Source organism: Chiloscyllium punctatum, chromosome 13 (genome assembly GCF_047496795.1).
Source record: "Chiloscyllium punctatum isolate Juve2018m chromosome 13, sChiPun1.3, whole genome shotgun sequence".
Taxonomy (NCBI): domain Eukaryota; kingdom Metazoa; phylum Chordata; class Chondrichthyes; order Orectolobiformes; family Hemiscylliidae; genus Chiloscyllium; species Chiloscyllium punctatum.
This window is the reverse complement of record NC_092751.1, coordinates 43,133,269-43,205,357: the sequence shown is the minus strand read 5'-3', so window position 1 is coordinate 43,205,357 and position 72,089 is coordinate 43,133,269.

Genomic DNA, 72,089 nt, shown 5'->3' with positions numbered 1-72,089 from the left:
GATTCATCATATTAAAATCAGCGCACATCAGACTGCCAGGCCACTGTAGTCAGTACCCTCTGTTTTGTTTTGTTGGTCTTAGCTGTACTGGGATTAGTCTCCAACTCCTCCTCAGTCACTGTACCTGTGGACCTACTGTTGTGGTTCCACACACCCCTCCCCCACCGCCGCCACACACTATTCTAAACCCTCATAAAGGACTATAGCAAACCTGCCTGCCAGGACATTGCTGTCAGTTCAAGTCCATCCTGTCCATCTTGTTTATATCCTACCATCCCGGGAATCTCAATGATCCACATATCGGAGATTGTTATCAGTTCATGTGCATCCCGTCCTTCTTGTGTGTATCCTACTGACCCATGAATCCCAATAATCCACATATCGTAAACTGCTGCCAGTTCAGGTTCATATAGTCCTTTTTGTGTATATCCTACCGACTCGGAAATCCCAATGATCCACATATTGAAAGTGCTGCCTCCCCGACCAGCACGTTGATCGTGCATTTAACTGTGCGACCTTACGATTAGTAACCTCACTCGCACATGACGTATTCTAATGTCTCCAAAGTTCAAGTATTCTTTCAGCACAACTCCAGCAAGGTCTTTTCTTTAAACTGGATAGACTCGATAATAAAAACTTAAGTGTGACGTCAGAAAAGTGAGACCACTGAATCAGTCCAATGACCACCGGATGTGATATCTATCCCCGCCACCAAACCTGCTTGACAAGGCATACATATTGATCGTCTATTTGCAGATGGCCGAGGATAAACAGAAGATTAGAAAATGTCAGAGCAGATGGATGTAATTCAGCCTGTTTACTCAGCTTTGCTTTCAACTGGATTCTAGTTATTCTGTTCCTTTCAAAAGCAGGGTCTTTACCCAGCATCCCTAGCGGGTCAGAAAGTTTCCAGTGTCATTGTGCGCACAGTCCTACGAAGGGACTATCTGGTGCCAGGCAATGGGGTGTGGGGAGTCCCATGGGTGGCACAAGGAAAGTCTGCATGTAGTGACGATGGACTGAGGGAACTGAGAGTGATTGAATGGATATCCAGGGACACTGCACTCAGACAAGTGGCCGGGCAAGATTCCTAAACACCCAGGAGAACCGACGAACCACGGCTGCTTTTACAAAAACCTATCACATTTGCTGCATTTCTCCATCGAACAAAAACAAAAATACTGTGGATGGTAGAAATCTGAAGCAAACACAGAGACGTACTGTGGAGAGAGAAAAGAGTTAATGCTCCCAATGCAGACACAGGAAGAATGTATAAAGTCCACAAAGACAAGGTCTGGAGATTGGAAATGAACCCAAGTACCTAGACTGTGAGGCAGCATTCCTGTGTCACCATGCTGCACAATGATGGATAATCGGGGATAGTATAGTTAAAAGCATAGATACTGTTCTCTGTGATCGGGATTAAGAGTTCTGAAGGTTGTGTTGCCTACATGGTGCTCGGGTTTGGGATATATCATCTGGGTTGCAGAACTTGGAGCGGGAGGGAAAAGATCCACTGGTCAGGGTCCGTGTAGGTACCAACGGTTGGACAAACAAATGACAATGAGAAGAGCGACGGGTAATACAGGACTGAACTACTATGTCGGAATACATGCAGTGTAAGGAATAAGGTAAATGAGCTTATGACTCATCCATAAATTGGCAGGTACGACATAGTGGGCATTACAGTGACATCGCTGCAAGAGGATCAGGATTAGAAGCTGAATATTCAAGGATATTCATCCTGTCGAAAAGATAGGCAGGTGGGCAGAGAGATAGAGTTGTCTCAGTATTAAGAATGGAATTGAATCAATAATCAATAATAATAAATCAAATAAGGTCAGATGGTGTAGAATCTGTGCAGGTAGAATTGAGGAATCAAAAAGGTGAAAAAAATGCAGTTGGAGATATATACAGGGAGCTCGGGTGTAAGATACACCAGTAGCTAGAAAGATCTGTAGGAAATGCAAAGTTACAGGGATCATGTGGGATTTTATTATAGAGATGGACTGGGAAATCAGATTGATAGTGGTTGGCAGGAAAAGGAATTTGTGGAATGTCTACGAGATGGCTTTTTGGAGCAGCTTGTGTAGGCAGACTAGATGATGGGAGCTTAAGGTGACAGTGATCATAATATGATTGAATTTACTCTGCAATTTCAGATGGAGAAGTTAGAATCAGAAGTAACCGTATTGCAGCTGAATAAACGCAATTACAGGGACATGAGGGAGGAGCTGGGTAGAATTGACTGGGAGACGGGCCCAGCAGGAAAGACAGTGCAACAGCAATGGCAGGAGATTTTTGGAGTAATTCAGGGCACAGCAGAGATTTATCCTGAGGAAAAAGAGGCTTATATAGGGAGGATGGGACAACCATAGCTGACTGGGGAAGTCAGGTATAGCATAAAAGCAAAAGAGAGATGATATAATGTGGCAAAGGAAAACCTGAGGATTGGTAAGCTTACAAAGACAAAACAGAGGGCAAATAAAATAAAATAAGGAGGGAGATTATTAAATATGGGGGTAAGCTCGCCAGTAAGATAAAGGAAGACTGGAACAGTTTCTTTTGATATATAAAGTATAAAGGAGCGGGAAAAGTGAACATTGGACTGCTGGGAAATGATATTGGAGAGATAGCAGCGGGGAACGAGAAAATGGCCAAGGAACTGAATAATTACTTTGCATTAGCTTTCATGGTGGAAGGCACGAGAAATACCTTAAACATTCAAGAGATTGAGGGGCCAGAGCTGAGTATGATGGCCCCCACCATGGAGAACATGCTAGAAAAATAATGTAATGGCCCGAACATGTTAAATAACCTTGATCAGATCGACTACAATCCATGATCTTGAACTGAGTAGCTGTTTCAGCTGTTCCACAGGACAATAAATAGTAAAACAAATTGCCGTGGGTTTGCACTTAAACAGAGACTTGACCAGAGAAGGATGACCCACTGCCTTCTCTAATGGGCATAAGACAAGCCGATATCAACAGGTTATTATTCTGTGGCTCTAGAAACGAGCCAATGACGTGCCCCACCGTACACCCTCTGCCCATCTTTCAGATTTTGTGTAGATAACAAGTTAAACATCTCAAGTGCAATCATTTTGCAATGGACACGTGGTTAGAAGGGACTAGAAACAGATGTATCTGGAATTAACAAAGGAACAAACGATGGTTTATTCAGGATTGAACTGAGGCTAAGGAGAAGAATGGGACGCCTTAATGGTGGTACTGGACAGGATTGGTATGTGGGGAGGATATAGAGATGTTCACTTTGCAGGAGAAAACGAATCAAAGAGGTTGAGAACAGTGTCCGGGTGGGTTTCCTCTAGGTACCCGGTTCCCTCCCACAGTCCAAAGATGTGCAGGTCAGATGAATTGGCCGTATTAAACTGCCCATAGCGGTAAGTGTATTAATCAGAGGGAAACCAGTCTCGGTGGATTACACTTTGGAGAGTTGATGTGGACTTTTCAGCCCGAAGGGTCTGTTTCCATACTGTAGGGAACCGAATCTCAAATAAAAAGTTGAGGTCACTGTTCGCAAAAGGTACTTTACAGCAAAGTTTTTAATGAGCTCTTCGGATCGTCCAACACCAATTATTAAATAACCTGATCTCGACCTCGGTGCTCGAAATAATGTTAATGCAAGTCATCTCACGCATGCTCATGAAATCCATTTTCCCAGCATTAGCATTCAGTTGGGTTAACACAGTTTAGATATAATGTAAACAGTACATTATTACTGTAGTACCCATAAATATGTATTTCCCATTTCCTGTTTTATAACACGTCCAACATTTGTATTACAGCTTTCACTTTAATATATAACTCCCATCAATGTTTGCTTCTCATTGCTGTTTCTGAGCTCCACCTTTGAGGATTCAGTGAAATCTCAGTGAAGTTGGTTCTGGGGAGACGAATGGTAGAAATTACCCCGCCACATCATTTATGATCTTCTCGAGCTTTATTCTGAGATTTTCTTCAGATCTCCCGTTTTGCTGGTGGAGTAGAGAAGGACAATGATCTTTCAACAAGGCTGTGTATTCCCCGCGACAGCTGTGACTGCTATAACCTGGGTGGGAATCTTACAGCAGGTTGGTAAAGCGTTTTTGATGCTGTACAGGATCTTAGTGAGAGCACATTTGGAGTAGTGTGCACAGATTTAATCTCCTAACTGAGGAAAGAACATTGTTACATTGGAAGCAGTTCTGAGATGGTTCCCGCAACTGATTTGTGTAATGACGCTGTTAGTTTATAAGGAAATGATAGTCAGGTTGATCCAATACACATTGGACTTTACAAGAATGAAAGATGATCTTATTTCAGTGTAGATGACCAGAAGGAGTCAGCAACAGAAGCCAATTACACACATAATGGAGAAATCCATGTCATTTCCAGCCTGTTACACAGAAACAACAGAATGATATTCAGGCTTTCAACACTGTTACGCCAGAACAGGGCGGGTCTTTTTAGTCCCTGGGGCCTGATATGCAGTCACAGGAGGAGGCCAATCAGCCCCTCGAGCCTATACCACTGGACCCAGAGTAGAACCATAACGGACCAGTATCCTATTACACAGCAACAGGATCAATCCATTCAGCCCTGTCAAAGTCTGTTACACAGGAACTGGAAGAGGCCACACAGTGACTGGAGATTGTTACACTGGCATAACAGGAGGCCATTCAGCCCCACTGAGCCTGTTGCAAGTGAATTGGATAAGGATACAATCTATCTGAGACATTTTTATGAGAAATGAGGAGGTAATTCAGACACATGTGTGTTGAAAGGGAACAGGAGAAGACCAATCACTCCCTCGTTCCCATCTCAGGGATGCATGAGGAGACCGTTCAGTTTCTCTCGCCTGTTATTGAGGTTTATGAGAAGGCCCATCAGCCCCTAGAGCTGTTACACAGCAACGAGAAGATTCCATTATCCCCCAACCCTCTAGCTTATCAACCGGAGGAGGTCATTCTGGCTTTGGAGACATCAGTATGGAACACCAGAAAGACATCAGCCCATCGAGTTTGTACACCAGCAGGATGATGAGTCCATTCAGCCACACAGGGCTCTTACACAGCAATTGGAGCAGATCTCTTAAAGCCTTGTGCCTGTTAAACAGGAATTCAAAGAAAACGTAAAGGTTGTCGAAACGGAAGAACTTATCATAATGGTATACATTAGAGAGGAAAGTTTAACGATAAACTATAGTACTTTAAGGCAAATTGTTAGAATCTATTGTTCAGGACATTTGCAAAGTTCAACCACCCTCTGTCAGAGTCAACATGGTTTTCCGAAGGCTAAATCGTGTTGGAATTGTTTGCTTGAGTTACTTAAAGATGTCAAAAACAAGGTGGATAGTGGGGATCCTGGAGATGGACTACATGTGGTCCTCCAGAAGGGATTGGATGTGTCGCTTCCCAAAGAGTAATCAATAATATCAGACAGCATGGGTTTAGGAGTAATTTAAAGGCTTGTATGGAGGATTGGTGAACCAACAAAATACAGTCAGATGGAATAAATGTGTCATTTTCTTTTGAAAAATGTACCATATGGGTTGCCACAGATTTCAGTCCTCATGCATTAACTATTTGTCATCAATATTATTATTCCGTTGACAGGATAGAAAATGCTACAATCAATTTTTAGATGACACTAACATTGATGGGAAATTACTTCGGAATGAAGATGTAAGAGATTTAACAATGAATATGGATAGGTTGGGTGAATGGGCTAACATTTGGCAACGAAAATTAAAATGGATAACTATGAGATTATTCAATTTGGCCAGCGAAATCGAAAGGCAAATTATTATCAAAATGGGGAGAAACTTCAAAGTATTCAGGTGCAGAGGGGTCTATATATTCACGTGCATATCACAGAAAACCTTCATGCAGCTACAGCAAGTAATGGGGAAGGCTAGCGTGGGTTCTGTTATTATGTGTAAAAGGATAGAGTAGAAATGTAAGGAATGTTGCTGTAGCTATGCAAGGCATTAGTGAGGCTGCAACTAGAGTAGAGTTTGGGTGCCCTGACTTACGGAAGGATGCATTTGCATTGGAAGTAATTCAGAAGGAATTCATTAGATTGATTCCAGAGATGAGGGGTTTGTCTTAAGAACAGCAGTTCAGGTCTATCGTCTCAAGTTTCTAATAATGAAAGGAGATCTCATTGAGATCTGCAAAATGCTAAAAGTAATTTACAGTGGAGATGTGGAGTGGATATTTTATCATGTGCAGCAATCTACAACAACAGACCAGAATTCAGGATGGCGAACGTCAGGAAAGTGGAACAGAGGCCGCGATGAGATCAGCCATGATTGTATTCAATGGTGGAGCAGGCTGGAGCGGCTGAATTACTGACTGATGCTCCTTGTTCTTATTTAGCCCTTCGAATTTGTTACACAGGAATGGGGGAGGACTGGTTATCAAACAGGAAGCAGGCACTCCGGATATATTAGATTGACAAAACGTCACCAGTGGAGTCACACAGTGATGGGTGCTGGGTCCTCAACTATTTGCAATCTATATCAATGATCAGGAGTATGGAACAGATGTACTGTAACTACATTTGGTGATGACTCTGTGATAAGCTAGACATTAAATTATCAAGAGCGGCAGGTGGAATATAATATGATACTACCTGTCATTACATTTACAGGAAGAATGGAAGGGAGTATGTTACTGAAATGGTGAGAGATTACAGGGCTTAGTGTTACTGTGTACTGGGTCGTTCACTCAGACTCGTTCAGACACGGGAGGTTTTGCTCCATCTCCCTGATGGTCTGCTCCGTGACATTCCCAGGGGCCCAGTTGGTCTCAGTACATACCGGATATTTTGGTGTTATTGGTTGGCAGTGGGAACAGTGTTTTGAAACGTGTAGCAAGGGGACGGCCTTTAAGATACATTCATTTCTTTCTACATGGAGACCGATGACGAAGGGATGGTTTGACTGCGTCTGAATGAAGAGGCTGTGGTTGCTGCCAGGGCAGTGGGTATTCACCATCATGATGTACTGTGCATGGGTGCACTGTAACATTAATGGAGTGAGATGTCATTCAGTTCCCTTCCTTCTCCTCAATGACATGGGGACTCGCAGATCCATGTACATCATTGGGAATCCCGCTTTACTGGGAAAACAAGGATACACTCGGTAGTTCGCTGCTGACGGAGAAAACATTGCATTCACCTCATCCAACATATATATCTTCCGTCTCTGAATGGTGACATTGATGTTGGCATACTGGGAAATGGTGGATATGTCACCCAGTCCTGCCTGGAAAGTTCCAGATCATAGACGTTGACTGAAACAAAGACCCTAACAGCCACTGGCAGCACCATCCTCCACTGGTGTGAAGCTACAGGTCATGTTTTAGGGGGTGACACTGCTATGTGACCAGCTCCTTGTTAAATCAGGATCCCTTCACAGACTGCTCCTGGTTAAATTGTAGCTTGGGAAGCTGGTCTTGGAAAACTGGGTGGATACACATACACACACACTTTCCCACATTCACACACTTCATGGTTTCAGAGCTTTCCCTGTCTGCAGCCTCTGCTCAATTTGGCGTTCATGTTGCAGACCCAGATGCTGTATATACAGTCCCAATGCTCCATCCAGAGTTGGGTCACCAAATCCTCAGGTCTTCCTGAATGTCTGAGGCAGCTCACAGCACAACCTCCAGCAAACCATCCCCAGCACCTCCACTAACCTTTCAATAACAGGAGTCAGTCAGAAATCCCTGAGCTCCGAGAGTTATGCATCAGAAGAGACCTCCATGAAATATTTTAAGAAGTTTTCCCAAACTTTTCCTTATTTTAACCGTAGAAATGAAGTATGAAGCAAAATATAATCTATTCAAATGATTTGGTTAAAATACAATCAAAGAAAAGAACAATTTGGGATACCTTATGTGTTGGAACACACACAAACAATAGATGCCGTACCTTGGTATACACGGCTTGGCACATAGATAAACTCAAATACAGATTCTTACATGCAGTTTTCCAATCCAGAAAGATACAATATTAGAACAGATCTCAGAGACAATAGGAGCTAGGGATCATGTATTGAAGCTTCCAACTCTTCTGCGACTCCAAACAGCTTCTGAATGCTGCAGCTAAAACAAAACGAGAAAACCTGATCTGGGAGAGCTGGCCGCTGCCCTTCCATTGTTCCCACCGTTTTAATAAAACCTAAATGTCTCCTCAGTTATTTATGTTAGCAACTTTCAGTGGGCAGTTCGTCACCTCTGCCTTTAAGACCTCATTTCAAATAAGCCCAGAAAGTAACCTTTATAAAGTGATAGTATCGTCACAACTCCCCCTTTGAAAGAAAACAATCAATGTACAAAGGTGACTACATTTTAAACTCCTTATTCTTATTGTCTCAGTAGACTACAATGCATATATATTGTATTGACACGAAGCATGCAAACATTCATAACTCCATTCTATTTCAGTCAGTTTATTTCGGCCACAGAACACCTCTGTCTTTCCTCATCCAAGTCTTGACAACTTAACAGCAAGTATGGTTTCTCGTCCTGTCACCTGTATGACTTCCAAACTGAATGGCAACAATAACAACATCAATCTGAATAGCCCAGACGTTTTCTCCCTAAATTTCTCCAAAAAACGTTTAGGAGTTATAATCGTATGGAGATTTGTCTCAGGCACGTTATTTACAAGTTAAATGCTGAAATGTTGTAACGCCAACACCAAGCTCATGGCCCAATTGTAAAATATTTCTGTTAATGATTTCACTGGACACTCCAACCACACATTACATAATGGAGCAAATCTCATCTCTCCAATAGTCCTTCTCAATGACAAGTCTCCCCATGTCTCAGCTTACAAAATTTACATGCTTCTGTACCGCTCAATGCTGAAACCCCTTTACCTGCTACTCCTGGCCTAGGCCATTAAACCTTACTCTCACAGGTAGATATGTTAAGATCTCACGCATTCTTCTCCATCCCTCACTGAAGCCAAACTTTGATTTATGGACCAACTGCTAATCATGAGCTATCTCAGCTTCTAGGCCGTTTTAACACTCTGCTCTTCCACACGAGGTCTCACGACTGCAGGAAGTGAATATTTGAACTCCTCCAAAGTCAGAATCTCTCTGAGAGTGTCATAGTTTGCTCTGTTTCTAATAGCCTTACCCATCTTTCAAAATTACTTTGATTCTTTCAAACTCAATGTACATTTAACCAGGCACGCTTATTTAGATTCCTGAAACACTGTCTGTAGGCTTCTGGCACAAACTCATATGCATTTCAGATGGCTTTCTTTACCCCCACATACTGGCCAGATATCTCTTCCGAAAGGGAGGCAAATATCTCACTCCTTATACCTACCAGCTTTGTTTGGCTCAACTAAATCCACTTGGTCAGTGGCCACTGCATCCGTTTAGCCACTTTCTCAAATGAAATTTAAAAGACTTCTACATCCTTCTCATCAAATTTAGAAAATGTCTGGATATATTTAAACAGATCCCCATCAGACCATTGGCTACTATAGAGTTGCTCATCTTCACTCTTGTCCTCATCCAGCCTACCGTCTGCCTTCATCTCCACCCTGCTAAGTTGACTTTCCTCTCTAATTGCTAACTTTTGGTTGAAACTCCCTCTTCCTGTTTTTCTTCTTTCTTTTTCTGTCTTTCTTCTTCCTCTCCCTTTCTTTTAATTCTACTTTTAGTAGTATTTCAAACTGTTTCAATTTCTTTTTGTGTTCAATATGCCTCTTCTGCAATTGAATTCCAGCCATTTCCAAAGATTACGATGGTGTTTTCACCAAAATGTAAATGTCAAGCTATAGCTATAATTATCTCTCCTTTTCTCACAGACAAACACTATCCTAACTACAGTTTATCTGCCAATTCTAAAAACTTTGCCTTGCTCATCTTTTGTAAAATCTCTAACTTCACTTCTTCCATACCCAGAGAATTCTTAGACACAGAAAGAACCATTACTGTGCAAAGCACTGTTCAAACCAACCGTATTCAACACGCAGAACAAAAGACACTAACAACTACCAAACGCTACCTTTGAGCCCAAAAGTCTCCCTGTGCACATTCTCCCTCCTCCTACGTGGGTTTCCTCTGGGTGCTCAGTTTTCCTCCCACAGCCCAAAGATGTGCAGGTTAAGTGAATTGGCCATGTTAAATTGCCCATACTGTTCAGGGATGTGCAGGTTAGGTGCATTAGTCAGTGGTTAATATGGAATATTAGGATAGGCGAATGTGTCTTGGTGGGTTACTCTTCGGCGGATTGGTGTGGACTTGTTGGACCAAATGGCCTGTTTCCACACTGTAAGGATTCTGAACCGAAACCCAATTTGTAATTATCGATTTCGAAACGGACAATAATCCCCACTTTGCTATGGACCAGACCAGACTGCCTTAAAATGCTTTAAGATGGCAGCCTGGACGCCAACGTTGTCGAATAGTAAAGATAGATGTGAAATGGGTGTTCCAGGTGTGATGCAGCTGTTCAAACAACTCAAAGTAAAGCAAAGCACAATTTATTTAAACACTCCAATAAAAATACATGCAGAAAAAAAGAGGAATGTAGAATAACTTAACTACTGGAAATCTTAACAGAATAATAGACATAGTACCTTCCTCTAATGAACTGTTCCAATGTACGATCATCCCATAATCTCATCCCTTGGCAAAAAGACACACCCAAGGCCAGTCAGTCATGCATGCAGTTCTCCAATCCAGGAGGAAACAACATCAGGACAGATTTCAGACAGTATAGCAGCGAGGAATCATTTACTGAAGCATCCAACCCTTCTCCCACATCAGGCACTTGGTGATTGTTACAGCTCAGAAAACCTGGAAAGTCTGGTCTGTGTGCTCACCATTGTTATAACTATTTATTAAAAAAATACTAAAAGCCTCCTAAATTATTTACTCCAGCCATTTGCAGTAGGCAGTTTGGCCTTTAAGATCGCTCTTTTAAAGTGACAGCATTGTGAGAGATGTTAAGCACCTGGTCCTTTACAATAATATTCAAGGGGCTTCCTCGTGTTACTGACCACACGATCAGCTCAAAGGGACAAACACAGAAGTCAGACGTTCAGTGGACAGGCAAACATCAAGTTTAAAAGATGTACGTCAAAGCTGCTGAAACCCCTATCCAACATGGAGCAGCACATTACACACTCCGGGAAGTGAACAACAGCCCGACACACAGTCCACTGAGCATGGAACACCACATGGATCACACCGGGAAGTGAACAACGCCCGACACACACCACCCTCCCCCGTCCATGGAGCACCACATGGGATACACTGGGAAGTGGACAGCAGCCTGAAACACACCATTTCATTGTCTCTGTGGGAGCTAAAACCCAAGGCCAGGAAAAGATACAGAGGGACAGAGAGATTCACATAAAAGACAGAAACAGACGGTTAATTAACTGAGATCGTGTTGTGGAAATATGTAGAAAAAGACTGGGTAGTGGGACGAACTGTAGGATTGACAAGAATGAGAACATTAAATAAAGTTATTTTCTGAAAGAAATGAATGTATCTTAAAGGCCGTCCCCTTGCTACACGTTTCTGATCAGCTGAAATAGTTTGTTTCATCGAATTCTGAATCGGCTCCACAGAACACTTCAAGCAGCATAAGCTGGGACAAGATGACAAACCAACATGGAGAGGTGTGCAGACTGTGCAAAAGCATTGCTCAGTAAGCGGAGTATTGTTGTCAGATGGGAACGATACATGTATCAAAAACACACAGCAGGGGAAGGTTTCTATCTCCATTGGACCAGGATCCATGTGGTGTTCCATTGGACCAGTATCTGGAAAGACACTGCTTGATTAGGGACAGCCAGCACGGATTTGTGAAGGGTAGGTCTTGCCTTACAAGTCTTATTGAATTCTTCGAGGAGGTGACCAAGCATGTGGATGAGGGTAGAGCAGTGGATGTAGTGTACATGGATTTTAGTAAGGCATTTGATAAGGTTCCCCATTGTAGGCTTATGCGGAAAGTCAGGAGGCATGGGATAGAGGGAAATTTGGCCAATTGGATAGAAAACTGGCTAACCGGTCGAGGGCAGAGAGTGGTGGTAGATGGTAAATATTCAGCATGGAGTCCAGTTACAAGTGGAGTTCCGCAGGGATCAGTTCTGGGTCCTCTGCTGTTTGTAATTTTTATTAATGACTTAGATGAGGGAGTCGAAGGGTGGGTCAGTAAATTTGCAGATGATACAAAGATAGGTGGAGTTGTGGACAGTGAGGAGGGCTGTTTGTCGGCTGCAGAGGGACTTAGATATGATGCAGAGCTGGGCTGAGGAGTGGCAGATGGAGTTCAACCCTGCCAAGTGTGAGGTTGTCCATTTTGGAAGAACAAATAAGAATGCGGAATACAGGGTTAATGGTAGGGTTCTTGGTCAGGTGGAGGAACAGAGGGATCTTGGGGTCTATGTTCATAGATCTTTGAAAGTTGCCACTCAGGTGGATAGAGTTTGTAAGAAGGCCTATGGATTGTTATCGTTCATTTGCAGAGGGATTGAATTCAAGAGTCGTGAAGTGATGTTGCAGCTGTACAGGACTTTGGTTAGGCCACAGTTGGAGTACTGTGTGCAGTTCTGGTCGCCTCACTTTAGGAAAGATGTGGAAGCTTTGGAGAGGGTGCAGAGAAGATTTACCAGGATGTTGCCTGGAATGGAGAGTAGGTCGTACGAGGATAGGTTGAGAGTTCTCGGCCTTTTCTCGTTGGAACGGCGAAGGATGAGGGGTGACTTGATAGAGGTTTATAAGATGATCAGAGGAATAGATAGAGTAGACAGTCAGAAACTTTTTCCCCGGGTACAACAGAGTGTTACAAGGGGACATAAATTTAAGGTGAAGGGTGGAAGGTATAGGGGAGATGTCAGGGGTGGGTTCTTTACCCAGAGAGTGGTGGGGGCATGGAATGCGCTGCCCGTGGGAGTGGTAGAGTCAGATTCATTGGCGACCTTTAAGCGGCATTTGGATAGGTACATGGATGGGTGATTAATCTAGGATAGAAGTTCGGCACAACATCGTGGGCCGAAGTGCCTGTTCTGTGCTGTATTGTTCTATGTTCTATGTTCTATACGGTGTGTGTGTGTTTGTCTGTGTGTGTGTGCGTGTGTGTATTTGGTTTGGTTGAATTTGAAAATTATTGCTTGAGAGAAAATGCACTTGAAGGAAAACAGTGTGGTCAGGAATGTTTATGCAGGTTTCAACTCAAGAGTATTAGCAGCAGATTGTTGTCAAGATTAAGTCTGTATTTCACAGCTCAAGGTTCAAACAGCAGATGGGTTAAGCCAGTGAAGTATATTCTGAAGCAGTTAACAGTTAAAGTTAATAATGGTCAGGGCAAAGGGATCACAAAATTGAGATTCATCTGTTTCAAACGACACCTGCATGTTTCACCTCCCACCGCACTCGTACCCCGCAATCCCCCAACCCATGCCAATCACTACCCTGATTTTGAAATATAATGCTGTTCCGTCACAGTCGTTGGAATTCTCTCCCTACTGGCATTGTGGGTCAACCAATAGCAAGTGGACTGCAGCGATTCAAGAAGGCAGCTCACCCTTATCTTTTCAAGGGCAAATAGAGATGGGCTATCAATGCTGGCCAGCCAACAACACCCAAGTCCCACAAATGAATGAAAGTAAAATATATTGTCCAGGGATGGGATGGAATCCCTGAAATTAAATGGTGTTTGTAAACATAAAAGAGGGCAATAACCTCCACCCCTAGAATATTTAAAAAACAAGGGCAGAGAGACAATGGTTTACATCTGAAACTGAGTAGGTCAACATAGAGACCCATGAGTAACACTGTCAGAAGGAAGGAAGGAGACAGGAATTGAACTGGATTCAATGCATCAACTGAAACACTATTGGTGGCAAGAAGTGTAGACTACATGAAAGAACAGAAATGCAGTCGTAACTGGTTAATAGAAAAAATATCTGGACAGTGAGACTTACCAGGGACACCAACGATAGACAGGAGAGGATAATAAATATATTGAATAATGAGAAGAGCATAATAGATCCGCCATGATAACGACAAATGATCATGATATGTAGAAAGGTGCCAAACAGAATTGGATAAACCCCTATCCGTTTTTGGAACATTCCAGTCTAATGTTCTCAGATTCTGATCCATTGTTGGGATATTCCAGTCTAAAGATATCAGATTCTGATCTCTCTTCTCTGGAGCCACTGATCCCTGTTAGTGTTGTCTGTGATTCCCCCGCTCATACTGTGGAATAACATGTTGACGGAGCCCATTTATCAGTAAAAGATGGAAACCCTCCACTGGAATAATTACAATCCATGGAGACTGACATTAATCACAGTCACTGAACAAACATGTTCAGTTAACCCCTTCCTTACATCACATTTCATATCATAACAAAAGGGAATATTTACTCAGTCTGGATGGAATGGATGAGGGTTACTGACGTACCGACTATAAATCTTTCAATCTTTCTTTTTGCCATTTCCTTGTATCTGGGAGAATTTCCAGAGCTGTACAAGGCTGTATAAGTTCAACTCTGTTTATAATAGGAGACTGTGATAAAATAACTGACCAGCTGCATAAAATGTCTGGTGGGGAAATTTCTGGATACACTAACTCAAGGGAGAAAGAGAGGATGACAGATGCAGGAGGTCAGAGTCGAGAATGTGGTGCTGGAAAAGCACAGCCCTTCAGGCAGCATCCGAAGGGCAGAAGAATCCACATTTCATGTGTCAGCCCTTCATCAGGAACGAGGCTTGTCGCCCAAAGGTGGTGAGAGATAAATGGGAAGAGGATGGGAATGGGGGAAGGGAGCTGAGAATGTCATAGGTAGATGATGTTGGGGGTGGAGGTGATATGTTCGAGAGGAGGGTAGAGCAGAAAGGTGGGAAGGAAGATGACAGGTTGGACAGGTCATGGGGTCCATACTGAGTTGGAAAGTTAATGTGTGGAAAAGGAAAATGAGGAAACTATTGAAATCCACATTGATCCCGTGTGGTTGCAGGATCCCAAGGTGGAAGATGAGGCTTTCTCCCTCCAGGCATAAGGTGGTTAGGGGGTGGTGGTGGAGGGTGTGCTGAAATGTTCGGCCATGGGCAGTGGGGTTGGTTGGTGCAGGTGTCCTGGAAATGTTCTCTGAAGTGTGCCGCATGTTAGCGTCCTCTCTCCCCAATGTGGAGGAGACAACATCGAGAGCAACGGATACAGTAGTTGGTGTGTCTGGAAGTGCAGATAAAACCCAGATTGATGTGGAAGGATCCTGTGGGGCCTTGGGTGGAGATGAGGGCGGAGTTGTATTCACAGGCTTTGCAATTCCTGTGGTGGCAAGGGAAGGATCTGCGAGAGGAGAGTGTTTTGGTGGGGGTGTTGACCTGATGAGGTAGTCACGGAGGGAACGGTCTTTATTAAATGCAGATAGGGGTGGGGAGGGAAATATATCGCTGGTAATGGGATCTGTTTGTAGGTGGCGCAAATGGGGGAGGAAAGTACATTGTATCTGGAGGTTTGGTGGGGTGGAAGGTGAGGAACAGGGATGTTATTTTCCTGTTGCATTTGGAGGGGTGGGATTCGAAGGCAGATTTGTGGGAAGCGGATAAGATGCGCTGCCGGGCATCGTCAACCATGTGGGAGGGGAAATTGCGATTTTTGAAGATGAGGGACATCTGAGGTATACACTGGATTCAGAGTGTGGTGCTGGAAAAGCAGGCTAGATCAGGCAGCATCGGAGGAGCAGGAAAATCGATGTTTTGAGTAAAAACCCTTCAGCAGGAATCGGACTTTTGCCTGAAACATTGACTTTCCTGCTCATCGGATGCTGCCTGACCTGCTGTGCTTTTCCAGACCACACTCTCGACTCTAATCTCCAGCATCTGCAGTACTTCCTTTCGCCTACTCACTAGGTTCAGCCACTTCTGTAATACTGCCTTGAATTTTGTTCTCCCTGCTATAAAAAAGATGTTGTTAAACTTGAAAGGGTGCAGTAAAGATTTACAAGTATGTTGCTGATGTTGAGGTAGTGGGTGATGTTGAGCTACATGGAGAGTGTGAATGGGCTGGGGCTATGTTCCCTTGAGCGTTGAGAATGAGGGGTGACCTCACTGAGGTTTATCGCGGTGAATCCCGATGCTCCAGGGTGAGCAATGTCAAAGACCAGGGAAATAGACAGTTATTCACATTATAACTAGACAATCAATTCCTGACTCAGGCGACTGACTGTGTCGAGTTTGCACATTCTCCCCGTGTCTGCGTGGGTTTCTTCCGGGTGCTCCGGTTTCCTCCCATAGTCTAAAGATGTGCAGGTCAGGTGAATTGACCATGCTAAATTGCCCGTAGTGTTAGGTAAAGGTTTAAATGTAGGGGAATGGGTGGATTGCGCTTCAGCGGGTCGGTGTGTACTTCTTGGGCCGAAGGGCCTGTTTCCACACTGTAAATAATCTAATCTAATCTAATCACTCATGGGACAAGTTGCCAAAAATATGCAAGTGGACTGAAGAATGGGACTGGCTGCAGGATTCAGAATTTGGAGGGTCCAATCACAAGAATGAGAACAAAAATAAAGTCATTGCCATATCGACTGGAATGATTAGTTATATCACATTCTCAATCCACCTCAAAGAACCAGCCATGACACCATAAATCTGGAGGAGATATCTGTTCAACATGAAGCACTGTGCAGACCAGGCTCGTGTACTGCTGAACACAACCCTGCAATTGTTACAAAGAGGCAAACTGAGTGGACCATAGCACTGCATTGTTCTATAAACCCAGATCAGAAATGTTTTCAGCATGAAGCACTGTGCAGACCGGGCTGATGTACTGTACAATGAAAGCCACAATGTACCCAGGGTGGAAAGGTATGCAGACCACAGCAGTGCATTGGTCTATAAACCCAGGTAAACATATGACCAGGGTGTGGAACTGTGTCTACCACCCCAGTAAATTGCTCAGTAACACTGTTTTAGATCAGTGTCCAGTGTGGGGAAACTTGCAACCCATGCTGGGAGTGAGAGAATGTGCAGCTCCCATCCATTTACAGCTCCATAGCTACACTGTGTCATTATAAGGGGTACTGTGGCTGCGAACATGACTGCCAGAGAGCGATCGCCTGGGAATCAGTTTAAAGACAAACAAATGGAAGTAGTTTGGGGTATAGACAGCGAGGGCGAAATTGAGAGTCATTGCCATGGATGGATGTGTTCCCAGGTTCCAGAATGTTGAAATGTCAACGTTTCAACAGTATCCTGCAACATAAGCCAGTGTTTCCAGAAATGATGGGTGAAAAGGCTATTGGTGTGAGGTCAGATGAGGGAAAGTATTGAATGAGCACTTGTTCTGCAGTTTTGTAACTTGGAGAAGGGTCAGCACAGACTTCGATTCATTGGGCTGAATCTAACAATAACTTGTCTCAGTAAGATTTTTCTTGAGTGTGACAGAGGGATTGTCTGCACGAGGTCGTGCTAGTTTCTTGGTACTATCTTATTGAACTCACCTCATTAACTACCCACCCAAACCATGGTGTCCCTCTCATTCAATGCCAGCCCGATTCTCCCACCCATCATGGCTGGAGATACTCACCATCGCCCGGATATCCCTGAATAATACATGATCCCTGGCACTGGTGCCATCTTTAAAAGGCCAAGTGGCACACGGTTCAGCTTTCTCAATTCATAGCTGTCCTGCACAGTTTCCCCGAGTATGGCAGATAAGGGGAAAATCTACGATGATTTGTCGATGGGGCAAGGACGTCCTGGTTGATGGGCTAGTACAGAGGTAGACCATTTTCTTCCCAGAGGGGAACACACCACCAGACACACTGAACATGGTCTGAGCTCACCATGCACCTCAGTGCAATATCTGCAGCCTGAAGAAATGTCCAGCAATACAGGACGATCATCAAAAACCTTCCGCATTCTGTCAGTATAAGGGTCACTGTATTCTCTCTGTTCCCTCACAGTCACTGTATATCTGTTATAGCACCAACACCCGAACAAGGTTCATGCTCCACCACTCTCACTGCATCGCTTTCTCTGTTCTCTCTCTCTCTATCTCTCTCTCTCTCTCTCTCTCTCTCTGCCTCTCTCTCTCTCCCTCCACTACACACCTTACACTAACAGCATTGCACGGAAACATCACTGTGGACTGACTCCCTCCGGACACCTCACCATGTCCACCCTCCCCACCTGCACCAGCATTAAAGCAAGGACACCTACTCCCACCCTCCTTCCCTCCCTCCCATTCCAGGAGAAACAGCCTGAACTAGGACAGAAAGGGCCAAGCCGGGTGGTGGAGTGCCCGATATCCGTTCCCTCGACCCCTCCCCCCGCCATGTGGGGAGGACCCTGGTACATTTTGGAAAGGACCAGGACACCTCGTGTGGAGATTCTGAAACATCCACGTCCCACCGACCGAGTGAGGAGCAATGTTCAGTGAAGGGCAATTCTCACTTTAAACCCACTGGCAGCTCTGTTTCCCCCCGGCAGAACTTAGAAGCTTTGGCCCTAATGTCATCCCCTTTTGTGCCGAGTTGGTACAAATGGAATCCCCACGGTCTCGGTGGGCAGGAGGGTGGGCCCACAACACATCGTCACCATGACCTCCAAGGAAGGGAGCTCGGAGGCTCCTTCCTACACCTCCCCCTGTAAACAGCTCAGATACTGAAACTAATCTGTGATAGTTCATGCTCTCCACACTTGTCCTGACATCTTCAATAATCTGTGCTCGTATACACCCAGGGCCTCTGTTCCTGCACTCATTTTACAACGGCACAGCCTGTTTTATCATGTATTTCAATGTTCTTCCTACCGAAGTGCATCACCTCACACTGCTCTGCATTGAACCTCATCTGCCATAAACCTGAAAACTACACCAACGTGTGATTGTCCTGTTGGAGTTCCACACTGTCCATCAACAACTTTATAATTCTTACAGGTGTGGTATCTGCAAACATTGAAATTGTCCTACAGTCACACGCCACAAAGAAATACGACTCACTCACTATTGTGAGCAAGTGCAATATTCACACACTCCCTGAGGACAGACTTAAATACTGACACACACCAGACAGTGTAAGTGAAATATTGACAAGAAAAACATGGAACAAAAGAATTACTGAAAGACACCCCATGTCTGTATTAGTTTCCGAGTATTAGTGAGTGTCTCTATGACTCTGTATTAGTGTTTGTGTGTACCTGTGTGTATCAGTGTGGGGCGAGACTGACAGTCTCTGTGGTGCTTAAAGTGATGCAATATCCCCCTGACACGAGTTCTGAGGAAGGTCACTCTACGTGAAACGTTAACTTTCATTTCTGTCCACAGGTGCTGCCAGGCTTGCTGAGCTTTCTGTTGCTGTCAGTCTCTGATGGCCTCCCCACGACACTGTACAGGTGGGAGTGGAGACTGAGAATCATCGGGGATTCACTTTACGAGGGACAGGATGAGGGCAGCAGCTCATAACACCATTGACACACACTCACACAGACACACAGACAGACGCAGACACAGACACAGAAACGGCCACATAACATGCACAGAGAAATAGATACACACAGGATGCACACAGAGACACATATAGACACACAAAAATAGACAAGCGCAGAATGAAATATGCAGGTACATGCTTGGGCATACAAACACACATGGTGTCATAGAGTTACCCTGGGTGTTTGGAAACAGACCTACCGGTTCATACAGTCCATGCTGATGATAATCTCAAACTAAACCAGTCCCACCTGCATGCGCTTGGAACATATTTTCCAAAACCTTCTCTTATACTTGTATTTAATCAAATGTCTTTTTAACGTTGTAACGTTACCCACATCCATCACTTCTCAGGACGTTCATTCCATACACACACCAAATGATGTGTAATCAAAATGCACTTCATGGGTCCTGATCAGGTATAAATGAGAACTCTGTGGGAAGCTCGAGAATTGAGCGCTGGGAATCTTAATGGCATGTTCTTATCATCAATAGCCAAAGGTGAGGTGCTGGAAGACATGAGGCTGACTAACGTGATGCCATCATTAAACAAACTGGGAAGTAAAAGCCAGAGAACAATAGACCAATGAGCCTAACATCAGTGGTGGGCAAGTTATTGGAGAGAATCCTGAGGGACAGGATGTAATGTATTTGGAACGGCAAGGAACACTTAGGGATAGTCAACTTGGCTTTGTACATGGGAAATCATGTCTCACAAACACGATCATTTTTGCTTGAAGAAGTAAGGAAAAGGATTGACGAGGGCAGAACAGTGCACGTGATCTATATGGACATCAGTAAGGAGTTCAACAAAGTTCATCATGGTAGACTGGTTAGCAAGGTTAGAGCTCATGGAATACAAGGAGAAGTATCCATTTGGATACAGAACTGGCTCAAAGGTATAAGGCAGAGGGTGGTGCTGTTGGGTTGCTTTTCACACAGGAGGCATTAGACCAGTGGAGCGCCACAAAGTTCGGTGCTGAATGCACTGCAATTTTTCATTTATATAAATGATTTGGATATGAACATATGAGGCATGATTAGTAGGTTTATAGATGACACCAAAGTTGGAGGTGCATGGGGACATAGAAAAAAGGTTATCTCAGAGTTTAACGGGATCTTAATCAGATAAACCAATGGGCTGAGGAATGGCGGATGAAGTTTAATTTAGATAAATGCGAAATATTGCATTCTTAAAAGAAAATCAAGGCTTGGCTTTTACATTTGAAGTTATGTTCCTGGGGACTGTTGCTCAACAAAGAGATCTTGGGGTGCAGGATCATAGTGTTTGGAAAGTGGAATCGCAGGTATATAGGATAGCGAAGAAGGCGTTTGATATGCTTGCCGATGTTTGTCAGTGCATTGAATTTAAGAGTTGGCAGGTTATATTGCAAATGTACAGAACATTGGTTAGGCCACTTTTGAATACTTCTTGCAATTATGGTTTCATTCATAGAGGAAGGATGAGTGAAACCTGAAAGGAGTCAGTGAAAAATTTACAAAGATAATGCCAGGGCTGCGGGTTCTGAGATTCATGGAGAGGCTGAGTAGGCCGAGGTTACTTTACCTGGAGCACCAGCGATTGAGAAGTGATCTTAGAGGTTCCAAAGTCATAGGTGGAATGGATAGCGTGAATAGCCAAGGTCTTTTCCCCAATGTAGCACGTTCCAAAGCTCGAGGGCAGAGGTTGAAGGTGAGAGGGGAAAGACTTAAAACGTATCTAAGGAGCAACCGTCTCAATTAGAGCATTCTGTGTATGTAATGAGCTGCCAGAGGAAGTTGTGGGGCCTGGTACAATTACATTTAAAAGGCATCTGCATGGGCACATGAAAAGGAAGCGTTTAGTGGATATCGGCCAAATGCTGGCAAATGGAACTCCATTAATTAAGGACATCAGGTCAGTCAGGATTAGTTGGATAGAAAGTTTTTTTTCCATGCTAGACAGCTGTATGACACTATGTCTTCTGTTAAACTTTCTCCTCTAATCGTAAAATTACACACAGTCTTCAAATCTACCACCCGAAGGAAAGGACACCTGCCATTCAACATTATCTATACCCCTAATTGATTTATAAACCTCTATAAAGTTGATAAGGTCTCAACCTTCTACGCTGCAGTGGAAAAGATCCCAGTCTATCGAGGCTGTCCTTAAAACTTAAACACTCCATTCCCAGCAACAGCCTGGTAAATCTTTTCTGAACCGTCTTCAGTTTAATAATATCCTGAATGTGACTGGGTGACCAGAACTACACACAGAACTTCAGGAGAGACCTCACGAATGTCCACCACAACTTGAAGGTAATGTTCCACCTCCTGTACTCAAAGGTTTGAGCAATGAAGGCCAGCAAGTCAAACGCCTTCATACCCACCCTTCCCACTCATGCTGCAAACATCAAAGCAATATACCAGAACCACTAGATCTCTCTGTTCATTGAATAGTATATATCCTCTCGTTGTTTGTTTTACCGAATTCTGATACCTTTAAATTAACGAAACTAAACTCCATCCGCCACTCCTCAGCCCAGTGAGTGATAGTACTGGTGAAGAAAGGCTGGCAAGTAGTTTACTGCCTTGGGTCATTTCGTGGATTTAAAAAGAGGGTAGTCACACGTTACAGGCTGGAAAGAGTGATGGGTGTTTTTGATCCAGAAAGTATGCTCTTTCTTTATCTCTGGTGTTCAGTGATAAGTATTTATTCCTGATCCTTTATAGTGTAGAGTGTGTCTGCCGGATGTCTTTCTCTCATATTGCAGATGTCAGATAATAGTCACTTAAGGTGGAAATCATAGTAAAACAATTAAAGATCTTCGTAGCTTATCTCGAAGGCAGAGTGCATAAACTCAACATCCTATTTTTGAGGTGAGTACCTTTCATCTATTCAACAATGTAATTCTTTTATCTGTGTAATTCAGTAAAAGTGAACCAAATTTTAATGAATCCACAACGAGCTGAAAGCTGACATTTAAAATGTGACCCCAAATCTGGGCATGTTTTAAGTCTTGTGTTGTGGGTAACGCCCTTGCCTCTGAGCCAGAGCTCTGGGTTAGATTCCAATACCTGAACTTGCGTGGTAGTGCCTCTCACTCTGGACCAGAAGGTCTAGATTCAAGTCCTGCCTGGCATGGCGGTATGTCACAGTATTTAACAACAGTCTGATGAACAAACACACAGGAGACTAATGTTGCAACTTTAGGGATTGTTGCCAAGTGGTTGTGGTTTCCCAACCTCTGAGCCCAAAAGTCTAGTTTCAAATCCCACAGAGGTGTTTCAAAATGTGGCTGAACAAGTTGATTAAAATGGCTTTAAAACAGTGACTTGATGCAAAAGGAAGTGGTGTCAGTATTGAATTTCAAAATTTAGGCCCGGGATGACTGAAAACACAGCCATTCGTGTTGATTGGAGTCACATTTACACATGCTAGTAGTTTATAAAATCATGAAGACCATGGATAATGTGAATAGTCAGGGTCTTTATCCCAGAGAAGCGAATGCCACAACTAGAGGACGTAGATTTAAGGTGAGAATGACTGAGGATGATGCATGTATGCAATGAGATGTCAGAACAAGTGGTGGAGGCTGGTGCAATCACAACATTTAAAAGGCATCTGGATAGGGACATGAATTAGAAGGGTTTAGAGGGATATGGAACAACTGCTGGAAAATGAAACAAAGTTAATTTACGACATCTGGTTGGGAAGAATGAGTTGGATCAAACGGTATGTTGTACAACTCTATGATTCATTGATGCAATTAATTATGATCGCTTTATAATCTTAAGTTACCTTCTTCAACCTCCACGATATAACTAATCTTGGTGTCATCCAGAAACGTGCTCACGATACATTCTATTATTTACATCTAATTTACTGATATAAATGACAACCAAAAGTGGATCCAGCAACAATCCCTGTCGAGCACCGCTGGTCACAAGCCTCCAGTCCAAAAGACAACCCTCCTCCACTACCCCTCTGTCACCTGCCAAGAAGCAGAAACACACACACAGACATACAATAACATAGACACAGTTCTGTCTTTAAGGCAGAGATAGATATGTTTCGATTGATAAGTGGATCAAGCATTACAGTGTGAAGGCGGGAGAATTTTGTCGCAAAACAGGTCAGCCATGATCGAACAGCTGATTAGACTTGATGGACCAAATACTCTAATTCTGCACCAGTTTCGTACGTTTTGTGGTTTACGCAATCTGAAACGTCTGCCTGAGAGAGCAGTGAGGCTGAGTTTGAGAAATACTTTACTGAACAGAGTCAATGGGAATGTGGGATAGGTTTGAGGGGCTGAATGGTCCTTTTCTTTACTATTCGTTGTGCCCTCATATCTAAAAAAAAGAGGTGACTTGCTGTAAAGTTCATACACTTTTAAATTTAGAGGTTGTCCCATTGAAGATTGAGATAAGGATGTTCTTATCTCCTTAGGGTTGTGCTGTCTGTGGTATTCTCATCCCCAGGGAACAGTGAAGACTGAGTCATTGAAGATGTTGAAGGCTGACCTTGACTGACCTTTGCTGGACAGGAGAGTCCGTGCTTACTGAGAATAGACAGGAAAAGAGTTTTCAGCCGCAAACAGACCGGCCATGATCTTCATAAACTGAGCAGCCGGCTGGAGCTCCTAGCTCATATGTTGTTCGCTCACTGCACCCCTTGAGCATGTTACAGAGTGAGAGGAATACCCCATTCAGCAAGTCAGTATCACTGCAATGAGGTGGGCGGGGCTTTCTGTCCCTCTAAGGAGATACACAGGAATATAATGAAGGATTCAGTCATTATGTATTGGAGATATACATCAGGGAAACAGACTTTCATCCAAATCGTCCGTTCCAACCAGATGTCCTACAGTAATATAGTATCATTTGCCAGCATTTTGCCCATTTCCCTCTGAATCATTCCTTTCCAGATACCCATCTGGATGACGTTAAATATTGTAATCACACCATCCTCCATCACTCTCTCTGGCAGCTCATTCCATACACACACCATACTCTGTGTGAACAAGTTGTCCGTTAGATCCCTTTGATATCTTTCCCCTCTCACCTTAAGCCTATGCCTCCTAGTTCTGCACCCCCTTACCCCAGGAAAAATACCTTGCCTATTTACCCTATCAATGCCCCTCATGATTTTGAAAACATATATAAGATCACCTCTCAAAGACAATACATTATTTTAATGTGTAGTGACTGCGACAATTTTTCAACACATCACCAACAGCCAAAAATGAAATTAATGATTAAGATTATTGGTTGTCTTGTTAAGGGGATGCATGTTAATCAGACCAATAGGAAATCTCCCCTCTTCCTCAGTGTCTGTCTCGTGAAAATTGAGCACATGACTGAAATTGCAGAATGGTTCTATTGCTGCATCTGAAAGACCGCATTTCTGACCAGGTAGCGGTCCCCCCAAATGTTAGTCTATATTCTGGGCTCATCTTTAAACTCTCAGGGATCTGGATCATTGATGGTAAGAACTATACCTTATCATCTGACAACAAATGGCGTGAAGGAGGATCACTGAGATCAGAAACAATTCGACACTCACGACACAGCACAGCAGGAGGCCATGTAATCTTTCTGGGCAGATACACAGGAACAGGGGAGCCCTGGTCAGCTACTAGGAAATACAGAGTAGAGATTATTATTTTCTTTTTGGAAAGCTGTCATTAGTGGACATCCTCAGGGAGCAGTGTGGGGTCATCAACAGTTTATAATTCAGATTATTGGTTTGGATGAATGGGCTGAACGGACTGGAGCTCAATTTGATCAGACACCAGAATAGTCATTCAATAAGATGTCAAGCGGTGACACGGTGTCTGCAATGGGATATAGACAAGGGAGGGTCGTGAACAAACCTTCAGCAACAAAAAATGCACAAAGTCAGTGACGGGAAGTTTGTGTTTTGGAGGAAGCATAAACCCACCCACACTCTCAAACAAAAACTAACAAATTTAAAAGACCCAGTACATGCCATGGACAAAGCCAACGTCGTCAACAAAATTCCATGCAAGGACTGCTACAAACACTACGTAGGACAAACAGGAAGAAAGTTAGCCACCAGGATACAGGAACACCAGCTAGCCATAAAATGACACGACCCTCTCACCCTCGTAGCCCTACACATGGAGAAAAAACAACATCATTTCGACTGGGACAACTCATCTATCCTGGGACAGGCTAAGCAAAGATAAGTCAGAGAATTCCTAGAGGCCCGAAACTCCAACTACAATGTCATAAACAAACATATAGATCTAGATACCATCTATCAATCCCGCAGAAAACAAACAGGAAATGACATCACCACAAACCCCAGGAACCCCATCCAGGAGAAAGATATAAACAGAAAGCAGGAGACAACAACTTCGCTTCACTTGGAAGTCGCCACTGATGATGTTACCTAGCCAGGCAATGAAACGTCTGGATAACAAACCTACAGCTCAGCGAGCAAACCTACACCCTATAAAATAACAATAAACTATGTAACTGGAGGCAAAATGCTGAACTCGGTGGTACTAAGGGATTCCCGTGTCCTGGTACGTAAATCACATTATGTTAGTCTGTAGATGCAGCACTTGTATGGAAAATAAATGCAATGACTTTTTTTCTTGCAAAGAATATTGGGTCTGACCTTAAGAATGTTTTACTGCATCTGTACAGGCCATTGCTGAGACGACATCTGATGTACTGTGTGTGGTTGTAATTCCATTGAAGTGAAAAACAAAGTGTTTTCGAAACATTTCAAAGACGTTTCTCTTTACTCATTCTTGGGATGAATGCATTGTGTTATGTACGATCTGATGTTTAGGCCTGAGAATGAAAAATGTTCTTATTGACCATATAAGATCTAAAGCTGGTGCATGTCCGATGAATATTTCATCTTGTATGGGAGAACAGACTGGGGAAGTACATTAAGACGAAGATTTATTCATTTAAATAAAGATATTATGAAGATATTAAAAGTTGTATTTTAAAAGTATACAGGAACATGTAAACATAGCTTCAAATCTAAAGGGGCTGTTTGTTACGAACGTATTAGCTCTGCATACCACAGCAGCAATGATGTACCTACATGGAGAAGGGAATGCTATGGAGTCGTACAATTCAAATACTGTCCAAAGGGACCTCATTTCGTCCAGTTTGGGGCTGGTTAATGATATTGTGTGATTCAACTCAGAGAGGCAGGAAAAGTATCCTTCCTGAGAAGGAACTTCCTGTTGCTCCCTCCCTCTCCGTGTTCCTCTTCCCAGCAATTTGTGTGAGCTGAAAACTCCTCAGTCATCTTTGCCACGCATGGAGGATTCCTGCTGAGGATTCACTGGAATCGCCCCACTACCTGAAGTAAAGGGAATTCAGCAATATCACCTTTTCCAGGAAGTGATCCCATTACCAGTAACTTGTAAGAACAGAATAGCTCCATCAGCTGAATGATATTTGGAACAATCTCTTATGTTTCCTTTCATCATGAGTTCGATTAATATTTCGGCACAGTTCTTTCATATTAACTCTCTGCCGAGATTTTGTTGTTCTGTAGGTCATCAAACGTGTGCATGTGTCAGTACTTTTAGAAAGAGAAACATTGGTGCTCAGATTTGTAATATCCAAACTGTTTGTCATGTATCTTTCCAACGTAATTTGAGTAACTTTGTTTGGGTGATAAATTTGTTAATTTTAGCTGATAAAAGAATCCTGCCTAATTTGTTCCTAACCCTGACACAGTCTGAGACCTATATTGTTGGTCAAACCACCATCTGGTTACATTAGCGTTTGCAGTGAGCAGTGGAAGCATGTGTCGAGGGAAATGAATAGTGACCTGAAGGATAGATCGGTGAGCCTGATGTAAATAGTGCTCACATTGTTGGAGAGGATTGTAAGGGAAAGCATTTACATACAATTGCAGATGCAACCTCTGATTAGGTATAGTCAACATGGTTTTGTGCATGGGACATCATTTCTAACAAAATTGATTGCATTTTTTGGAGAGGTGACAAGCAAATTTAATGAAGGTCGTGTGGGAGAGGCTGTCCATACAGCGTTCAGCAAGGCATTCGCATGACAGACAAATTTCTAAGTTTAGATCATAAATGGATCCAAGGTAAGCTAGCCAATACACTGCAAAATTAGAGTGAAGGGAGGAGGCAGAGGTTGATAGAAGACTGTTTTTCAGACTAGAGCCCTGTGACCAGTGGTGTAACACAAGGTGCTGAGTCCACTGCCTTTGTCATTTATATAAATGAATTGGATAAGAATATTTGCCTGTTTATTAGGTTTACAGATGACATCAAATTTGGAGTTGCAGTGGCCAGCAAGACTTACCTTGGAGTACAATGGGACCTTGATCAGATGGGGCAATGGGCCAAGGAGTGACAGATGGAGTTAAATTTAGAACAATGTGAAGTGCTGCATTTTGGAAAGGTAAAACACGGCAGGACATATCCAATTAATGGTGAGGTCCTGGGGAGTGTTGTTGAACAAAAGGGTGCAGGATCAAAGGGAAGATGTTGTAAAACCAAAGAGGGTGCAGAAAAGATTTACAAGGATATTGCCGGGCATGGAGGGATTGAGCTACAGAGAGAGGTTGGACAGACTGGGGATTGTTTACTCTGGAGCATCGGAGGGTGAGGCGTAACTTTATAGTGGTTTATAAAATCATCAGGAACATGGATAAGCTGAATACCCAAGATCTATTTTCCCAGGGTCGGTGAGTCCAAAGCTGTCGGAGAAATGCTTAAGGTGAGAGGAGAAAGACATTAATGGGACAACAGTTTCATGCAGATTGTGGTGTGTGTATGGACTGAGCTGTCAGAGAAAGTGATGCAAGCTGCTAAAGTTACAAAATTTCAAATGTATCTGGATGTGCATATTAATAGGAATGATAGAAGGATATGCGCCTAATGTTGGCAAATGAGTTGAGATCAGATTGGGATGTCTGGTTTATGTGGACAGGATTCCCTCCTGTACGACACTGTAAGAGAGATGACATGTAATTCTTCAAGGTCCATTTGAGCGGGAATTCTCTTCCCGAGAGGTATGTGTTGCCTCTTTGTTCACGTTTGTTCAAACTGAGTTCATTAAATATTTTACAGAGATTGAGTCATGGGTAATGGGATACAGACAGGAAAGTGGGGCTGAAACCACAACCTAATCAGCCACAATCTTAGTGCCTGGTTGGAGAAGGTTCATAATGTCGAACGACCTAACTCTGCTCCTGAGTGCGATGCTCCATTGTTCCATTCAACCCCTCTAACCTGCTAGACAGGAGCAGTTAGAGGCCACTTACTGTATCACCTGGAGCACAGAAACAGGGAAGACCATTCAGAGATCTTTCAGTGATCTAGCTCCCCTGACTCTCCTGAATAGAGAATTCCTGACATTCACTACCCTCTGTTTGAAGAAACCATTGTCTGCTCTTACACCATGATATATTGATATGAGCGATAGAGGTGAATACAAGAGCTTAGCTAAGAGTGATTTAAGTCAGTATTTAACTAAGGCAGTATTTAACTAAGGATGACATCAAGGAGCCTGAGCAAAATCGTACTTCATAAGAATCCGTTGCAAACTCTCCGCTGTTTGGAGTCATTCACAGCACAATGGAAGATGTTCATCATCAGTGGGCATTAATAATCTCAGCTGTGGGACATCACTGCAGGAGATCCTCAGTGGAGCTCCCCCAGTTCAGGCATCTCTAGTTTGTGTCTCACCAAACAGCAGTGGGTATATTCACTGTAGGTTATACAATGTTCAGAACACTTCCCTCAGGTCCTAAAGCAGTCTGTGTACATGCGCAACAAGACCTGGACAACATTCAAGTTAAGTATCGGCAACATTCATGGAAAAGCGCTGCCAGACACTGCACTTTTCGGCAGTAAACGAAGGAGTTCATTCTGTACCTCAATCTGGCTTCACAAGAATGTGGAAAAGTCATTCAGCCCATCAAAACTATTGTGCAAAGGAGGGGCAGCCAATTCAGTCCCTCTTGCCTGTCACACAGTAAGACAAGCAGTCTGTCCAATACCACATGTCACTTACATAGGATCAGAAGGAGACCATTTCACACCTGGCGTCATTAAAAAGGAACAGGAAGAGATCATTCAGATTCTCAAACACTAACTAGACACAGGAAGATGTCAGAGATGCTCCAGCATCACAAACAACTGGAGCAGGTTCTGCACAGATAAGACTGCTCCACCTTGTTCCTCGTGGCGTCATGACTCAGACATGGTGTTAATTTAACATGATATCCTGGGAGTAGGAATGAAGCCAATTTTTAACCAGTTTCAAAGGCATCTTCCATCGCTGAGAAAACAGATCCATGTTTTCTGTGGAAGTAAGCAGCCTTGTTCTCTCTGGAAGTAAGCTGTGGTGGGGAATAGCTAAATGTTTCAGAATGAAGGCATTATGACTTCTGACAGGATTGAGTGAAATCTAACATTGAGTGCAGGGTCACACAGTAAGTGTGCATAAAACTGTTCAGAATTCATTGAGAACCTGCACCTCTCCGTCAATCGGAATGAGTTCTATGCACAGGCATGTAAACTATCAGGAAACGAGCATCCTATGGAAAATATGGATTTTCTCAACTTATCAATGGCTGCTTGAGATATAATGAGGGTCCATCCATAAGCATCAAACTTCAAATTCTTATTCTCTCACAAAGCTGCAGATTAAACACATAGTTACTGTACTCTCTCCTTACGGTAACGCCATGACAGCGTTCAGTCTGGTGAAACTACTTTGCACTGTCTCGGTGACGTGGAGATCATTTTTTATAAAGCAGACTCTGTCTGTACGCAATACCCTAAATACTGGCTCAACAAAACACTACCATTGAGTAAGATATATTTACTCTGGTACTTCCATAATTTTCCATGATGGACCACATATCCTTTACAGTTAGCATTACTTCCTGCCCCATACGAATTCTGTTAGTGACTTATAACCAAGGACATCCAGGTCCTTTTCAACAAAACAGCCCTTCCCAAACTTTCACCATTTAATAAACTTAAATGTGAATGAAGGTATTTGTTGTTCACATCTGAATCATTTTTATATCTTGTGCACAGCTATTGCACAAGAGCTGATCCTTCTGAGACCCCACAATCCTTCCGTCCAGAGAGAAAAAAAAAGCTAATCTGTTCATTTTGCCCATTATCCAATTTTTAATCCATTCGGTGTATTCCACCCTTACCTACCCATGGAGTCTAACATTCTCCACCCACCTGCATTTAAAAATGTTAAACTTCTCCTGAAAATTCAAATACGTCACTCCCGCTGGTTCTCAGTTGTTTTTGATACAATGGACAGAGTCCACAAACTCCAGCAGGTTTAGCAAAGATCATTTCCCTTACTAACCTCGGCCAAATCCATCAAAATATATCATTGTTCTCCTGGTGTCTAGTGGTCACATTTATTATAAAAGACTACAATGTCTTTTCTCACAGCTGACATCACGCTATTTAGTTTAATGTTTTCACTCTCTGTCCTATTTTAAATATTTATGTTTACAATATTTATGTTTTCCAGGTTACAGGATCCTTTCCAGACTCAAACCAGCTCTGAAGAATCATTAGTAATTCTTTCACTGCTTCTGTTGCCACCTCCTCAGTACTCCGGGATGGAACTCATCAGATGTAGCACCTTACCAACCTTTAATTCGAATGGATTTTCAAAAACATACTCTTCATTAATTCTAGTTGCGGGCAGGTCCGCATGTTCACCCGTCCCCCTGTTCCCTTGTTTCTCTGGCAGTTTGCTTCTGCACCTTCCTCAAGAAGAGGGACTCAATTTCTTCCTCTCAGCTGGCAGATGACTTCTGACAGCCAGTGAATATTTCGGAGGGCTTCACTTCGGAGGTGATGAGTATGTTAACAACTCCTGCCTGGAAAGTTCCAGAATTAATCCAATTCACTTCTTGGTGAGGGGCAGCACAGTCCTGTCCCTGGTGTGAGTTTATAGGTAATACTGATGGAGGGGACACAGCTCAGTGACCACCTATAAATGCAGTGTCCAGAGTGGGGTCACCAGAATCTCAGGTCTCTCTGAATACATGCAGCAGCTTATAATACACAAACCCGAGGAAATCACCCACTGAAACTCCCCTTACTGTCTAATGACAGGCGCAAGTCAAAACCTCTCACACACATAGTGCACTCATTCCGCGTTGAAAATGCTTCTCTTCCTGGCTGAAAAAGCCATTACATCTCTGCACAGTCCTACAGTTCAGTCCCTTTTTTTGAAGAAGCAGTTGACAATGTCACATTACGTTTCTCTGTATCCCACCATCTATAAGGACAGCATCAGTATTCCCAATGGAGTTGATCATCACACTCAGAGAAGAACGATAGAGGGAAAATAACTCACTCTAAACAGGGGCATATCTAGATGGACGTGATATTCAGGAATAAGGGAAAATGGAGTTATGTTAGAAGAAACTCTCTTTTTATTTTCCTTCTACTTCATCATCAGCAGTCCCTTTTTTGCGTTTCATTTCTTTCACTGTCTCTCTCTCTCTCTCTATTTCTCTCTCTTGTTGGACATTTCTCCATCCATTCAACTAACTTTCCCTTCACTCATCCAGCTGTCCCTGATAGAAATAATATTATTTCTCAGTTGCTTTCAGTGTTGACGTAGGGTCGCTAAACTTGCAACTTTATCCGTCTTTCTCCTGACAGAGGCTGTCATACCTGCTGAGATTCTCCAATATTTTCAGACGCTGGAGAATTTTATTTCAAATCTCCAACATCCATAGTTCATTGGTCTATTTCACGTTTAATGTTGTTGTTTCACAGGATGTCAGCATCACCAGCAATAGCAGCATTTGTTGTTCATCACTAACTGCCCTTGACTGTGAGGCCATTTGTCAAGACAATATGGAGCCACCATGTGGTCATGTGTCTGAAGTCACGCTTAGTTTCTTTACCAAAGGCTATAAGTGAAATATTGAAAGAAATCCTGAAGGTTTATGGTTGACGTTAGTAAAATGAGATTTCATTCCAATTTTTGTCATTCGAAGTTAAGTTCTGTCATTGGCTGTGATAGGATTTGAAACAATCCCTTTAAGGTTATATCCTATGCCTCTCAATTACCCGTCCAGTGACATTGTTACTCTGATATGGGGTCCCTATTATGAAATAGCTGGAGAGGCAAGAACAAGTATGTATTCAAAATATTTGCAATTGGAGGAGAGGTCAGAAGAGAACTGAAGCCATAAATCTGAAGTTAACAACGGGACAGATGATGACTAATTCAACAACAGCACTGAGGCAGAGCTGGAGACTGGGGATATTACAGAGCTGGGTGTGGGTAGGTTTGTTGGCAGAGAAAATACAGAGGAACATTTGAGGGTGAAATGAAGATTAAACGTTCTAAACAATTTTGTTCCTTCTTCGATATTTATGAGTGAGGAGTCTGAAATTGGTGGAAATGAAGTGGAGCTTGTGATTGAACTGAAGATAACAGTTTATGCATTCGTTAAATATTGATAACAGAAAAGGCAATAACCAACACCACAGATGAAAGAACTAACAAAGCTAGGCTTACCAGGAACACCAATAATTGCGAGGATGGGATAGTAACCTGTTTGAATAATCATCAGTATGACTGGTATCGGCAACTCTAACCGTGCCCAATCCAGTGAAGGATAGTAAAGACCATCAGATAAACTCCTGTCCATTGTTGGAACATTACAGTCTATTGTGCTCAGATTCTGATCCATTGTTGGAACATTCCAGTCTATTGTTCTCAGATTCTGATCCATTATTGGAACATTCTAGTCTAATGTGCTAAGAGACTCTTCCTCGCCCTCTCTCTGCAGCTGCCGATCCCAATCATCGTCAGGATGACACTGCCACTGATACTGTGAGATAACAGGTTGAAGGAATCCCCTTACTAATAGAAGAGGAAATCGTCCAGTGACATAGTTAAGATCCATGGAGACTGACATCGATCACAGTCACTGTACAAACAGCTCCAATTAACCCCTTTCACAACAACCCTGACATATGTCAATAATACTTGGTCTTCCTGAGATGTTGACATCGCTGACTATTGGGCTAATGGCACACCTCCAAATGGAAAGTTAGAGGTGAGGTAGAGAGATGATGCTATCTCTTCACAAACTCGATGATTCTCCTGCGTTTTGGCAGGGTCGGAATTGCTGTGCTCCAAAGGCCATCTGTGTCTGATCACCAGACCTGTGCATCCTTTGGCTTTATTTACTTATATTTAACTTTGACATTTATCTTATCAACATTGCACAGCTCAGCTGGGGTTAGTCATTTTTGAGAGGCTCCGACAGTGGCATAAGCGGTGTAGATACAGTCCATTCCCTGTGGTCCTTCCAGCCGCAGCCTGGTCCAGTGGAGCGATGGACAAACTATCCCAGAACCAGGATTTTCAGTTTTCCCTTTTGCCAGTTTTTGCTGGGGTTTCAGCAGAGTTGGAAGGCAGTAAATCTCTCCTGGCTGCTACACACTCTGGGATTTCTCTCAGAATTGGCTTCTGATGTTCATTCCTCCTGGATTGGAGAACTCCTTGCGAAACAATATGTTTCCTGAATTTGTTTTGTGACAAGTGTGTGTTTCAAGGATGTTACCACGTTGGAGCAGTTACTGTTTAGTAATTAAATAACCGTTATGTTTTCCAATAAATTAAGTTATTCCAAGTTCCTCTTTTTTATTGTATTTTGTCTACAATATTTGAATAAATTGTATTTTGCTTCATGTCGAATATTTTGTCAAAACGAATGGCATCTGAAACACAGCACCTGACAAATGCCTTTAAACTAAGAAAATGTTCGGGTCGAGACTACCTTCTGCATATATTTGGAGGAGCGTTTGCTCGCCTCCATAGCAAGAAGTACAGGTATTCATGTTGTAATTGGATAATTAATTAATGGACAATAAGTTGCAGAAACAAGGGGTTTGACAACTGAATGCGCCAAGCTGGACCAGTGATAACTCTGTCAGGAATTATATCAGATACACAATCCACCTCACAGATCCAACCCAGACAGGTATGAGACCAGATGAGATATCTGTTCAGCACGGAACACTGTGCAGACCAGGCGCAGTACAACTCAGCAATCTGTCCAGGATGGAATACTGTGCAGCTCTCACTAATCCATTAGCTATTTGTCCAAAATGGGGAGCAGTACAGACCACACCAGTGCATTGATTCAGAAACCTGGATCAAACGGTCTGTCCAGCATGATGTGATATGCAGCCCACACCAGTGTCGACCTCTATAAACGTTGACAATTAATCTGTTCAGTATGGGGAGCTGTACAGTGAATAGCATTGCATTGATCTGTAAACCAGGAACAGTTACCCTCCCAGCATGTAGAGCTGTATACACCACCCCAGTACATTGCTCAGTAACACGGTGTTAGATTGCGGCCGAGCTCGGAGAAATTTGCAGCCCATGCTGGAAGTGACAGAATGTGCAGCCCCCATCCATTTACAGTTCCATCTCTCCGTTGAAACATGACACGGGGTGCTGTGGGTGTGAAACTCACTGCCAGGGAGAGATGTCAGGGAAATCAGTTTAAATACCAAAAATCAAAGGAGTTTTGGGAAAAGGAGAAAGGGAGATTGAGAGACAATTTCATGGAAGATCACAGGTTTCGGAATGCTGAAGTGAAGATATTTCAACGTCATTTTGCAACATGAGCCAGTATTCCCAGGAATGATGGGTGAACGGGATATTGGTTTGAGTACAGATGACAGAGAGTTTTGGATGTGATTTGTTCTTCAGCTTTATAACTGGGAGTGGAGTCAGAAGAGTCTTCGACTCATTGGGCTCAATCTCATAATAACTTGTCTCAGTGCCATTTTCATTGAGTTTAACAGGGATTGTCTGCATCAGTTTGAGCTAATTTCCTGGTGCTACCTTATCGAACGCACCTCATTAACTTACCACCCCACCCCAAGGTGTCCCTCTCATTCAATGCCAGGCCGATTCTCCCACCCATCATGGCTGGAGGTACTCACCATCACCCAGATGGCCCTGGATATTCGGTGATCCCTGGCACTGGTGTCATCTTTAAAAAGCCAATGGGCAGACGTTTGATCTTTCTCACTTCGGAGCTGCTCTGCACAGTTTACTCATAGCATTGCAGATAAGGGGCAATTATACCACGATTTGTCGACAGGAGCACTGAGGGCCTGGTGGATGGGCTAGTACAGAAGGGAAACCATTCTCTTCCCAGAGGGGGCCACACCACCAGACCCACGGAGCATAGTCTGAGCTCGCCTCAGTGCATCTATGGTCTGAAGAGATGTCCAAGATAGGATAAGCATCAATAACCTTCCCCGGCCTGTCAGGATAAGGGTCACCATATTCTCTCAGCTACCTCACACTCACTGTATATCTGTTACAGCACCTACCCCAAAACGAGGCTCATGCTCCACCACTCTCACTGCCGCGTGCAGCAGCTTCCCTCTCTGCCTCTCGCCCTCTCTCTCGCCTTTTCAGTACCACCACAAGGCAACAGAATGTTCTCGAGAGTGCTGATTATGGAATGTTCCAGATAATGGTCCAAATAATTCCAATTTTCTGGAAAATGTCAGTGCCCCGGTATGAAACTCATAAGGGGAAGTAGTAGAGATGTAAGCTTTTGTAAATCACATATTATGCAAATCCATCATGAGGCCATTGAGCCCTTCAAATGTGCTCTACCATTTAATAAGATCGGCGTTGATCTGATGCATTTTGCAATTCCATGTCACAGGAACTTTCAGTCATTGAAACCCCTGGGTTCCAGTCACTGACCAGACGACACTCAGGCACTTTTACCCCGGTTTTCTTCAAGCACCTGTTTGATGGCATTTCCCATGTAGATGGACTCTCCAAACAATGTATTCCATCAGTTTTATACTTCTATGTAATGGTAAGCACATTTTACATAGAGCAATCAAAAATATACACTTACTTGTGGAGATAGATATCAAATTTCAATTAATAATTCTGATTATTTCAATTGTCTCACCATATTTTATTCAGCCCAAGACAGCTTCTAAAGCCTTGTCTCGTTATAAAGTACTATTTATAGCAGAGAACGATTTTATCCTCAACTGTTATCTTTACCGTTATCGAAATTGCACCTGTTTTCCTTGTTATGAAAGTTTCTCTTGCTTTTTGTCTGTGCCTTTTTCGGTCTGTAACAGTTACACAGTCTCCCACTCAGTTGTCTGGACGGCTGGTTTGTGATGCATAGGTATGTCAACAGTGCTGGTTCAATTCCCCACACTGACAGAGGTTACCATGAAGAGGGCGCTACCTCACCTCATCAGCCGAAGTCTGGTGACCCTCAGATTAAACCTGCTTGAGTGGTCTCTCTCTAATGACAGAGCAGTCCCATTGCCCTTTCGAACTGTACTCTATCACTGCTACATTTTAATTTTCTTTTCTATGTTATAATTTGTTTTGCATTATATTCCTGTAGGTTTTAGAATCTGTGTCATTTGGTACCACTGTCAGCATTCCCCCATACTGCATATTCCTGCCTAATAATCCTTGACTCCGTTGTTATTTATGAACCTTCCGTCTGTGCCTCAAAAAAAAGAATTCAATATCTCTGTCTCCAATGCTGTGCGGGGAAGAGAGTTACAAAGAATCACAACACTGAGAAAACAAACATACAAATCATCTGAGATGACTTTCTGTATCCTTACCTGAGTAACGATATAATGACATTGGAAGCAGATCAGATATGGTACGCTTCACAAATTCCAACGATGAAGGGCTTATATTATGAAGGCTTTAACAGGTTACTCTTGGAATGAGAGCTGATCTTATTGATACATACAAAACCTTGCGGAGAGTGGAACAGGTAGATGCCCACTGGATGTTTGTATAGTCCAAACTTGTTGTCATTGTCATAGAATCTCTACAGTGTGGAAGCAGGACAGTCTGCCCATCGAATCCACATCAACTAACGAAGCAGCATCGCACACAGACCTGCCCCCCATGTAACCCTATATTTCTCATGACTAACCCACCTACCGACACATCCCTGGACACGATGGGTAATCTAACATGGCCAATCCACTCTAAGCTGCATATCTTTGGTCTATGGCAGGAAACTAGGGCACTGGGAGGAAACCCTCACAGACACGTGGAGAATGTTCAAACTCCACATAGAGGTTAGCTCGAAGTTGCAATTGAACCCTTCCATTCCTGATGAAGAGCTTTTGTCCGAAATGACGATTCTACTGCACCTCGGATGCTGCCTGACCAGCTGTACCTTTCCAGCACCACTCTAACCTAGACTTTGGAATTGAAACTAGCCGTTCTAACCACAGATCCACTATGCCCCTCTGTTAGATATATACGTTACTTATGTCTGATTAAAGAAATCTGCCTGACTTCTTCCTATCACTGAACCTGACCCAGTCTGAGACCTTTATCATCATCTTTTTCACCAATCTGGTCACAACTAAAATCTGTTGTGAGCAGTGGAGGAGTGGGACTAGAAAAGGAAATAGTGACACCCACCAACCTCAGTCAGAACCAGAGTTAAGAGAAACTCACGAAGTGGGGATTCATTCAAGTGGAAATTCTCTAACCCAGAAGTTTGGGATTGCTGAATCTTTATATTATACCAAGGCTGGCTTCGTCTGATTGTCCATAGACAGGTAAATCAGGGATAATGGTGCATGGAGAGATAAGTGCAGCTGGGACCACAATGAGATGAACCATGACCTTATTTACTGGTGGAGTAGTGTCAACGTGTCGAATGGCCATCTCGTGTCCCTCAGCCCTATGTTCTCATGTTCCATTCATCCCTGCGGACTTGTGACACAGGAGCAGGTCGAGGCCACTCCAATGGTTAGGTGTAATTTCGGAAATGTTCTTGGAAAATCCAAGCTGGGTCAGGAAGTAACCCTCAGGCCCCCTCAATCCCTCTTTCCAGGCTTCCCCTCTCTGTAATTTCTGCTCGAAATGTGGGTCATGTTACAGACCCAGATTCGCTGTGAATACAGCCCCCATTCCAAGCCAGTGTTAACAGAAACAAATCTTCTGTTCTCCCTGAATGCAACATTGTACAGCACGACCTCTCGGAAAATGACCATTTTCCAACAGCATAACTTTAGAATGTTACAAATGGGAACATGCGTGAGTCATTCGGCTCCTCGAGCCTGCACTGTCCGTCAGTAAGAACATGGCTGATCTATTCCACGGCTCAACTCCACTTTCCTGCTAACCGCTTGTATCCCTCAACTCACTGATGTGTCAAAAACCAATCCACCCCGACTGTAAGTCCATTCAGTGACCCAGCCCCCACAACTGTCTGGGTTAGGGAGTTCCGGATATTCACTATCTTCTAAGAGGAGACATTTACTAACATCTCCTGCTGAAATCGATATCCTTAATTCTGTTTCTATGTCCCCGAGTTCGATACTCAGCCCAGGAATGGAACCACATTCTCAACATCTACCTTGACAAGCCCCCTCTGTAACTTGTACGTTTCAGTCATATCACCCTCATTAATTTCAACCACAATGAATAAACGCCTCACCATTTTAGATGTACTCAATAATTGAACCCTTTTATCCCAGGAACCCGCCTAATGAAATAAACTAGTTACTTGCAGCGTCACCATGCTGACTTTATGGTTCTTTCACAGAAACACCCCATCCCTTTCTACTGCTCTTTGGTTTGGGAGTCCTCTTCATTAAGCAAAAACCTGCATTTTGGTTCTCAGTGTAATCCCCAAACTCGGATGTATGTTGCACCCCTGCTCCCGCCATCAGGCTATCAGTGTAGATTGTAAATAAGTGAAGCTACCGGCCTGATATTTGTGATAAGCCAGTAGATACGTCTTTGTCAGAAAGATTGACTAATCCTAACTCTCCGATTTCTATGTGCTAACCAACCGTCATCCAATACTAATGCTTTATCCAGCATGCTATGACCTTCTGTATTGTGTAAGAACCTTAATCTTGTGATAACATGTGGAAAATTTCTGGAAAGCCTCGTGTCGACAAGCGCCCCTTCATGACGTCAACTTGTTAGATGCTCAGTGATCTCCAGAAAAACTTTGCTTGATCTTACAGACAAAATATAGACCCCCTTTCACAAAACCATGCTGACACTGTGTGAAGCTTTTCTAAATGCCCTGCAATTCCTTCCTTAATAACAGACTCTCGTAGATTCCCAGCAATAATGGTGAGGCTAAATGGTTCCTGCTTTCTGTCTCGCTCCTTTCTTGAAGACCGGATCCACATTGAAGGTTCTCCAGTTTCACTGGAACACTCTTGCAATCCAGAGAGTGATGGAATATTTCACACAGTGCCACCAGTCACTCTGAAACCACTTCTACTAAAGCCAGCTATGAATTACTGCTCACCTGCCTACCGCTAATCGTATCTGTTTGTTAAAAAAAACCTTGTGCCTATTGGTTAGAGACAGTTCAAGAACTCCCCTCCTATTACTATTTTGTTTATATCATTGAAATGCTTACAGTGCCTTCCCCTGTCAGGAATGAATGTAAAATACTGGTGTAAGCTATCTGTCTGTTCCCAGTAGCCAGTTCCCCAGTCACACACTCTAAATGTCCTCAATATACTTTCCCGACTTTATTTCTACCAAATGTCACACACTCACCTTGAACATATTTTCATATACACGGAAAAGCTCGAAATGCTTGCTTTTGTATTTCTTGCTAATTTAATTACATCATGTCTTTTCTTCCTTTTCTTCGCTTTCTAGATTCACACAGTCATATGGCACACAAACAGACCCTTTGTTCTAACTTGTCCATGCTGGCCAGGTTTTCCAAAACGAACTAGACCCATCTGCTTGCACGGATCCCATATGCGTCCAAACATTTCCTATTCATATGTTTGTTCAAATGTCTTTGAAATGTTATAGCTGTACTGGCATCTACCACGTTTCCTCTGGCATCTCATTCCAGACTCACACCATTCTCTGCGTGAAAACGTTGCCCCTTTGTCACTTTTAAATCTTCCCCCTTTTACCTTAAACCTATGTCCTCTATGTTGAACTCTCCTGCCCTGTGTAATAGCCCTTGACTATTCACCCTATCAATGACATCCATGATATTATATACTTCTAGAATGTCACCCCTGAACCTCCTACACTCCATCTGATACGAACTTCAAGTATGTCATTTAAAGATAAGCACTGCAAATTTGAAACAATATCCAAAATGACAGGTAAACAAACATCATATTGTGATTTGTTTTCCTCTGTTACAATACTCAGGCAGCATGAAACGCTTACTCGTGCCAAGAAGAAGTCAAACACCTGAATTTCTTTTTCGAAAGGGGATGATGATGTCAACAGTGAAAACATTTCTCTGGCCAGATCTTTGTGAGAAACAGAATTATTGTACCTGACGGACAGCATGCAGTTCCCTTCAGCAGAGTAAGATCAAGGCTAAGTATACTTTTAGAAATTTGGATTAACTGTTAATTCAGTGCAAAGGGGGAGAGGTGTTTTCAATTAGGTTTATTGCAAGAATAAAATTTTCTGGAATGAGATGTGACTGGGAGGTGTAAAACAGCAAGAATGGTGAGGCCGAGGCACACTGAGACCAGAGGCAAAGTGGCAGCACAAAACTCAGCTTGATGCTAGTACAGGGAAGGTAGACTTGATCAGAGAGTTTCAGGTGAAGTGGGCAGGGTCGATAATGTGAGAGAATGTACTCTGTAATTTGAGAGGGAGAACCTGCGATCAGGAAGGGGAGACGAGCAGGGAAGTGGATGGAGCAGCAATGGCAGGGGTTTCTGGGGGGGGGGGGGGGGGCGGGGAATTGAGGAAGCACAGCTGAAATGCATACCGAGCATCTGCTTCTGATCCCTAAAATAAACATCCTAAACCCGGCCCTACACTGATATTCATCAAATTGTGATTGAATAGTATCCTTGACAGCTTTTGACAACCACGGATGGTTCATCTCCTTATCGAGTCCTTCTTTATGAACAAAAACAATAATTTCGGAGTAGTATGGGATATCTGCTCGAATGTATGCCCATGTATACCCACTGACCTTCCTCTGGGTCTACTTTCACATCCCGCTTCAGAGCAGGTGTGAGAGAGAAAGCCTCAATTTAGATGTCTGTTTATTTTCAATCATTCAGGGGGAACTTCTGCATGTGGCTAAACACATGATCAGCGGAGGCTGACTCCATTCTTCGAGTTTCTCGGTCTCTATTGTTACTGGTTGATGATGCCACATTCCAATGAACTGCCTGTCACGTGACTTCCTTTTCCTTTAAACCAGAAACCCCCAAACTCCTGTTAAAGGACCTTCAGCTGTCACTGTCCCATCTCCCTCACTTCTGCCCTCAAACCATCTCATCCTTCCCAGAAAAAATGATAGCTCTCCCCTTGTCCTCATTTCCTACTGCATTAGATTCCACATTCGCAGAATCATTCTCCACAACTTCCACCACCTCCAGCAGGACACCACCATCAAACACATTTTCCCCTCCCGTCCACTGTCAGCATTTCATAGGGACTGTTCCCTCTGTGACACCCTCCTTCACCCCGAATACTTCCCCACTCCTTCCATGGCACCTTCCTATGCAATTGCAGAAGCTGCAACACATGCTCATTCACCTCTTCCCTCCTCGCTGTCCAAGGACCCAATCACATTTCTCAGGTGAAGCAGCATTTCCCTTTTACTCTTTCGATCCGGTCTCCTGTCATTGATGCTCATAGTACAGTCTCCTTTACACTGGGGAGACCAAACAGGGACTGTTTGAGGAACACTCTCACTCTGTAGGAATAACCATGACACTCTCATTGCTTCCCATTTGAATAACCTACTTTGATCTCATGCTAACGTATCGGTGCAATGTTCCAACGAAGCACAACCCCAGCTTGAGTAACACTTCACTTTACACTTTGGTACGTTTCCACCCAGAGGAGTTAATATTAAATTCCATAACCTCACAGCCTGAACCCATTCTGTTTCCTGGTTTCTCTATCTTCCTGGTCTCCCAATGATCTTGTTTATCTTACGCACAATACAAACAACCTATTTCTCCCATTCACACTTTAATTTACACCCATTTTACGTCAGTTTCTTTTTCACCACAATCAAAAGCCCCTCCTCTGTGGCATTGCACCTCCACATCCTCTGTTTCCCATCATCCTTTGTCCACTTATGTTCTGAAATTTAGTCATGCTGAACTTGAATCATTATCTCTGTTTCTCTGTCTCCACAGATGCAGCCAGACCTGCTGAGTTTCTCCAGCAATTTCTGATTTTGAAAAAGTTTCAAAGACGTGTGTCAAAGCTGCTGAAACGCCCTATCTAACATGTAGCACCATAAACCAGGAAGTGAACAATAATGAAGGATGCACAAATTCAGTGCTAGACTGAGGAAGACACCAAGGAGCCTGACCAAAAGCGCACTTAATGAGAATTGATTATGATCACTTCACGATGAGGAGTCATTCACAGCACAAGCAAAGATGTTCATTATTAGACGGCATCAATCATCTCAGCCATGGGACATCACTGCAGGAGATCCTCCGGGTAGCTCCTTTAGACCAGGCATCTCCAATTTATCATCAAACAATCCCTACAGTGTGGAAGGAAGCCATTCAGCCAATTGAGTCCAAACTGAGCAGAAGTGGGGATATCGCTGAAGTTTGAATAATGTTTGCAAGACGTATGAAAGCTCATTCACTCCCTCCTGCCGTTACACAGGTAGAGAAGAAGTATGCTCACTCCCACACGTCACTTACACGGGATCAGAACGAGACCATTTCACACTTGGAATCACTTACGAAGTAACAGGCGGAGGTAATTCAGCTTCTCAAGCCACCAACACAAGAATGGGAAGATCTGAGAGATGCTCCAACATCACAAACAAAAAGCGCAGGAACTGAACAGATAGACTGCTCCAAATTGAACTGCTTGGCTTAATTACTCATCGTACTTAAATGTTTTTCTGACAGAAGGAATGAAGCTGACATTTTCAGCCATTGCCCAAATTGTCTTCCATCTCCAAGAAAGCAGACCCATGGTCATCATGGAGGTCAGAAGCTGGTGAGGAATGGATTACTGTTTCAGAATGAAGTTATTTTAGCTGCTAATAGGATTGTTTACAAATGACAATCAATGCAGTGTCAGGCAGTAACTGTGCATAAAGTGTTCACAGTCCATTCAGAGCCTGCACCTCTCTGTCAATCGACTCTGCTGATTCATGTAAACTATGGGGAATCAAACATTCAGTGAAAAGTATTGAATTTTCACCCGATTCAGCTAATTGAGTCATAATGAGTGTCCGTCTATAACCATCAAGTTTCAACTTCTTATTCTCTCACAGCGCTTCAGATTAAACACACAGTTACTGCACTCTCTCCTGATGGTACTATCATGCCAGGGTTCAGTCTGATGAAACTCCTTTGCATTGTCTCCGTGACAAAAAGATCATTATTTATAAAGCAGATTCTGTCTGTACACAAATACCCTAAAACTCAACAAAACACTACCATTGGGAAAGCTATTATCCAACAGTGATCCATCTGATACCCAACGGGACTTCAGTCCAGAGAAAAACACTACTCTTCTCCTATCTCCATTACCCAATTTTTCATCCATATGGCATGTATTCCATCCCTACCTACCCATGGACTCCAACATTCCCCACTCACCTGTATTCATCCATGTGAAACGTCTGCTGAAAATTCGAATACTCCACTCCCATTGGTTCTCAATGTTGATGTTTCAACGGACAATCTCGGCAAACCCGAGCAGGTTTATCAAAGATCATTTCCCTTTCCTGAATCTAGGCCGACTCTAACAAATCATATAATTATTCTCCAAGTGTTAAGTTGTCACATTCTTATAACAGGCTACAATTATTTTTTTTCCTCACAGCTGACATCAAGCTGTCCAGTATCTACTTTTCTGTGTTTTCTCTCCGATATATTTTAAATATTTAGTTTCACTATAGCTGTTTCCAGTCTGCAGGATCATTTCCAGAATCCAAGTAGCTTTGAAAAATAATCAAAAATTATTTTATTAGCTCTGTTGCTACCTCGTCAATACTCTTGGAAGTAGCTCATCAGATGCATCACCTTACAAACGGTCAGTTCAATGAGATATTCAAAGACACACGTTTTATTGAATCTAATTTACTTTAATTCACCTTTTATACCAGCCACTCTGTTTCCTAGTTTGTTTCTGTACCTTCCTCTGTGCAGACAGAATCAATACATTCCTCTCAGCGGGGCAGATGGCTTCTATCAGCGAGTGATACATCAGAGGACTGCACTCCGTAGATAATGGATATGTCACATACTCTTGCCTGGAAAGTTCCAGAATCAATCCAGTTCACTTCATGGTGAGTGTCAATACAGTCCTGTCCCTGGTGTGAGGCTACAGGTTATACTGAAGGAGGGTACAGAGTGGCCACCTCATATTTAAAACAAACTGGTTTCACATTTTACACTTGTAATGAGACTAGCTTAGACAAATGTTCCGGGAAATCGCAAGAAGGATAGTGCAGTGCCCTCCTCCTCCCTATTTACAGAGCTTCCCTCCTGTGTAGTCTCAGCTCCATTTGTTTACCATGGATCCAGACACTCTGTAAATGCAGTATCCAGACTGGTGTCACCAGACTCTCGGGTCTCCCTGAATGAACCCAGCAGCTGATAAAACAAACCCGGGAACACCATCCATAGAAACCCCGCTGAATTTACAATGATAGGAACAAGTCAAATCCCACGCCCATGGTACACTCTTTCAGTGTTGAAAATGCCTCTCTCTCCTCTGTTTCTCTTCCTGACTGAGAAAGCGGTTGCATCTCTGCACAGTCCCACAGTCACAGTTCCTCTCTCTAAGGCAGTTGACAATGGAACATTGCGTTTCTCTATATCTCAGCAACTATGAGGACAGCACCAGTGTTGCTGATGGATTTGATCATCACAATCACAGAAGGGAGTCAGTGGGAACATGAATCACTTCAAACAAGGAGATACTTAAATGGCCGTGATATTCAATAATATGGGAAAAGGGACTTGTGAGAATAACCTACCATTTTATTCTCCTTTCAGTTCATCATCAGCAATGCCTTTGCTCGCTTTTATTTCCTATCTCTTTCTAGCCATTTCTCCATCCATTCAATTCAAACCTTGCTCCCACCTCTCCCTCCAACTCAACCATCCAGGATAAATAATATCATTTCCCAGTTGCTTTCCGTTGTGAAGCAGGGTCACTGGACTCGAAAGATTATCTGTGTTTCTCCTCACAGAACCTGCCATACCTGTTGAGATACTCCAATACTTTCTGACACTGACGCATTTTATTTCAGATCTCCAGATCCACAGTTCCTTGGTTTATTTCACTTTTAATGCTGTTGTTTCCTGGGATGACAGCATCAACGGCAAGCGCAGCATTTGTTGTCCATCACTAATTGCCCTTGACTGTGAGGTAATTTGTCAAGACAATATGAAGCCAACAATTTTGTTGTGAATCTGAAGTCACACGAAGTGCAGACTGGGCAATAATGTTAAGGTTCTTTACCAAAGGCTATCAATGAAACATAAAAATAAACCCAGATGGTTTCTGTTTTCCATGAATGAAATTAGATTTCATACCAAATTTTTTCTTTCGAATTTAAGCTCTGTTATCGGGTGTGTTAGGATGTTAAACACTGTGTTTGGAGTCATAGCCTCTGCCGCTGAATTACCCGTCCAGTTACATGATCACTCTGATACACAGTGCTTATTCCATAGTCGATACTCCCTATTCCCTGCCAGAGAGATTGGCGGGGGAATCAGTTTACATACCAACAAACAAAAGGATTTTAGGAAAAAAGAGAAAGGGAGATTGAGAAAAAAAAAATCACGTATGATCACAGGTGTTAGAATGCTGAATTGAAGATAATTTGACAGTATCCTGCAACATGGGCCAGTATTCCCAGGAATGATGGATGAAGGGGATGCTAGTGTATTTTCAAATGATGCAAAGTCTTGACTGAGCATTTATTCTGCAGCTTTGTAACTGGGAGTGGGGTCAGCAGAGTCTTCGACTCATTGGGCTGAATCTAACAATAATTTGCCTCAGTGACATTTTCATTGAGTGTGACAGAGGGATTGTCTGGCCGAGGCTGAGCTAGTTTCCTGGTGCTATCTTATCGAAATCACCACAATAAGTAGTCACCCCACCCCACGGTATCCCCTTCATTCAATACCAGCCCGATCCTCCCACCCATCATGGCTGTCGGTACTCAACATCGCATTGATGCCCCCGATACTCCATGACCCTTGGCATTGGTGCCATCTTTAAAAGGCCAATGGACACAAAGTTGAGCTTTATCAGTTCGGAGCTACCTAGAGCAGGGCAGAAAATGGGCAATTACACCATGATTCTTCAACAAGAGTACAGAGCTCCTGGTGGATGGGCGAGCACAGAGAAGGACCATTCTCTTCCCAGAGGAGGCGGCACCAACAGACCCACTGAGCATGGTCTGAGCTCAGTGCAGTATCTGCAGTCTGAGAAAATGTCCAGCAATACAGGACAAGCATCAACAACCTTCCCTGCTCTGTCAGGATAAGAGTCACTGTATTCTCTCTGCTCCCTCACACTCACGTATATCAGTTATAGCATCTACCCCCGAACAAGGCTCACTCTCCACCTTTCTCACTACTGCAGGAAGCACTTTCCCCCTCTCTCTCTATCTCTCTGTTGCCTTTGCAATACCGCCACATGTTGACAGAGTGCCAAATATGGAATACTCCAGATAATGTTCGAAATAATTCCCATTTTCAGGAAAATGTCGATGCCCCAGTAGGTAACATAGAATTGGAAGGAGTAGCGATGTACACATCTCAAATGACATACAGTTCAAATCCATCATGAGGCCGTTCAGCCCTTCAAACGTGCTCGAGATGAACTTATGGTTTTCTTAATTCCATGTTGGAGGAACTTTCAGTCAATCAACCCCCCTGGGTTCCTGACACTGAGCAGACGACACTCAGACACTTTTAATTCAGTTTTCTTCAAGCGCCTGTTGGAGGGCATTTCCCATGTGGACGGACACTCCAAACAATATATTGCATCAGCTTTATACTTTGACGCAACGATAAGTACATTTTACACAGAACAATCAATATATACACTTATTTTATGGTTATTGATATCCAATCAAATTTATTAATTCTGGTTATTTCACTTGTCTCACCTTATTGTATTCAGGCAAAGACAGCTTCGAAACAGTTGTCTCATTATAAAATACAATTTCTAGCAGAGAACGTTTTTATCCTCAGCCGTTATCATGACCTTAAACAGAATTGTACCTTTTTTCCATGTTATTAATTTTTTTCTTGCTCTTACTCTGTGACTGTTTCTGTCTGTAACAGTTACACAGTCTCCCACTCAGTTGGCTAAACAGCTGGTTTGTGATACACAGGGAGGCCAACAGCGCCGGTTCAATTCCCAAGACTAACAGAGATTAGCATGAAAGGGACGCTCTTTTAACCTCACCCCATCATCCGAGGTGTGGTGACCCTCAGGGTAAACTACCACGGGTGGTTGCCCAGTAATAACAGAGCAAACCCATGGTTTTTGGAACTCTATTCTATCATTGTCAACATTTTGAATTATTACCTTTGTTATAATTCTGTTTTGCATTATATACCTGGATGTTCTGACACTGTGTGGATTTGTACCACTGTCAGCCTTTCCCCGACATTGTACATTCCTGCACATTGCCCGATAATCCTTGACTCCATTGGTATTTATGAATCTGCTACCTGTGCCTCAGAAATGTTCAATATCTCTGCCTCCAATGCTCTGCGGGGAAGAGAATTAAATAGACTCACAACACTGAGAAAACAAACATAAAAGTAATCTGTGTGGGAGAATTGTTTTTGTCTCCTTACCTGAGAAACAATATAATTACGTTAGAAGCAGTTCAGAGATGTTTGACTTCAGGTATTCCAGGGATGAAGTGCTTATATGACGGAGGCTTTAAAAGGTTACTCTTGGAATGAGAGGCGATCTGATTGAAACCTACAAGACTTTAAGGAGAGTTGATCAGGTAGATACCCCCTGGGTGTTTGTATAATCCAAACTTGTTATCATTATCATAGAATGTGTACAGTGTGGAGGCAGGACAGTTTGCCCATCGAGTCCACACCAACTCACCAATCATAATGGAAACCAGATCTGACCCTCCCCCCACCCGCCCCCCCCCACCATGTAACCCTGCATTTCCCATGATTTACCCACCTTACCTATATATCCCTGGGTACTATGGGCAATCTAGCATGGCCAATCCACTCTAATCTGCACATCTTTGGACTGTGGGAGGGGACTGGAGCACTGGGAGGGAACCCACACAGACACAGGAAATGTTCAAACTTCACATAGACGTTCACCAGAGGTTGCAATTGAACCGAGCTCCTTGGTGATGTAAGGCAACAGTACTAACCATAAACCCACTATTTTCCTCTGTTAGTTCTATTAGTTACTTGCGTCTGACTAAAGAAATCTGCCTGACTTGTTCCTATCACTGAAGCTGACCCAGTCTGAGACCTTTATCATCTGCCATATCACCAACCTGGTTACATTTAAAATTTGTTGTGAGCAGTGGATGAGTGGGGCAAGAAAATTAAACAGTGACAGTTTCCAACCTCAGCCAGAGCAGGAGCGAGAAGAAATTCACAAAGTGGGAATTTATTCACGTGGGAATTCTCCTTCCCAGAAGTTTAAGATGGCTTAACCTTTATATTATATCGAGGCTGCCTTCATCTGATTGTCCACAGGCAGGTGAATCAGGGATAATTGTGAATGTCGAGAAAATTGCGGCTGGGACCACAATGAGATGAGCCACGTCCTTATTTACTGGTGTAGTCGTGTCAAAGTGCCGAATGCCACCTTGCGTCCCTCGGCCCTGTGTTCCGATGTTCCATTCAGCCCTTCGGACCTGCGACACAGGAGCAGATCGAGGCCACTGCGATGGTTAGGTGTAGTTTTGGAAATGTACACGCAAATTCCAGGTTGGTTCAGGAAATGACTCCCACCCACAATCCCTCTTTCCCAGGCTTCCCCTCTTTGTAACTTCTGCTCCAGATGTAGGTCATGTTACAGACCTAGATTCGCTGTGACAACAGCCCCATACCCGACCCAGCGTTAACTCAAACAAGTCCTCTGCTCTCCCTAGATACAACATTGTATAAGATGACTTCCAGGAAAATAACCAGTGACTTTCCAAAGGCACAAGGACGTAAGGAATGGGAACAGGAGTAGGCCATTCGGCCCCTCAAACCTGCACTGTTATTCAGAAGGACATGGCTGATCTACTCCACGGTTCAACTCCACTTTCCTGCTAAACCCTTATATCCCTCAACTCGCTGATATGTCAAAACCCTTTCCACCCTGTCTGTAAATATATTCATGACCCAGCCCCCATAACTGTCTGGGTTAGGGTATTCCAGATATTTACTACTTTCGGAGAGGAGACATTTCTTTACATTCCAGTTTGAAATCGATATCCCTTATTCTATGTCCCCGAGTGCGAGACTCTGCTCAGGTGTGGAGCCACGTTCTCAACATCTACCTCGCCAAACCTCCTCTGCATCTTGTACGCTTCAGTAACATCACATTCATTCATTTCAACCACAATGAATAATCGTCTCTCCATTTTAGATGCAGTCAATATTTCAATCCTTCAACCCCAGGATCATGCCTAATGAACCAACCCAGTTATTTGCTGCAACAGCATACTGGCGTTATGTTTCATACATAGTAACATGTCAATTCCTTTGTATTGCTCTTTCGTTTGGGAGTCCACTGCATTAAGTAAAATCCTGCGTTTTGGTTCTCAGTCTCATCCCCAAACTCGGATGTATGTTGCACTGAGCTCCCGCCATCAGTCTGTCAGTGTAGGTTATAAATAACTGAACCTAGCGGACTGATATTTGTGGTACTCAGTAGATACATCTTTATCATAAATCGATGAATCCTGACTCTCCGATTTTTATTTGTTCACCAATCGTCATTCCATGGTAATACATTACCCGTCATCGTATGACCCTCTGCTTAGTGTCAAAACCTTTATGTTTTTAATACCTTGTAGAAAATCTCTGGAAAGCCTCGTGTCTACCAGTTCGCCTTTATTGAGACTGATTGTGACATTCTCAGGGGTCTCCAACAAATCTTTGTATGATTTTACAAGGCAAAATATATCTTCACTTTCACAAAACCATGCTGACTCTCCGTGAAGCTTTTTGAAATGCCCTGCAATTCCTTCCTTAAGAACAGACTCCAGCAGATTCCCAGCAATAATGGTTCGGCTAAATGGTTCCTGCTTTCTGTCTTGCTCCTTTCTTGAAGACAGGCGCCACACTGGAGGTTCTCCAGTTTCGTTGGAACATTCCTGCAATCCACAGAGTTATGGAATATTTCACACAGTGCCACCAGTCACTCTGTCACCACTTCTTTTAATCCAACTATGAATTACTGCTGACCTATCTACCCTTAGTCTTATCTGTTTGTTAAAAACCTTGTTTCTTTTGATAAAAACAGTTCATGAACTTCCCTCCTAGTACCAATTTTATTGTGCCATTGAAATAGTTACAGTACCTTCCCTTTGAGGAACGATGTCAGATAATGGTGTAAAATATCTGCCTGTTCCCTCCAGCCAATTTCCCAATCACACCCGCCAAATATCCTCAATATATTTTCATGACTTCATTTCTACCCAAGGTCAACATCATATCTTTTATTCATTTTCCCTCGCTTTCGAGACTCAAACAGTCATATAGCGCACAAACAGACCCTTTGATCCAACTTGTCCATGCTGGTCAGTTTTTCCAAACTTAACTAGTCCCATCTGCTTGCATTTGGCCCATATTCCACAAAACATTTGCCATTCATACGTTTGTTCAAATGTCTTTGAAATGTTTTAGCTGTGCATGCATCTACCACTCTCTGCCTGGCAGCTGATTCCATACACACATCCACCCTCTCAGTGAAATGGTTGCCCCTTTGTCCCTTTTATATCTTCCCCCTTCCACCTTAAAGCTATGTCCTCTATGTTCAACTCCCCTTCCCTGTGGAAAAGTCCTTTGCTATTAACCCTATCCATGCCTCTCTGGATTTTATACACTTCTGTAATGTCAGCCCTCAACCTCCTACAGTCCAACTGTTATTAACTTCAAGAACAAGCATTTAAAGATAAACACTGCAAATGTGACACAGTATTAAAAATGACAGATAAACAACACTCAGCCCAAACTTAATACTGTGATGTTTTTTTTCTCCATGGTACAATACTAAGGAAGCATGAAACTCCTACTGGTGCCAATAAGAATGTAAACAAAAGAAATCCTTTGCATGAAAAAGTGATGATCTCGACAGTGAAAAAATTTATGTGGTCACGTCTGTGTAATATCACATGGTCCACATTCTCCCTCCTGGTCCGTGCCCTTTTGTTGCTGACAAGCTGCCCTTGTCTTCCTCTCAATTGAGAGAACGTCTTTCCACTACTCACACCTTAACTAAAGTCCCATTTACACTATTTTCTAGTTCACCGCAGCTAAAAGCCCACTTACCTTTTGACACACCGTCTTTTCCCTGTCATTCATTCCCCCACCTCTGTCAATGGATTAAAATCCAAGTTTCAAATCCTTTTTAGTTCTGAAGAAGAATCACGCTGGACTTGAAACGTTAACTCTGTTTCTCTGTCTCTGCGGATATATTCACACATGTTGGGTTTCTCCAGAAATGAATAGGCACAACACAGATTTTCATTAAACAAATAACTATGGATACTGGAAATAAAAATTCAAACATTGCTGGAGAAACTGGGAGCTTTGTGAAAGGGTCACTGGACCCGAAAGATTAACTCTGCTTTCACTCCACAAGATGCTGCCAGACCTGCTTAGTTCTTCAGCAAATTCTGTTTTGAACAAGTTCCAAAGACAAAGGTCAAAGCTGCTCAAATGTCTTGTCCAGCATGGAGGGTCTTACAACAGGAAGTGAGCTGTAACACATGGTGCACAAATTCATAGGTTCTGAAACTGCATATGGCTGGCACTACAGAGCTCTTAATCATGATCGGGGAGAACAACCAGAGGAAAACACATCCACATCAAACACAGAAGATGGCATTACAGGAAAGGAAAAGATTCAGATGCATAAGTTAAAGGTTTGTGTATTGCAACAAAGTGGAGGCGTAACGCTAGGGAGAAACCCTCAGCAGAATGAGAATATGAAAATGTGACCACATCAGAAAAATGGTTAGGTCACTGTTTACGGAGCTGATGGGTGAGTGGGTCTCGGTGTAAAGTGGGGGACAGTCAGTAGAATTAAATTGAAGATTTGGTAGCTCAAACTGGGTTATCATGTGAAGCTGTAGACCACAGCAGCAGTACAAGTAGAACTGCATTCAACCACAATCTGTAATTTTTCCCCTGGAAAATCCATCAGTGTACCATTGCCATCAAGCCGATCCATGTTTTAGTGACGAGTGTGTGTGAATGTTGTAGAGTCAGAACCATGTGTACGTAAACCTGATGACAATGCACTTGACTGGTTAAATTCCAAACAGCAGGACTAACATCGGATGGAGAGGGGGAAATTATCTCAAGACTAAAAGGTCAGATCTAAGCTCTGCAATTCTGCCACATACAAGCATAAGTGTCGATGGACTGTTAAAGAACTCATTGGAGGAGATGTCTCCATAACTATCCCCATTCTAAGTAATGGAACAGCACTGTACATCAGTGTAAAAGACAAGGTTGTGGTATTTGCACCATCCTCAGCCAGAAGTGTCGAGTCGATGATCTACCTCACCCTCGCCATGATGCCCACAGAATCACAGATGCAAGTCTTTAATCAACTCGATTCTCTGCACCTGACATGAAGAAACAGCTGGACACAGTATATAGGATCAAAGCAATGGGCCTTGTCACCATTCCTGCAGTCGGACTGAAGACTTGTGATGCATATAAAGCCATGTCCTTTGGGGAAGCTGTTTCATTCCAGCTCCAAGTCTGACATCTCCCTGGCAATGTGAAAAATTACTCAATTATATGCAGTCCTCTAAGAGGAGAATAATTGCAATCTGACGAATTCCCACGTCCGCAGTCCCATCACGATAGTCACATTGGTGGGAGTTCTCGTTGACAGAGCTGTCAAGCAGCACCTTCTCAGTGTGGTTTCTGATGGGTCCCCATGTGGAAATGGTGTTGTGGAAATGTCACTGGATTACTAATCCAGACCAGGTTAATGATCTAGCCACGGTGGAAAGTTAGAAAAAAACAATTAATAAAACTGCTGCCTCACAGCGCCAGAGACCCGGGTTCAATTCCCGCCTCAGGCAACTCTATGTGTGGAGTTTGCACATTCGCCCCGTGACTGCGTGGGTTTCCTCCGGGTGCTCCGGTTACCTCCCACAATCAAAAAATGTGCAGATTAGGTGAATTGGCCGTGCTACATTGCCTCTAGTGTTAAATGTAGGGGAATGGGTCTGAATGGGTTGATCTTTGGAGGGTCGGTGTGGACTTGTTGGGTCTGTGGCCTGTTTCCACACTATAAGTAATCTAATCTAAAAATATCGAGAAATGTGGTGTCAGTAACAGTGACCTTGAAGCCAATGTCGATTGTAAACACCAATTTCCTTCCCTAATGTACTTTCAGGAAGTGAATCCCCCCTGCCTTCCTGGTCTGGCCTAAAAGTGACTCCAGGCTCACAGAGAATTGATAAACTCTACAATGGTCTCTGAAATGATCAAGCAAGACACTCAATTGTATCAAACTGCTCCGAGGTCTTAAAGAATAAACCCAGACACAACACCCAGCACCAAGCTAGATTTCGGAAAAAGGAATGGAAAACACAGTGCTGTCGACCGGACAGATGTTGCCTTCCTAATTTTTGAAAGCTTGTGACATCAGCTACAGAGCTTCACCACAGACTGCACAGAAACATCAGGAAAGGTGAATTCCATTCGACGCATTGATCCTTCCCCATTCTAGCTTATGGAGAAATCTTGTCAATGCAGTTTCGACACAGTGTTCATTTCCCCGTAGTATGTTTAAACATCAGTCCATCAATTTTGCTTCTCCATTCAATGTACAGGCAATTCTCCGAAAACGCACGTTTATTAAACACGATTTGGCTGCAGTGCAATTGGTGAATTGCACACCTTTCTTTTGAAAGCGAGCTCCCGTTTACTGTGACACGATTCCATCCCCAGCACCAGCTTAACAGCAAAACCCAACCTCAGGATCCTCTGTCTGCAAAATACATCCTCAGTGTGTTCAGCTACAACAGGAATGTAATCCGCTGTGCAAGCCTTGAACCTTAACCTGAAACTGGGAATTGTAGTCAACACTTAGAAGGAAATTTATTTCAAACTAGTGGGAGAATCTTGGGGAGAACTGGAAATCCGTGCCAGCATCACGTGGTCAGTCGGCCTGTGCTTTCTGGTCAACAGCTTGGTGAAAGTTATAGGGTTGTCGTCAGTGACTATAGTGCTAAACTGTTGCATTTCCAGCACTATTTCATTACAATCCATGATTTCAAGATTTACCTAAACTATACTAGTGTTTGTGCCTTAGACTAACTTCAATGTTTGGATTTTACTCATATCTTGGGGGTTCGCCCTTTACTCTCTTTTTTCCCATAGGCCTCATTATTAATGTTGCGTGATTTTCTACAACACAGTGTTGCTCAGGAACATAAATACCGTGTTACTGGAAAACAACCTATATTGGTATCTGATCCTCTATCTTCACCCCATATTCCTGCTCTCTCCCTATCCCTTTAGTGTTGGATTCCACAGCTTGGTGTGGGAGAGAATTCCCCAGTTTCACCAGTCTCTGACTGCAGACATTTATTCCCATCTCAATGCAGAGTGACCTACCTGTACCTAATAGTGTGTTTTATATGTCCTGGCCAGGGGAGTTATCATCCTTGCTTCCAATCTGTCTCACCCTGTCAGCGTTTTAAATATTTCACTGTGATCGCCACTCGTTTCCTAAAGCCCATGGAATACAGGTCCAGTCGCCCCAACCTCTACTCACACAACAAGCCTTTCATCCCAGAGATCAGTCTGGTCATCTTTCACTGCATTCCCTCAACGTCAGGTTTGTCCTTTATTAGCTAAGGAGACCAAAACTGCACAATGTTCGAGATGGGGTCTCACTAAGGCCCTGTACAGCTGCAGTAAGATACTTATGTACTCGAATCCCCCTGAAATGAAGGTGAATACAGCATTCATCTTCCTACCTTCTTTCTGCTCCTGAAATATTGCTTTCAGTGACTGGTGTACAGGGAGATCTCAGATCCTTTTCAATGTTACCGCTACCCATTTGGTGGATCTATGGACGCTGGTCAGCCTGACAATGCCATTCCCACTACTACGTATGGCTTCAGAACTCACTGCTCTGCACGGACCTCGGAGGGTTGTACAAAAGGAAATAAGAAAAAGGAGCATCCGTCCCTTTATAGATGAACATTTTTCAGCCAATCCCTTTTGAAACGATCCGCTGCCATTCTACTGTTCCCATGAAAATGTACAAGTCGCATCTACCACGTTGCTCTCCATCTGCGATGTATTTGCCCATTCACTCCAATTGTCTTAATTACCGTTGAGCTTTTCGGCATCCTCCTCAACCAGTTACAATTCGACATCAGTTAGTGCTGTCAGCAGACTTGGGGATATTACATTTGCTCCCTTCAACCAATCATATGATATGTATTTGGAACAGTTATATCCCAAGACCCAATCCTTGCTATATCTTCCAAGCCTTCCTTTCCAAAAACAAAATTGTTTTATTCCTACTCACTGTCTCCTGCCAGCTCTCCGATTCTAAAACCATGACCATACACTCAGTCTCAATACTTTCTCTATAACTGTTTAGTTGCTAATTTCATTCTATTCCGTTTGCCTGGTAGCAGACTGTAAGAAAGCTGAATCCTTTTTTCCTTTATTTTGCCATTAAACTTGCCATTGTCATATGTTTAGAAACTATTACCAGCTCACTCTTATAACCCTTGTTGATATGCTCTTGAAAAATTCATCAATTCTTGTCTTAAGCTGCTCAACCTTCTACAGCCATACAATCACAGGAGCATAGACACTGTACCATCAGAAATACAGCACAGTTTACATTAGCCCCACTTCCCGACACGAGGTACACAGTCGAGAATGTTATGGCACTTCAAATGCTCGTCCATAGTCCTTTTAACAGTTGTGAGGTTACCTTGAAAACTCCTCCCTCATGAAGTGCATTCCAGACCCCAACACCTCCTGGGTTAAGAAAATCAATCCTCAGATTCTCACTAAACTTCAATCCCTTCACTTTAAAAGTGTGCTCTCCTGTTCTTGACTCTCTGACTAAAAGGAACAGCTGTTGTCTATTTACCTTCTCAATGCCCCTTGCAATCTCATCCTTCTGAATAAAATCCCCCTCAGCCTTCTCGGCTCCAAAGTAAACAACCTGAGCTTACCCAGCCTCTCTGAATAGGTGATATGCTCCTTGCCAGGGAACATTCTGATGAATCTCCCCGTTCCCCCTCCAGTGCAATCACGTCCTTACTATAATGTAGCTACTAGAACTACACACAGTTCTCAAACCTGGGCCTAACTCTTATAATCTATGCCTCAATGAACAAAGTCTATGTTTATGGTCTCTGTGCTTTGTCAACTTGTGTACTAACCTGCCCAGTCACATTCAGTGATGTGTTGAGAAGCACCCTCTGAGCATCCTAGTGTGCTGCCATTCACTGAGTCCTTCCCTGTCTGGTTCATTCTTCCAATGTGCATCACCTCATATGTATCAGGTTTACATTCCATCTGCAATTGCTCTCCCCTTCTGACCATTCCTTCCATATCTTCCTCCTCACTGCCAACCACCCGGCCAATATTTGTGTAAAACACAAACTTACTTATCACACTATTCACCACCCTCCACCATATTCACATCTACATCATTTATGAATATCACAAATAATAAGGTTTAAAATCACACAACATATCAGCTTGTAGTGTAACAGGTTTATTCGGAGGCACTAGATTTCGAAGCGCTGCTTCTTCACCAGTTGATTGGGCGCTTTGAAAGCTCGTGCCTCCGGATAAACCTGCTCGACTATAACCTGGTGTAGTGTTGTTTTTAACTTTGTCCACACCAGTCGAACACCAGCACCTCCGAATTACGAATAAAAGAGGACACAGCATTGATCCCTGTGGTACACCATTGGGCACTGGTCTCCAATCACACAAACAGCCTTCTACCACCACCCTCTGTCACCTACCAATAAAGTTGATTTGGATGCAACTTACCAAGTGACTAAAGAGTCATAAGTGTTCCCTGGTTATCTGTTCCATTCGGCATGCTTGATGATTACCTGGGGATTCTCCCTAATCTTGCCCTGCCAGCAGGTTTCCATGCCCCTGTGTTAGTCATTCCTCACTGAGTGATGAACTTTCGTCTGATTGCAGTCTTAAATGGCCTGCCCCAGATTCTCCCATTGTTCGTCTAGAATGTGGACTGGACAACCAGGGAAACATTCCAACTTGCCTGATGTTTAGTGAATTTTATATGTTTCACTGCGACCCACCTCTCATTCTTTGAAAATCTCGAGAACACAGACTGAGTTTCTTCATCAGGCAATTGTGCCATCTGAGGATTTAATCTGGAGAATATCCATTGCACTTCCTCTGTTGTCAGTAAATTCTTTCTCACATTGGGTCACCAAAACTGTACTCAATACTTTAGCTACAGTCTCATCAACACGCTGTGAACCTGCTTCAGCATGTCTTTCCATCAATGTTCTGACTCCCTTAAATGAAGGCATACCAAACTTTAACTTTCCATTTACATATATTCCTCCAAATACCCTCCACATTCATTGTATTTACGAACTCACTGTTTGAGTTCTTATAGAAAGCCTTCTGAAAATCTAAAATGTGCCATTTCTACTGTTTCCCATTATCTCTGCTGTAAGAAATAACTTCAAATAATTCCAAAGTTTATCAAATCTGATTTCTCTGTCAGAAATACATACTGATTCTTTGCAATGTTGCTGTTCGTTTCTAAATATACAATATCACACCCTGCATAATAGATTCCAAAAGTTTCCCTACTGATGTCAAGTTAATTGCTCTGCAGTTCTCCACACTGTCTCTTCTTCCCCTTGTCGTTGTTTGGATCCCTTCCATTTATTAACAGTGCTTGGATCACATTTGCTACCTTCAATTTATCCACAATGTCTTCCAGCCTCGGCAGAATTAACAGGAAAATAAAACCCAGCCATTGACAGCACAGTCAATACTTCTATTGGTGATTTATTTCTGAAGATTTAGATAGGAAGTACATCTGGTCTGTCAGATTTAACAATGCTCAATCCAGCTACATGTTCACGTACTACCTTGTTACTCAATATAAATTGACTTAATGTATATTGGTCCACAACTTGTAGATGGTCAGTTGGCATTTCTGGGTGATTTTCTGGATCTTCCTCCATGAAGACAGATGCAAAGTAATTGGTTATTTTCTTGGCCAGTTCCCTGTTCTCCACAATGACCTCTCCTCTCCCGATTACAAATTTCCACATTTGACTGCTTTTATTTTGTTTTCTTTGAAAGATAAATTGTAGATATATGCAGTCTTTGTGTTCCTGTTTGTTGGCATGCATGTTCCATTTTTCATTTCCTTGTCAGTTTCTCGGCCCTCCTTTTCTGGATCGTCAATATGTGAGAATTCTCAGGATTCCACAATGTCTGGAATTCTTCTGAAGTCACTTCCTATGATAACTATAATCTTTGTTATGTTGATCATCGTTATGTCACTTTCTCACTCTTTGGTGTTTTTGCCTGAAAGAAATAGACGTATTTTTCATACTTCGCAGTATTTCTGTAAATCTCGTGGTCCTGACCATTTGTGTTCACGAACACTGCAGGAGGACAGAGAAGAAATTGCGGGAGTCTTGGTTGGTACCTTTGAATCATCGCTGGCCAACGGGTGAGCTCCCGGAGGACTGTGAGGATAGCGAATGCTGTGCCCTTATTCAAGAAGGGCTACAAATAAAAACCTGGGAACTATAGACGAGTAAACCTAAAACTTGTCTTCAGTAAGAGAAGATTCTGAGAGATAAGGTGTACATGCATTTGGAAAGGCTGGATGTGATTCGGAGCAGTCAGCACGGCTTTGCATATCGGAGGTCATGGCTCACAAATTTGTTAGAGTTCTTTGATGAAGTGACTGGCAACGTTGCCGAAGGCAGGGTCTTACATGTAGTCCATACGGATTTCAGTAAGTCCAACAACAAAGTTCAATAGGATGTTGCTCTGGAAGGTTAGATCGTATGGAATTGAGGGGGAAACTGGCAAATTAGATCCAAATTGGCATTGATGGTAGGAAGCCGAGAGGAAGGATACTTATCAGACTGGAGGTCTGTGACGAGTGGAAAACCTCGGAGGGTCGGTGCTGGGGTCATTGCAGTTTGTTTTATGCATGCACATAATATTTACATTTACATATTACATATTTCAACGATTTAGATGAGGAGGTACAGGCATGATTTGTAAGTTAGAAGGTGACACTAAATAGGCATGATTTGGAGATGCCAGTGTTGGACTGGGGTGTACAAAGTTAAAAATCACACAACACCAGGTTATAGTCCAACAGGTTATAGTCCAACTAAAATAGGCGGTATCGTGGATAGTGCTGAAGGTTCTCAGAAATTACTGTAGGACCTTGATCAGCTGGGGAAGTGGGCCGAGAAATGGCAAATGGAAATTAATACAGACATGTCTAAGTTCTTACATTTAATAAACTCAAATCGAGGTAGGAATTTCATTGTAAATGGCAGGGCTTTCATGAGTGTAGTGGAACAAAGAGACCTTGGAGTTCAGGTGCATAGTTCTCTGAAAGTGGAGTGACAGGTACACAGCACAGTGAAGAAGGCTTTTGGCACACTGGCCTTCTTCAGCTTGAGCGCTGAGTATCAAAGTCGGTGAGTTATGTTGCAGTTATACAGGTTGCTGTTGAGCCTTGTGAGCATACTTGTACCATTTTTTTCAGTTTTGTACACATTGCTATTTGAAAGATTTTATTAAACTGGAAAGACTGCAGAGAAAAAAAAAACAAGGATCTTGCTAGGACTCAACAGTTTGAAGTACAAAGAGAGGTTGAATAAGCGAGGACATTTTACTTTACAGTGCATGAGACCGAGGCAGTATCTGATAGAAGTGTACAAGATCATGGAAGGCATAAATAGAGTGGTAGCGTTCAGTCTTTTTTCCTAGGATTGGGCTATCCCGAACTAGTGGGCATCAGTTTAAAGTTAGAGGGGAAAGAATAAAAGGGAACCTGAGGGGCAATGTTTTACGCAGAATGTGGAACGCATATGGAATGAGCTGCCAGCGGAAATGTTTGAGGCGGGTACATTAATACCATTTATAACGCATTTGGACAATGACATAGATAGGAAAATATCAAAAAGGATACGGGGTAATGGCAGGGAAATGGGGTTAATGTGGATGGACATTTTGGTTGGAATGTACCACTTTAGTTCGAAGGGCCTATCTCGTTGCCGTAAGACCCTATGACTCTCATAATTATTGCTTTTCTCCAACTGAATATTATATTGTACTTTCCTAATTCACTGGAGCGAACTTGGCCCTCTTGCCTTCAGGATTCCATAATGTTTCAGCAGAATGTTCAAACATTCTACACTGTACACAGACGCCGTGTAAAATGCAACATATTAATGTCACTAATCCTCAAAAGCTTCATCAGAGCAAGGTTATTAATGAGTCCTTCTGACCACAGAACATCAAATCGAATTAACCTGCTCTCTAGTTTGGTTCACAAAATGCACTTCAACTCACCTCAGATACACTTCATTGAAGGTGAGTCTATGTGTTTAATAACCTTACTTCAGGAGTTGGGGCCTCCATTTGACGAGAGGTGCGAGGGAGGAGCGAAAGATTTCCGGGAAATCATACATTTGTGTGTTTGAGTTACCCGAAATACTACTCGGGTAGTGTCTCCCACCCATCCTCCTCCAGGAATCAAAAAAAAAGGTTCTGTGCACCAGATTGGTAAGGTAACGAGTTTATGTTATATTCCTTATTTTTCAACAGGCTATTTGGGAAGATAGAATAGTGGAAATGGAGCTTAGGGCAATTGAATGTTCCTCCTGCAAAAAGTGGGAGGTAAGGGTGACGACTCGTGTCCCTGCTAATTACATCTGCGGGAAGTGCACCCAACTCCAGCTCCTCGAAAACGGCGTTAGGGAACTGGAGCTAGAGCTGGATGAACTTCGGATCATTCGGGAGGCAGAGGGGGTTATTCAAAGGAGTTACAGGGAGGTAGTAACTCCTCAGGTACAAGAAAAAAGCAGGTGGGTTACAGTCAGGGGACGGAAAAGGAATCGGCAGGCAGTGCAGGGATCCCCTGTGGCCATTCTCCTCAACAATAAGTATACCGTTTGGATACTGTTGGGGGTCGACTTATCAGGGGAAAGCAGTGGGGGACGGTGTGCTGGCACAGCCTCTGTCCATGCTGCTTAGAAGGGAAGGGAGAAGAGGAGCAGAGCAGTATTCATTACGGACACCATAGTTAGGGGGATAGATAGGAGGTTTTGTGGGGACGAGAGACACTCACGGTTGGTGTGTGGCTTCCCAGGTGCCAGAGTTCATGACGTTTCTGAGCGTGTTTTTGGGATCCTTAAGGGGGAGAGGGAGCAGCCCCAAGTCGTGATCCACATAGGCACCAACGACATAGCTAGGAAGAGAGAGGGGGATTGAAGGTAGTAATTTGGGGAGCTAGGATGGAAGCTTTGAGCTCGGACGAACAGAGTTGTTGTCTAGTTTGTTGTCCGTACCATGTGCTAGTGAGGCGAGGAATAGGGAGAGAGGGGAGTTGAACACGTAGCTGCAGGGATGGTGCAGGAGGGAGGGCTTTGATTTCTTGGATAATTGGAGCTGTTTCTGGGGTAGGTGTGACCTCTACAAGCAAGACGGTCTTCATTTGAAACAGATGGGTACCAATATCGTGGGGGGAAAATTCACTGAGGTTTTTGGGATGGGTTTAAACTAATCCAGCAGGGCAATGGAAACCAAAATTTTGTTTTGAGTACAGAAAATGTTGAGCATAGGGAGGTCCAAGATCACGTTTCAGGGACACAAGATGGCACTGGCAAGCAAGAAGTTGGTTTTAAGGCCAGGAGTATCCGGAATAAGTTAGATGAACTTGCAGCACGTGTTGGTCAACCTGGGACTTCAATGTTGTGGCCATTTCGGAGACAGGGTTAGAGCAGGGACAGGAATGGTTGTAGCAGTGTCCAGGATTGAGATGCTTCTGTAAGAGCAGTGAAGATGGTAAAAGAGGTGGAGGTGTGGCATTGTTGGTCAAGGACAGTATTACAGTTGCAGAACGGGTGTTTGAGGACTCGTCAACTGAGATCGAATGAGCTGAGTTTAGAATCAGGAGAGGAGAGGTCAACCTGTTGGGAGTTTTCTACAGATCTCTGAATAGTTCCAGAGGTGTAGAGGAAAGGATAGCGAAGATGATTCTCAATAGGAGTGAGAGAGACAGGGTAGTTGTCATGGGGGACTTCAACTTTCCAAATATTGACTGGGAACACAATAGTACGAGTACTATAGATGGGTCAGTTTTCATCCAGTGTGAGCAGGAGGGCTTCCTGACACAGTATGTAGACAGGCCAACAAGGGGCGATGCGACATTAGATTTGGTACGGGTAATGAGACTTGGTGTTAGACTTGGAAGTAAGTGAGCACTTTGTGGATAGCGATCACAATTCTGTTATGTTTACTTTAGTGATAGAAAGGGATGGGTGTATACCACTGGGTAAGCGTTACTGCTATGGGAAAGGCAATTACGATGCCATTAGGCAAGATTTAGGAAGCACTGGAAGGGGAAGGAAATCACAGTAGATGGGCACATTGGAAATGTGGAGCTTATTCAAGGAAAAGCTCATGTGTGTCCTCGATAAGTATGTACCTGTCAGGCAGGGAGGAAGCTGTAGATCACGGGAACCATGGTCTATAAAGGAAGTGGAATCTCTGGTCAACAGGAAGAAGTAGGCTTATGTCAGGATGAGATGTGAAGGCTCAATTAGGTCGCTTGGGTGTTACAAGGTAGCCAGGAAAGACCGAAAGAGAGAGATCAGAAGAGCCCGTAGGAGACATGAGAAATTATTGGCGGATAGGATCAGGGTGAACCCTAAGGGTTTCTACAGGTATTTAAGGAATAAAAGAACGAAGAGAGTAAGATTAGGGCCAATCAAGGATAGTAGTGGGAAGCTGTGTGTGGAGTCAGAGGAGATAGGGGAAGCACTGAATGAATATTTTCCCACAGTATCCATTCCAGGAAACGATAATGTTGTCGAGGAGAATACTGAGATGCAGGCTACTAGACTAGGTGGGATTGAGGTTCACAAGGAAAAGGCATTAGAAATCCTGCAATGTGTGAAAAGAGAGAAGTCCACTGGGCCGGATGGGATTTAGCCTAGGATCCTCTGGGAAGACAGGGAGCAGGTTGCCGTGCCTTTCACAGTGATCTTTAAAGCGTCATTGTCTACAGGAATAGTGCCAGAAGACTGGAGGATAGCAAATGTGGTTCCCCTGTTCAAGAAGGGGAGTAGAGACAACCCTGGTAATTATAGACCAGTGAGCCTTACTTCAATTGTTGGCAAAGTCTTGGAAAAGGTTAAAAGGGATAGGATTTATAATCATCTGGAAAAGAATAATTTGATTAAGGATAATCAGCACGGTTTTTTTAAGGGTAGGTCGTGCCTCAAAAACTTAGTGAGTTCTTTGAGAAGGTGACCAAGCAGGTAGATGAGGGTAAACCGGTTGATGTGGTGTATATGGATTTCAGCAAGGCTATTGTGCAAAATGCGGAGGAATGGGATTGTGGGAGACATACAATTTGGATCGGTAATTAGCTTGCTGAAAGAAGACAAAGGGTGATGGTTGATGGGAAATGTTCATCTTGGAATCCAGTTACTAGTGATGTACCGCAAGGCTTGGTGTTGGGTCCTCTTCTATTCATCATTTTTAGAAACGACCTGGATGAGGGCGTCAAAGGGTGGGTTAATAAATTTGCAGACGGCACTAAGGTCGGTGGAGTTGTGGATAGTGACGAAGGATGTTGTAGGTTACAGAGAGACATAGATAAGCTGTAGAGCTGGGCTGAGAGGTGGAAAATGGAGTTTAATGCGGACAAGTGTGAGGTGATTCACTTTGGTTGGAGTAACCGGAATGCAAACTACTGGGCTAATCGTAAAATTCTTGGTAGTGTAGATGCGCAGAGAGATCTCAGTGTCCAAGCTACACAGATCCTTTAAAACTGCCATCCGTGTTGACAGGGTTGTTAAGAAGGCATACAGTGTTTTAGCTTTTATTAAGAGAGGAATCAAGTTCCGGAACCATGAGGTTATGCTGCAGCTGTACAAAACTCTGGTGCAGCGGCACTTGGAGTATTGTGTACAGTTCTGGTCACCGCATTATAAGAAAGATGTGGAAGCTTTGGAAAGGGGGCAGAGGAAATTTGCTACGATGCTGCCTGGTATGGAGAGAAGGTCTTACAAGGAAAGGCTGAGGGGTTTGAGGCTGTTTTCGTTGGAGAGAAGAAGGTTGACAGGTGACTTAATAGAGACATACAAGATAATCAGAGGGTTAGATAGGGTGGACAGCGAGAATCTTTTTCAAAGTGTGGTGACAATGAGCACAGCTTTAAATTGAGAGGTGATAGATATAGGACAGATGTCAGAGGTAGTTTCTTTACTCAGATAGTAGTAAGGAATGCTTTCCTGCAGCGGTAGTAGATTCGCCAACTTTCAGTTCATTTAAGTCGTCATTGGACAAGCATATGAACATACATGGAATAGTATAGGTTAGATAAGCTTCAGATTAGTATGACAGGTCGTCTCAACATCGAGGGCCAAAGGGCCTGTACTGCGCTGTCATGTTGTATGTTCTATGTTTCTTCTTCTGTGGGTTGGTGTGGGCTTGTTGGGCCAAATGGTCTGTTTCCAGACTGTGTAGGGATTCTAACTCTGAACCAATTTGGAATTATTGTTTTCGAAACGGACAAGAGTCCACAGTTTGCGATGGAACAGACCAGATTGCCTTAAAATTCTTTAAGATGGTAGCCTTAACGCCATCCTTGTCTTATAGTAAAGGTAGATGTGTAGTGAGTGTTCCAAATATGATGTGGCTGGTCAAACCACTCAACATTAGGCAAAGCACAATTTATTTATACACTTTAATATATATACATACAAAAAGAAGAGGAGTTTAGAATAACTTAACTAATTGCAAACCTTCACAGAATAATAGATACAGTACCGCCTACTAACGAAATATTACAATGTACTAACATCCCATAAACTCATCCCTTTGCAAAATGACACATCCAAGGCCAATCAGTCACGAATGCAATTCTCCAATACAGGAGGAAACAGCATTAAGTTAGATTTCAGACAGAATAGCAGCGAGGGATCATTTACTTGAATGATTCAACCCTTTTCGCACGCCAGGCACCAGGTAGTTGTTACAGCTCAGAAAAACAGGAAAGCCTATGCTGTACGAACTAACCATTGTTGCCACTATTTATAAAAAAACCTAAATGCCTCCTAAGTTTTTTTTTTACTTCAGCCGTTTGCAGCAGGCAGTTTGGCCTTTACGTTCTCTCTTTAAAGAAAAAGAGCAAATAACCTGTTTTAAAGTGACAGCATCGTCAGAGATATAAGGTACCTGATCCTTTACAATAATACTCAAGTGTATTCCTCGTGTTATTGACCACGTTATCAGTTCAAAGGGACAAATACAGATGTCAGACGGCCAGTGCACAGGCATAGACCAAGTTTCAAAGACCTGATTCAAAGCTGCTGAAGCGCCTATCCAACATGGAGCACCACATAGGATACACCGGGAAGTGAACAACAGCCCGACACACACACCCATCCCAGACATGGTACACGACATGGAACACGCTGGGAAGTGAACGACAGTCCGACACACACTCCGTTAAACATGGAACGCCACATTGGACACACCGGGAAGTGAACAACAGACCAAGAAGCATCATTTCTCTGTTTTGAAGGTTCACACTGTCAGCACTTGATACACTAGGGAGCCAAAAACCAAGGTGAGGGGGAAAAAAAACAGAGGGACAGAGAGATTCACATGAAAGACAGAAACAAACAGTTAATTAACTGAGAGTGTGTTGTGGAAATATGGAGAAAAAGACTGGATAGTGGGACTAACTGGAACATTGACTCCTTCGAGAGCAAAATTACAAGAATGAGAACATTGAATAAAGGTATTGTCAGATCAGCTGAAATGGTTTGTTAAATCAAATTCTAAATTTACTTCACAGAACATTTCAAACAAAATAAAATGGGAGAACATGACAGACTAACACGGAGAGATGTGTAGGCCATGCTAGTGCCCAGTAAACTGGATTAGCTGCCCAGCAAGGGGTGTTTTGCAAACCTTTACTATCATATGGGAACGATACACTCATCAAATATACACAGCAGGGGAAGATTTCACTCTCCATTGGACCAATATGATATGTGTGCGTGTGTGGTGTGTGTGTGTGTGTCTGAATGCACGCGAGTGGTGGCGGACGGGGGTGTTGGAGTCGTGCACTTGGGGTGGTTGAATGTGAAAATCATTACTTGAGGGAAAATACACATAAAGGAAACCAGCTAACATTTGAACAACTGGCAGGGATTTGGATAATCAACACAAAGAGATTGAGGGCAGTTTCATGGATAGATAAGTTAAAGTACTCGATGATATTGAAATTAAGGCATTGCAAGACACAACATCGATATGGATCAGCGTGCACAGGAATGTCAGAAGAATGGGATTTTGGTCTGAGTTCGAATCAGATTTGTTTCTGCAGGTTTCAATCCGAGAGTGTCAGCAGCAGATTGTTGTCATCATTAAGTCTGTATTTCACAGCTCAAGGTTCAAACAGCAGATGAGTTAAGCGAGTGAAGTACATTCTGGAACAGTGAGTAGTTAAAGTTAATAATGGTCAAGGCATGGTGTCAGGAATCAACTCATGGCCAAAAGAATCATCAAAGTTGTGATTCATCTGTGTCAAACACAGCCTGCATGTTCCCTTCCAAGCCACTCACAACCCTGACTTTGAAATATACCGCTGTTCCTTCACAGTCGATGGGTCAGGTTCCAGGAATGCCCTCCCTAATGGCATTGTGGGTCAACCCACAGCAAGTGGACTGTATCGATTCAAGAAGGCAGCTCACCAACACCTTCTCAAGGGCACATAGAAATGGGCTATTAATGCTGGCCAGCCAGCGATGCCCAGGTTCCAGAAATGAATAAAAATCGTATTAGTTAGGGATGGGATGGAGTCCCATGCAGGAAATGGAGTTTGTGAACATAATAGCGGGCAATGACCTCTGCACTCCCAATATTTAAATAGCAAGGACAGCGAGAAAATGGTTCCCATCTGAAACTAAGTAGGTCAACACAGAGACCCATGAGTAACACTGCTAGAAGCAAAGAGGGAGCCAGTAATTGAACATGTTCCCTGATGCAGTTAATAGTGGTCTTCAGAGTGAATATCTGGATTCAGAGTCTCAACATGAACAATAATAGTGGCAAGAGGTGAAGACTACATGAAATAACAGTAACAGTCGTAACTGGTTTATAGGAAAACATATCTGGACGGTGAGACTTACCAGGGACACCGACGATAGACAGGAGAGGATAATAAATATATTGAATAATCCGAAGGACAAAATAGATCCGCCATGATAATGTCAACCAATCATAAGATGTAGAAAAAAACAAAACATAATTGGATAAACCTCTGTCCATTATTGGAACACTCCAGTCTAATGTTCCCAGTTTCTGATCCATTGTTGGAACATTTCAGTCTAATGTTCTCAGATTATGATCTATTCTCCCCTTCACCGTCTGGAGCTGCTGATCTTTGTTAGTGCTATCGGTGATGCTCTGACTCACGCTTTGAGATAACACATTGAACGGTGCCCATTTATCATTAAAAGATGGGAACTCTCCACTGGGATAATTAGAATCCATGGAGACAGACATTAATCACAGTCATGGAACAAATAGGTTATTTTAACCCCTTTCTTACATAACATTTCATGACATAATAAAAGGCAACATTTACTCAGTCTCGATGGAATGGATGAGGGTTACTGATGGATGGACTATAAATCTTTCCTTTTTTTTTACTTTGTCCTTGTATGTGGGAGTATTGCCAGAGCACTGCAGGGCTACTTATGTCCCACTCTGTTTAGAAAGGACGCAGGGACAAAATGACAGAGCAGCTGCATAAAATATCTGGTGGGGAAATTTTTGGACACATTAACTCAAGGGAGAAAGGGAGGATTGCAGATGCTGGGGATCAGAGTCAAGAATGTAGTGCTGGAAACACACAGCAAGTCTGGCAGCATCAGAGGAGCATCGAAATTTCTTGTGTTAGTCCTTCATCAGGAATGAGGCTTGTGGCCCAATGGTACTGAGAGATAAATGAGAAAGTGATGGGGTTGGGAAAGTTATCTGATAACGTGATAGGTAGATGAAGTTGGATTGGGTGGTGATATGTCGAGAGGAGGGCGGAACTGAGAGATAGAAAGGAAGTTGGAAAAGTAGGGTAGGTCATGGGGGCGGTGAAGAATTGTAAGGTTGGATCTGCGATAAGGTGGGGTTAGGGGAAATGAGAAAACTGGTGAAATCCACATTGATCCTATGTGGTTGCAGGTTCCCAAGGCAGAAAACGAATCTTTCTTCATCCAGACGTCGGGTGGTTCAGGTTTGGCAGTGGATGAGGTCAAAGACTTGCATGTCCTTGGTGGGTTGGGAGGGGGTGTTAAGTGTTTAGCCACTGGTTAGGGGGGGTTGATTGGTGCAGATGTCCAAGCAATGTTCTCTGAAGTGTACGGCACATTGGCATCCGGTCTCCCCAATGTCGAGAAGACATCAGGAGCAATGGATACTGCAGGTGACGTGTGTGGATTTGCAAGTAAAACTACAAAGAATGTGGTAGTACACTTTGGGATGTCGGACGGTGGTGAAGGGGGAGGTGAGGGTCCAGTTTTTCCAATTCTTGCGGTGGCAGGGGAAGGTGCCAGCAGTGGATGCTGTGTTGGTGGGTGGTGTGGACCTGATAAAGGAGTCACTCTGGGAATGTTCTTTATCGAATGCAGATCGGGGTGGGGAGGGAAATATACCCCTGGTGGTGGGATCTGTTTATTAGTGGCGCAAATGGGGGAGGATAATGTGTTGTATCTGGAGGTTTGGTGGGATGGAAGGTGAGGAACAGGGTGTTATTTCCGAGTTGCATTGGGAGGGGTGGGATTCGAAGGAGGAGGTGCAGGAAGTGGATGAAATGCTCAGGATGGCTTCGTCGACTATGTGGGAGAGAAAATTGCAGTCTTTGAAGAAGAAGGCCATCTGGGATATACTCTGTGGTGAGCATAAAGCACAACAGGTCGGTCAGCATCTGAGGAGCAGGAAAATTCAACTTTTGCCCGCCACATCCTGCTCCTCAGATGCTGCCTGACGTGCTGTGCTTTTCCAGCACCACACTATTGACTCTAATCTCCAGCATCTGCTATACTCACTTTCGCCTGCACGCTAAGTTCAGCCACTTCTGTAATACTGCCTTTAATTCTGTCTCACTGCTATCGAGAAGAGATTGTTAAACTTGAAAGCGAGCAGAAAAGATTTCCAAGTATATTGACAATATTGAGTAGGGTGGTGGTGGCGAGTGATGTTGAGCTGCACGGAGAGTATGAATGGGCTGGGGCTCTGTTTCCTGGAGCGTTGGTTCTGAGGAGTGATCTTACTGAGGTTTATCGTGGTGAATCCCGATGCTCCAGGGTGAGCAAGGCCAAAGGCCAAAGAAATAGACAGAACAGTGATTCACATTGAAATAGGACAATTACTCATGGGCCATCACGTTGCTGAACTATGGAGGTAGACTGAAGAATGGGACTGGCTGGAGGAGTCAGAATTTGGAGGGTCCAATCACATGATTGAGAAAAAAAATAAAGAAATTGCCATATCAACTGAAAGGATCTGTTCGATCACATTCTCAATCCCCCTCACAGAACCAGACTAGACACCATCACCCTAGAGGAGATATTTTCTTCAGCATGGAGCACTGCACAGACAAGGCTAGTGTACTGCTCAACACCACCCTACAATCCGTCCAGAGTGGAACACTGCGCAGACCTCAGTAGTGCATTGATCTATAACCCAGATGAGTATGTGTTCCGCAGGGAGCACTGTGCAGATTGGACTGGGTGTACTGTGCAGTACCACCTGTAATCTACCGAGAGTGGAAAGGTATGTAGACTACAGCAGTATGTAGACTATACAGATTTATAAAACCAGATGAGATATATGACCAGGTTGTGGAACTGTGTCCATCACCTCAGTACATTCTCAGAACACTGTGTTAGATCACTGCCTAGCGTGGGGATACTCGCAGTCCATGCTGGAACTTACAGGATGTACATCTCCCATCCATTTACCCATATCTTCGTTGTGCCATGACACAGGAATGCTGTGGGTGTGAACATCACTGCCAGAGAGAGATGGCGGGGCAATCAGTTTAAGTATCAACAAATAGGAGCGTTGGGGGAATAGACAGAGAGGGGGAGACTGAGAGACAATGTCTTGGAAGAATGTGTTCCCAGGTTCCAGAATGATGAAGTGAACACATTTCGACAGTATCCTGCAATGTGAGCCAATGTTTCCAGGAATGATGGGTGAATGGAATATTAGTGTGAGTTCAGATGGTGGAGAGTATTGGATGAGCATTTGTTCTGCAGCTTTGTAACTGGAAGTAGGGTCAGCAAAGTCTTCGAATCATTGGATTGAACCTAACAATTATTTGTCTCAGTGATATTTTCACTGAGTTTGACAGAAGGATAGTCTGTATGAGACCGAACTAGTTTGCTGCTGCTATCTTATCAAACTCACCACATAAACTACCTACCCCACCCCATGGCATTCCTCTCATTCAATGCCAGCTCGATTTTCCTTCATGGCTGGAGGTACTCACCATTCCCCTCTGGACCCTGGATATTCCGTGATCCCTGGCACTGGTGCCATCTTCAAAAGGCCAATGGGCATACTGTTGAGCTTTCTCAGTTCGGAGTTGCCCTGCACAGTTTACCCTGAGCATGGCAGGTAAGGGGAAATTATACCACGGTTTGTCAACACCAGCACGATGGATGGGCTAGTACAGAGGATGATCATTCTCGTCCGAGAGGGGGCCATACTTCAGACCCACCGAGCATGGTCTGAGCTCACCAACCAGCTCAGTGTAGTATCTGTGGTTTGAAGAAATGCCCAGAACACAGGAAAGGCATCAATAATCTTCCCCGCTCTGTCAGGATAAGGGTCACTGTATTCTCTCTGCTCCCTCATGCTCACTGTCTATCTGTTTTTGCACCGATACCCAAATAAGGCTCATGTTCCACCACTCTCACGACTGTTTGCAGTCTCTCTCTCTCTCTCTCTCTCTCCACCCCCTCCCTCCCTTCACTTTACCCCCCTCCGCTAATAACACTGCATGGATACAACACTGGACTGACTCCCTCCAGACAA